Source organism: Nuphar pumila, chromosome 8 (assembly GCF_984573655.1).
Source record: "Nuphar pumila chromosome 8, dmNupPumi1.hap1.1, whole genome shotgun sequence".
NCBI lineage: Eukaryota > Viridiplantae > Streptophyta > Magnoliopsida > Nymphaeales > Nymphaeaceae > Nuphar > Nuphar pumila.
In genome coordinates this window covers 118,247,853-118,319,941 of record NC_143256.1, presented here as the reverse complement: position 1 = coordinate 118,319,941, position 72,089 = coordinate 118,247,853, and the positions used below count along the sequence as shown (strand labels likewise).

Sequence of the window (72,089 nt, the reverse complement as noted above, 5' to 3'; positions counted from 1 at the left end):
TATCTTTAAAACCAATATATAATGTGATAAATAAAAGTAAAAAATCTCATAATTCATGTAATTGCATTATTTTTACATTATTTCACGGTTGTCATAATTCTCCATCCATGTCTTACCCTCCCACCAACCTTAGATTTCAAGCGGGACTTGAAAAACAGACCACACAAATGTCAGTAATTCAGGACTGCAACTTCAGGCAACCACTTGCATTGAAACTAGGGAAAGCATTTTTTACTCATCTAGAGGTCATCTTCATGAGACCAGATGCATTAAAAATTTGCAGCTTTTCTTTTTTTCTTTTTTTTTTTCAAGCAAGCTAGGATAAGCCTCAGTTGGACTTGAGTAGAAAATATATCAGAACAGTAAAACCAGTTGCATCAAAATTTATTGTTGCAGCCACAAAGCATTGTATGATTTCATCGAACAAGATCGCAACACCATTTTATGCTAATTTCCACAAGTGAAACACCTAATAAATGAAATTGGTCCCATCATTATGTCTCAAACTTCATTTTCCTTTTTATTTTTTTGAGTGAAGTATACAACTTCATTTAACAACAATAAGTATAAACACAACCTTTTACGTTTATCATCCCATCGATAAGGAGATGATAACGTCATTATTTGAATTAAATATCTTCAAAGCATATAAAACCTTTTAGGCAAGTCTCACACACAGTTGAAACATAACCACTTACTAGCCACCATGATTGGTTTTCTTATTATCGACAACAAGTGATAAAATGAAATAGATCTGCATCAATCCCAGGTTACAGAAGCAGGTTCTTTGCTGATTTAGAAGGCAACACCACACTCCCCACCACAACCGCTTCCACCGCATCCGCCACTCTTTTCTGATATGTCACTCTCAAGCTTGCCACCACAACCACCGCCACACCTCCCACCACCACACATGCTGCCAGACTCTTCAGTACTGATACCACACTCCCCGCCACAGCCGCCTCCACCGCATCCACCACTCTTTTCTAATATGCCACTCTCAAGCTTGCCACCACAACCACTGCCACACCTCCCACCACCACATATGCTGCCAGACTCCCCAATACCGATACCACATTCCCCGCCACAACCGCCTCCACCGCATCCGCCACTCTTTTCTGATATGTCACACTCAAGCTTGACACCACAACCACTGCCACACCTCCCACCACCACACATACTGCCAGACTCCCCAGTACGGATACCACACTCTCCGCCACAACCACCTCCACCACATCCGCCACTCTTTTCTGATATGCCACTCTCAAGCTTGCCACCACAACCACTGCCACACCTCCCACCACCACACATGCTGCCAGACTCCCCAGTATTGATACCACACTCCCCGCCACAGCCGCCTCCACCGCATCCGCCACTCTTTTCTGATATGCCACTCTCAAGTTTGCCACCACAACGACTGCCACACCTCCCACCACCACACATGCTGCCAGACTCCCCAGTACTGATACCACACTCCCCGCCACAACCGCCTCCACCGCATCCGCCACTCTCAAGCTTGCCACCACAACCACCGCCACACCTCCCACCACCACACATGCTGCCAAACTTCCCAGTACTGATACCACACTCCCCGCCACAGCCGCCTCCACCGCATCCGCTACTCTTTTCTGATATGCCACTCTCAAGCTTGCCACCACAACCACTGCCACACCTCCCACCACCACACATGCTGCCAGACTCCCCAATACCGATACCACACTCCCAGCCACAACCGCCTCCACCGCATCCGCCACTCTTTTCTGATATGCCACTCTCAAGCTTGCTACCACAACCACCGCCACACCTCCCACCGCCACACATGCTGCCAGACTCCTCCCCAGTACTGATACCACACTGCCCGCCACAACCGCTTCCACCGCATCCGGCACTCCTTTTTGATATGTCACTTTCAAGCTTGCCACCACAACCACTGCCACACCTCCCACCACCGCACATGCTGCCAGACTCCCCAGTACTAATACCACACTGCCCTCCACAGCCGCCTCCACCACATCCGCCACTCTTTTGTGATATACCACTTTCAAGCTTGCCACCACAACCACCGCCACACCTCCCACTACCACACATGCTACCAGTAATGATGCCACACTCTCCACCACAGCCACCCCCACCACACCCCCCACCATTCTTCAATACCATTCCACACTGTCCGCCATAGCCTCCACCGTAGCCACCACTTACTGCATTACCGCGTTCTGAACCACAGCTTCCACCGCAACCACCACATACTCCACTTTTAACAACAGTCTCACCCTCTTTTCCATAGGCACCATCGCAGTCTTGGCCTTTCTCAGCAGTGACTACCTCTTCTGATGCCAAAGATTCCAAAGTGCCGCTATTGTTAGTGAAAAAATTGTGATAGCCTTCCTTTTTCAACGTATCTGAAAGTATAAAGGCAAGAACAACTCCAGGCAAGACAAACCATTCTTGGTTGATCTGTGATGGATCACAAAAATACATCATTGCACAATAATAGGAGTGAACAACATCCAAAAGGGAAAAAGGGAAATGTAGTCAGACCCTTAATGACAATACACAAGCATACATGGATGAGCAATCCATACTGTCCCTTGAAGAATCTAGGACAGGAGGACTTACCTTGAGAAGGCCAGATTTCAAGTTAAACAGTGCCAAGGCTTTGCCATATGGATCTTCCGAAGCAAATTCCACCACCGTTACGAAGTCTTGTTCATTTTTCTGTTTCTTATAGCACTCCAGCTCAAAATCTAGCCTTCTACCAGGGAAGAGTTTAACCTGCTAAACGTAGCACCCAGCATAGTGAGTAATCAAATTTGACCAACGATGAGAAGAACCACAATATTTTGTCAACCAGGCCAAATGAGAGTTTAAAATATTGCAAGCAAGAAAAGCCACAGGCAACTTAATGATGTTTCTAAGTTTTTGTTGTTGTTTTTCAGATTGGAGCATATTGGTTTTTATCTTTTAACTTGAACAAGAAGTACTATGGTCAAGTTAAACATCGTGAGGCAAATCATAAGGTTGATCATGCCAAAGGGAAATGATACATATAATGATGCTTGCAGGAAATTCACCAACCCATTTGTTTTTCAAGAACCAGTTCAAATGCAACACCTCAAATATTGGAAAAAAAAGAGAAAAATAAATATCAAAACTAAGAGCTAACAGAGAGAGGAAACCTATTTCTTTGGCACTAAGAAAATGTTCACCACTCTGAATGAATTACATGTTCATGTTTAAGGAAAAAATTCAACTACTACTAAGTTTTGTTTATTAAAAACTCATCTCAAAGGACAAACAGTTTACTACAAACTTGTGTCAAAGGACAAAGTCAACGATAATTTGAACCAAGTCAGGTAAATAAGATTGGATCATGGAAACTATACAGGCATGAACAAATTAAAAATTGAATCTAGTGTTGCAAACATGAAGCAGGAAAACACACAAATTCTACATATTGCTGCATGTCAGAGCAGCAGTTATTCGTTTAGGGTAGTTTCATTACATGGCAAAATTAAGAATAGACTTAACCACACTTTGCCCTTTATTCTCAAAATTTGTTGAACCAAGAATTCGAGTTGTCATAGTAACAACTTTACGTAGATGCTGAGAAAAAGTGAACACATGAGCTTGGAAGAAAGGTATGAGCCAAGAAAGGAAAGTGCTCATATAGCCGGCTTATTCATGGGTTATACACTACATTAAGATACAGGAAGGAAACTTACCACCCGGCGACCATGAAACTCAATAACGTGACCATTGACACCTTTTTCCTTCTCCAGCTGAAGGCACCAATCAGAGTTGATCAATGACCATTTTGTAAGATTGTTATGTTCAATCAACTCATTAGCAAGGATCCTTTCTTCCGCTGAACATCCTGATACACCAACTATTTCTCTCTTTTGGGAATGGGCATTGTCTGTCTCTGCTTTCTTCAAGTTTCTGAGACGATTAAAGAAAAAATGTTCGTCTGATGTACCAAAAATTGGTAATTGAAAATAAGCACCATCATCACTTGAAATGGGAAAAAAAATGAACAAGCAATGATAGAAATATTTTGATATTCTTCCAGAACGAAGATATACTGCTCTTTAAAATAATTTTTGAAGAACAAAGATTTACAAATCATAATCATGGTATATCTATGCATGTCAAAAGCTCACTATTGATCTTCTGGGGACTACAAAAAGAACTAAAGCAATCTCACACTATCTCCTCAACTAAATCTGCAGAGAAGTCGAGAAACTTTCCAGTTCTTAGCTTTCAAAAACCTAGGTCTTTTTGAAAGGCTCAATACAGACCGGATCATCGGCAGGCCACGTCAGACGGAACCTTGGGGAGTCAAGAATAATTTGATTCTAGAGGGCACCATTGCACCTGGGTTCATAGCCAAGAAGAAAAATAGTTGGGGCACTAGAGTACAATTTGGAAAGATATAGTCTTTTACCGGAAAACTTGTGAGGGCTATCTGGAGGAGGCAGAGGTTGTAAATGCATTGCCAAATGCAGCATGCTATTGCAGCACCCTGGCAACGTATCTGGTAAAAATGATTCTTTTACATTATCAATTTCTTTCGTCTTTGCCCACTGTAGAAAATTAGTTGGATGTGCATAAAATCATGTCAATCCTAAATTTACCAATCAAATACGTTAACCTAAGATATCTAAGGTGGCGCTTCATTTATGGAGGAAATTTATCGGATGGAAAAACCAGTAAGCTTAACCTCTCAAAAGATGTGAGAGACGTTTATATGTTTCAATAACAATTATTTCACCATTTGCAAGAAAACAGGCATTGAACCTTTCTACAGGGAATATAAACTTGTGCAATGCACTGGATATCCCCTAAAAGAATAATGTCAAATTATAAGTAATCGCTGAAGTCTACCATCCAAACTTGAGACAGAGAGAAGTAATTGGTTCCATAAGCAAGAAAGACTGATCCTATACAAAAATCAATCTTAACATCATTGACGATGTACAAATCTTAGCATTAAAATCTAGCTTTCGAGACCACCCTATCCAATAGAGATCCTATACCATGCTACTTGAAGAAAGACTAGCATTCTTCAAAATAAATTTGAATTCACGATATGATCTCTTTATACAAGTGAATGATTATCCTTTTATGAGACTTTGCTTCTATTGAATATGGACAATGCATGTGCATATTTTAACGCACATGTGTGTGCATGTGTTTTTGGTGTTTGCATGCACATATGCATGTATATCTGTGAATATTGACTGGCTCATGAGTCTTAACATAAACACAAAAGTAACTTCGTGCCTCACCTCATCTGGATGCTAATAATCTCATTTCCCTTATTATCTACAAAACGAGTCCAGGACTTGAGCCGCTGAATCCTCCCCATAAGTGGATTGAAACATGAGTTTAATGCATATTGACCGGACTGGGACATGTGAAATACATGTGGTGCAATAACTGGAACAGTGACAGAGACAGCGATGTGCAAGTAAACTGGCTCACATCCTGCAACTACAGCATCACTTGACAATTCAAACCATTTTTCTACAGAAAATGATGATGAGTTAACCAAATCCTGCAGGGATACAGAGGTCGTTCCTATGGTTTTCAGCTGCCTACTCAGAGGAAGACTAGAAGGGATGTAAGATACAAGCTCAAAAACAAGTTCCCCATTAGGTTCACACTGGAATGCAGATACTCGCTTCTCCCCAATTTCAGATTCAATACCTATTCTACTGTAAGAACTGAAAAACAAGTCAGGTTGGTGTTTACTGCAATTGACAAATAGTGAGCCCTTGGGATCTGGTATAAGATTTTTTACCCTCACAATCTCCAAAGTTACCTGCGCGAAAGCATAAACATGAATTAAGCATACCAATCAAACATGTGGAGGAGAAGGTGAAAGGACAAAAGGAGAAAAAAAAGAGGGGGTTGGGGAGGGGCAGGGACTAGGATATTTGACACTAATAACTCCTGAACATAATTCTGGAGATAAGAATAAATGTAAATAACAAAATGATTTAAGGTTTGCTTGAACTTGCTTGAAACTTCTTTTTTATACGCTTCTCTTTCCTTTTTTCTTTTCAGCTCTTAGCTGCCAGACCATTTGAGTATTGAAATCTAAAACAGGACTTCAACATGAAGAAAGTACCATTGATGTTATCAATAAAATTGTGCAAGGACATCTCCAATAATCTCAAATGAGGTCATCGACATTATTTCACAAAAATGACTGAACTTTTCCAACTATTGAAAAAACCATGTTCTTCTCATCATTTTTTTTTGTCAAAGGCCTTTTTCTTTTTCCTTTTTAATGCTATCAAGCAGGGTATGGATTAGGCCGACGAGCACACATGTGGGCCACCTGCGACCCCCGAACATAATAAATGTGGCCACCAGCAGAAAATTATTCAGTGTACATGAAAGCTGCAAGATAACAAAGGTTTGTCCACTTTCCAGCACAACCAAATACTTTCATAACTTGTGCTTAAATCTCAGATTCAAAAGCAAGAGATGGCATAAACAGATAAACGACAAATCTGAGAAGAGGCAAAAATATAAAGAATACCTGAATGGTTTTAACCTGTGGAAGATCAAGGAACTTCTCATATTTCCTACATTCAGGAACCTTTTCATTCATACAGGCAGATAAGATAGGATTGACCACCACTGGAGAGGGAGGATTGCCTCTGTACATTGCACCAGCCCGCAAATACCTCCTGCCAAATGTCTCCTCCCACTGCTTGGTGGTACCAGAGAACCCAACATCAAGCTTCTTTCCTTTGGACCGATCAGAATCCGTATCATCATGCTCCAATACCTTCCCAAGCACTTGAACCAGGTCTTTGTTGTAACAAACCGGCTGCAGTTGGTGTGAGTGCCATATCAAATCAATATCATAAGTTGGCACACAGAATCGCCGCACAGACTTTTGCTTGTTTCTCTTGATCAGATGCAGGAAGCCCTTATACCTCGCTACAGCTTCTTCAAGAAATAGAACATCATGCATACAAGGTGTAGCTACCTGTCCACAAAAATAGGCACGTAACTTACAATTCCTAATGAGATAAAAACTCTGCAATGATTAGTGCAACACACTTCCAGAAAGCTAAAAGGAAAACAATACGGGATCCAAACAGACGAGAAAGGTAGCAGAAAAGGTAAAAAAAGGATCACAGAAAAGAAATTATCTGGAAACCACCTTGGGCATTAAAAACCAATAATCATGGATAGGTGAGACAAAGATAAAAAGGACATACTCAAGGGTATTGATTCTATTGAACAAAAGAAACAGCAGTTACCTGGTATGAAAAAGAGCTCTGCCTCTTAACGGCTGCAACAAAGTCATATCTAATGGATGCAACAGTATCAGAAACCTTTCCAACAATATTTTCTTGGGAATAGCAGCATAAATCAAGCTCATACGGTTCTTCTGGATATAAACTACCCCAAAGTTGAGAAGTTTCTTGTTTGGAAGACCCTTTCACGGTAGACTGCACATCATGATTGTCAAGGGTCCTTCCATAGAACTCTTCACAGTCCAATTTGTACTGCACCTGCAAACAGACCGATGGTTAAATTGTTGCTAGTTCCATCGGCGGAAGGATTACACGCAAAAACATAAGTCATTAAAGGGCTTACCGGATTAAGCCTATGACAATGCCAAACCCATTCACAATCAAGAGGCACAACCAATGGCCCTTTCGTGACCTTGGACTCATGGTGCTTAGCAAGCAAGGGAAGCCAGTAATTCTTGTACCTGAAAATTCAGTATTATAAAAAACATAACTCAGAAAAGTCAGTCTATCAACCAGCTTTGTAGCAGAGGAAGAGAGGAAAATATAGTGAATTCCTCCTGTAACTGATCATCACAATGTCTGAACATGGCTGTCTGAAATCAATATGAAGTTTTCATGCATATCGAGGTGATTGTGCATCTAAAAAGATGCATGTGGTTTCAGAGAAATATGCAAGGAACACAACGAGATTACAATGAAATAAGAGCAATCACCTGTGGATAGCTCTGTCTAAAACAGGACCATCATACAGACATCGATTTCTATCAACTGCCTCAAGAAACAGCAATTGTTGTTTGGCAACCGCAACTAGATCTTGACTAATTACGATCCTTTGAGCTTCAAGCCACTCCAGTTCTTGTCCATTGTCCATTTTTTTTTCCTCAAACAAAGACGAAAAATGCTTTCTTTCTTTCTGCAGAGGGAGGTTATAGCAATAGTCAACATCTAATAAAAATAATTTTGCAATATGATGTATGGATGATACATGTTAAACCTCACTGCCATATATACCAGGACTCCTTGTCCTTAGGAAAGCGATAACTGTATCCCTCTAAAACAGTTATTTGGGTTCAGTTATCTTTCTCCGATTTGTAAAAAAGGAAATGATCCACAAGCAATGGTTACGTTAAGAAGAAAAAAAACACCAAACTAAAGGAAAAATCATCATCATCATGAAAGTTTTCAATCTTTTGGTTATGAATATGAAAAATGTCTAATAATAATATTTTCCATTTCAAGGGAAGAGGAGAACCAAATCTGGAGAAATCCTACATCACAAAGCCACATTAGAAGCTGAAGTTAAGACATGAAATACCAGAACAATTTAAGAAGGTAACCACAGCATATGCCAGAATTATTATGATATGAAACGTCAAAATGAAGTGAATTACAATGGATCTGCATCAAAATAAATTAAGATTGGACTCATCACAAAGAAAAAATAAACGCAATAATTATGTTATCTTTGTCTTCAAGCCTGTACTTCCAGCTCAACAACGAAAGCAGACCGCTCTAGAGATTTAAGGAAGTCACAACATGAAACATTTGGAAATTTCGTCAGATTAGCTAGCAAAAAGGTAAATATTCAGAGCCAAAAAAGGAACAATAAGAATCTCCTAATACCACCGTCTTTTCTTCACTACCCTTTTCAAAAAGACGCATATATCACCTTTTGAGTTGATATTTGATTTGTTCTCTTTAAATATTCGCTCCAGGTTTCGCATTTCTTATCCCATAGCTGTTTTTTTTTTTTTTTTTTTAAATTTTCCTCCCTGATTTGGAAGTTTTGCTCCTTATTTCTTCAGAAGTTCTCCAACGATTTACTGGAATTTCTTTCACCGCGCCTCCTTTCGCAAAACAGAAAAGAAAGGCAAGTGCAGATGTGCGTTATTCTATCATTACAGTTTTCTCAAGTTTCCGCCGGATTATCAGTCGCAAAATTTCACGATTACCGCATGCCTTTCCACACTAAAGCTGCAGTGACTCTCGGAGCAAACTTCCATCATGTTCACTCATATTGTGCATAGTTATGTAAATCTCAGCAAAAAAATTCAAGATCTCTCAAACTAAGATTCCTAAAACCAGAATTCGGAGACAAGGAGAAAAATCAATATCGTCTAGTAATCATCATCGGAAAACTCAAGAGGAACGATGAGTTTCGAAAGTTGGACAATGCTTACACCAAAGAGGTCACTCTATCGCACGCAACGATTCAATTGAAAGTCAAACTCAGAACCGAATTCTACTCAGTAATAACGACAAGAAGAACTAAAGAAACAAAAATCTCGATAACGGTTCTCTTCAAGAACGCGCTCATTTCTCTAATTTACATCCAAGAGAAAAACACGTAGTCACGGAGAATGTTCCGACGAGTTTTCAGATTTCCGGTGGCCGTCCTACTAAACAATGCTAAAGAGAAGCAAAAAAAAAAAAAAAACGCGAATCTCATCCGTAACTCGTCGGATAACGCAACTTCCCTAACTTTCAAGAAGGAGAAAACGAACTCACGGTCAGGGGAGAAGAGAGTTGTGGAGGGGAAGGAAGAAGAGGAGGTCGGCGACGGGAGAGGAGAGAGAGCGAAGAGGGACGTGGGCGGCGGTGAGAGGGGAGGCGCAGTCGGGGAGAGAGGAGGAGGAGAGGAAGGCAGAGAGGGTTGGGCCCTCTGTGCCCTTTTAAAGGCACGGGGGGTGTGTTTAAACGGGGAGAGAGAGGAGGAAGGCAGAGAGGGTGGTGTACTGTATTTTATCATTTCTAACAATCCCAACTGGTAGCGTCCACTGGACCTCATGCCTATTAGGCATACGCGAAAACAATTCTATTTAAATGTCAGTTGTCAGTATCAGCCTGAATCGGCCGATGAGTATCGTATCGGTAGAAAATTGATACGATACTAACCTCCTGAATCAGCTACTTTTTTTATAAATGTAAAAAAAAATACTTAAAAATTAATTAAAACTATTTTAATGATTTTAACACGTGTCACCATTATGATTTTTTAAATTATTTTTGTAGCCAATTCAGAACGATTCACTTGAGAATTAGTATCGGGCCGATTCACCTAAATCTTTGGCCAAACAACACCTGACCGATACCGACAACTTTGATATAGTACAAAAAGAGTTGTTAGTTGTGTTGGAATTTAAATGGCACATTGTTTAAGTAGTAGGGGGTCTGCCTAACCCCAGCTTGACTATTAAAAAAACCAAACAACGTGATGCATGCCATTTCTTTGGATATGGATCTTTTAAGTAAGGTTTGAATGTGCATTCGGATCGGGTTCAGTTTCTTCAATTGAACTACTTACCAATTCAGATCAATGTTTTAGGTTGTATTTTATATTGATCCTATTTAAAATCCACCTCGATTACATTTTTCTACAAGTAAATAGCTTGTTTTCGTATTATTTTCTCCTGATCTAGTATTTTACCACATTTATTTTCTATCCAGATTCAATCTAATTCATATTCATATCTACTGTTTACATTCTGGATTCAGATTCATATTTGGCAAGATCCAACCAGACCGATGTTAGTGAAGGTACTTCTTTTTCTCTTAAGAGATATTTGTGTGCACTCACAAACCCAGACCCTATAGGGTCCGGGTATGGTGATAAATAATAAGACCCAGGTTCGGACCAGAAGGTTTGATCAATACATGGACCCAGGTATAGTTTGTGAAATTTTATACCAAACCTGAACCCGACCCGAGTTTCGATTAAGACCCACAAATCTTTATGACAAAAAATATGATTTTAATGGGTCTGGTTCACGTAGTTCTTATTGGGTCCGGGTATGGTTTTTCTTATAGTGAACCTAATTAGACATACCTTACTCGTAAATCGGGTCCAAGTTTGGTTTCACCTGAGTCTGAATGAAACCCGACCCGCTGACACCCCTACCTGGTAGGCAAGGGGACCTTAAGGCTTTTACCAACCGGAGGCCAGCCAATATAGGCGAAGAATATGGTTTTTTCCTTGGATTATCTAAAAAAAATAATTGCAAAAAAGTAGAGTTTGTTAGACGTTCATATCCTGGCTATGAGATATCATTTTTCTTCGGGTGTATAAATGAATGTGTCTGTTTAAGCTCAATTTATTCTTGTCCATCGAGTTTGATTCATAGCTAGTTTCATAACATAGGGGTTTATGGATAAAACAGTTCCTAATAGAACCCACTTAATGGAAATATAAACGATGCATGTATCCCAACTTTTCCTTCTTTTCTGGATAAATAGGTGCATTTGAACAAGCTCTTTCATATGGTATATCACTACATGTCCATTGTGGGGTGTAACTGGGCCGGGTATACCCGACTAGAACCCATATTGGTGGACCCATGGGTTTGTGTCAGGTTCAAAATATAGTCTCCTAGTGAAAATGGGTCGGGCCTCTGGTATTATAAATGAAGATTCAAACCTGAATGTACCCGACCCAATTATGTAACCAGACCCAAATGGTTCTCCATGTTTTAAAACCGAACCCACTTGAACCCGCTCTGTACCCGAACCTGCTTCGTACCTGATCGATCTGAAACTTTCTAATTGACAAATATGATACATTCAATTAAACATTTTATGATGTTGATACCCTTAAAATTAATATGTATTGTATTTTAGTAATCCAAACTTTAATTCATTTTTCATTATACTTCTTATTACCCTTTTCATGAAAATTGCTGGGTTGAAGTGAATTCCAAAATAGTACTCGAGAACACATTGAATTTGACACATTTTGAATATGATATATTATTGTTTTTTTGTTTCAACTTAAAATGTTTGGTTGGTGTGGATGTATTCATTTTATACAGATTTTGACATTATTTAGAATTAGCTATTAAGCTTTTATTTTGTTAGCATATAATCTTCTTAATAAACAATTGATTATGTTAATTTATATAATTTTTATTGGCAGGTAATTATGTCTATAATAACGATGGCATCAAGACTTTAGCTGAAACCCAAACCCATTAACCTATGTGGGTCTACTTTTTTGAGCCATACCCAATTTATGCTTATGGTTTTACCAGAATATTCACAGGAGATTCACCAAAAAGCTTGCTGGAGGAGGGCTAAAATTTGAGGACTTGTACCATTGGTGAACCAGTGTCGATGAGAGATTTTTGCAAAGTCCCTGCCTGCCGGAATATTGGCATGAATGTTGTCAGAATGTCGCCAGAAGATCGCCAGAATGATTGGTGATAACCGGTTGGGGACAACAAGAACGCTAGGTGTTGCAAAATAAGGCATTCATATGAAAAAATGGGTTGAGAAATGAAGTGTCATTTATATGAGACAAAATTTCACAAGAAAAAGTAATTGCGCGATACAGGTATGATTGGAATAAAAAATTGCACAATATTAGACTTTCGCAATACTTTATGCGATACTCATCAACAATTTCATAATTATTAGACTTTCGCAAATTTTATGATTTTCACTAGTGATCGCACAAGACACATCACAAGTTTCACAAATTGTTTCAAATTTTGCAAACTTTTTTGCAACCTTCATTATGATTTTGTTGATGAGTTACGTCAGTGTAATATTTTAGTGTCATGTCGTGCGAAAATAAAAAAAAATTGCACCGGCAAAGGGTAAAACCAGCAAAAAAAAAATGGTAACATGAAATATTGTCCATTCGACGAATTTGGTACATTGTGAAGAATTTATAGAAATGCATCATTTTTGCCATATAGTATGGTTATTTCTATTTAGATTTTCTTTAAAAACTCGCCTCTGTTTTCAAGAAGTGATGGACTCATCACTGGTATGAGTTGAAACCTTTTCCCTTACTATAATGATGTGTAACTTCAATAAGGTTGAGATTTTCCTATGTGAACTATTTTTCCTAGATTCTTTGGGTCTCTTCAACACCTGTCAGATAATTCCTAGGTAGTAGACACCCTAAGGTTCAAGATAAACAATAAATGAATGTGTGAGTTAGCAAAAGCCTCATTCATAATCAAAATCTTACGAAAATGCAATAGAAAAGGCCGACAACTTACCCAAGCTTTAGAGAAGCCCTAGCCCCTGCTAGCATTGGCAATTTAGTAGTCTCCTTGCACAAGTGTTGAGAGAGTAATTAAGCAAAATTTTCATATTCTGAATAGATTTTCATGGAAAAGACTTTCTCTTGTAAGAAACTAAACACGGATCCCATAATTTGAAATAGGATGAGTTCCATCGACTACAACAAAGCAGTAGATTAGCGACGACCACATTCCGTCGCTAACATGGTTAGCGACGGATTAGCGACAACGAGGCGACAGTATGCTTACGTCGCGAATATTTCGACGCTAACTGGCGACGGAATAATTCTGTCGCTAGGTCCGTCGCTAATTGCGACGGAATAACGAGCGCTATATTCCGTCGCCAATCCGCCGGTACTAAACGGCGACCACGGCTTGGCGACGGATTTAATTCCGTCGCTATGCCGTCGCTAGATTAATATGAATAGCGACGGATGGTTTCGTCGCTAAGCCGTCGCTAGATTAATATGAATAGCGACGGAATCATCCGTCGCTAATCCGTCGCAAACACGAAAAAAAATAAAAAAAAAATTATTTAAAAATTAATTACCGAGAACTGTACAATTTCTATTTCCTGTACAATTTATATTTCCTGTAAATAAAAAACAAACCACACAAAAAAATTCATATAACAAGTATCTATAATAATTAATCGTTCCACCTTAAAATTAAAAAGTTTAATTATTTACAATTCAACAATTACAATTAGGAAAAATAAAAAAAATAGAACTTCTTCAACACAGTCCTCTAATCATCGCCAAGATTTTGTGCATCTTCTTGTTCATTGTCTTTATCTGTCCCTTCAGCTTCACTACCCTGATTATCGCTAGCAGCCTACACAAGAAAAGAACAGTCAGTATTGATAAACAAAATATAATGAAATAAATTACACACTATATGTGATTCTATCATGTGCTCATGTGTGATCTAAGGCAATAAAAAAACTCTATATGTGATTCTATCATGCTCATATGTGTGCTAAGGCAGTCAAAAAATTGAATATGTGATTATAGCATGTTCATATGTGTTCTAAGGCATCTAAAAAAACTCTATATGTGATTCTACCATGCTCAGATGTGCTTTAAGGCAGGCAAAAAACTATATATGTGATTCGATCATGCTCGTATGTGTGCTAAGGCAGTAAAAAAATTGAATATGTGAATATAGCATGCTCATATGTGCTCTAAGGCAGGCAAAGCCAAAAAAATTATATGTGATTCTATCATAAATGATATATAACATGTTCATATGTGTTCTAAGGCAGTTAAAAAACTCTATATGTTATTATAGCATGCTCATATGTGTGCTAAGGCAGTCAAAAAACAGAATATGTGATTATAATATGCTCATATGTGTTCTTAGGCAGTCAAAAAACTGAATATGTGATTATAGCATGCTCATATGTGTTCTAATGCAATAAAAAAAACTTTATATGTGATTCTATCATGCTCATATGTGCTCTAAGGCAGACAAAAAGTTAAATATATATATATGTGATTCTATCATGCTCATATGTGTGCTAAGGCAGTCAAAAAATTGAATATGTGATTATAGCATGTTCATATGTGTTCTAAGGCATATAAAAAAACACTATATGTGATTCTACCATGCTCAGATGTGCTTTAAGGCAGGCAAAAAACTATATATGTGATTCGATCATGCTCGTATGTGTGCTAAGGCAGTAAAAAAATTGAATATGTGAATATAGCATGCTCATATGTGCTCTAAGGCAGGCAAAGCAACTTTATATGTGATTCTATCATGCTCATATGTGTGCTAAGGCAGTAAAAAAATTGAATATGTGATTATAGCATGTTCATATGTGTTCTAAGGCATCTAGAAAAACTCTATATGTGATTCTACCATGCTCAGATGTGCTTTAAGACAGTCAAAAAAACTATATATGTGATTATACCTGAGAGGGACCTGGAATCGAAGATCCCCTATCCTGAACAGCGGCCTTGATCTCATTTCGGAGAAAGGGGGCGACGGTGTATTGGAAGTAGTTATTCAGTGATTCATTAATGATCTCGCGTACATCATCACCGGAAAGAATAGTCGGCTGCTTGGAGCTTATGTCGGCGCAAAAAGTCGGTGAGCCGTAACTGGAAGAACCAATAACTGGTGAAGTGTTCATATTACTCCCAAACCCGAACACGCGACCTTTTTTGGGTTCACCTGTTGCAGTCACCCATGCTGTAGGATCAAATGATGGATGCTGAGTAGCGTCTTCGCCATATCGCTCTACCATCTGTTGCTCATATGCCTCCTACAAAATAATGTTTAAAGTATTCATTAATAATTAATGATAACATTATGATAACTTGCATATATATTGCAATGATTATTAATAGAATTAATGCATACCGTTGTCGTTCTCGCCTTCTCTGATACGAAGACTCCCGTGGTCTTCCGTTTATGTGTTTCTACAAACACATCCTTATATGGTACACTGCCTCCTTTTTCTGCTTCCTGCGAAGTTAAATGACAAAAGATTTAGTACACAAGTTTGCAACAATACTTATAAAATTAATATTACATATTGATGAGTTACCATTTTCTTTAGGTGGCTCCCAAATGTCTTAGATCCACCTGTGTGTAGATGGGCTTCGGGCATCTTCGATCGATTTTGTGAAGCCTTCGCAGAGCGATTTTTAAATGCATCTCCCGCCCACTTATCGCACATTTCATCCCAGTAATCTCTCCTGATAGTAATAGGACCATGGCCCTTCCACAGTAATGGATCATCTACTACGCCAGATGGTTTTTTTGCTGTAGTCTTCATAGTGTGCAGCATGTCTGCAAATCGATTGGCAGCCACCTTCTGCCACACCTTCCTTGCATCATTTTCTTCCACCGTAGTTGCAAAGCGATTCAAAGCCTACAAATATTTTCAGAAAGTTAGTAGACATTGCTTAAATAAATTAAATATGAAACACATTAACTATGAGGAACAACTGTATACCATGAATGAGGACCACAATCTGTCTAACACCTCCTTTGGGTACTCTTTCCATTGAGCAACTGGTCCTGGTAGATGTTGAAGAAGTGAATTCCTAATCTCCCGTACTACTTCTTGTGGCTCAAACCTCGTGCTGCACATGAATTGTTACACAGTAAATATCAATATAAAATATTTAAAAGATATGCAATAATTGAAAACAAAATACTTACGGTCGATTATCGATATACACTATTCGAATGAGTCTTCTTGTGCCAGCCTGAGAAGACCCTGTTTCCTGTGTTGGCTGTTGACTTGTGCGATCAACTGGTGTAGGTGGGTCGTGTACAGGCGCAACATCATCTGTAAAAAAATACATTAGCAATTCTCAGAATGTGCATTTGAACTAATCAAGCATCTAATTAGTTATATGATATACCTATCACAGGAGCCCGTGAAGATGAAGGTTGAGCCTGGCTACTACTGGATGAGCGACCACTATAACCTCCACGAACCATATTCTAACAAATAACATATGTCATACAATACATTCAAATAATTCACATCAAGTATTACAATGCATTCAAGTCATTCACATCAAGCATTACAATGAATTCAAATAATTCAAATCATTGACATCAAGTATTGCACTAATTCAAATCATTCGTTAATTGCATAAATTATAATACATTCAGATAATTGAAATCATTCACATCAAGTATTACAATGCATTCGAATCATTCGTATCAAGTATTACAATACATTCAAATAAAATTTTTAATCATTCACACCAAGTATTGCAATACAACTCACATCAAGTATTACAATGCATTTAAATAGAGGTTTGTAGTATAAGATTTTGCTCACTAGCTTGAGAATTCTTCCTCATCACTAGTTTGACTTTCTTCTTCTTCTTCTTCTTCTTCTTCTTCATTGTTTGCCCATCTACTTGGTACATCATTTGGATCACATTCCTCTATGAATGTTTCATCAGCCAATGGAGATATGACATGCATATCATGCGCAACATCGTGACCATAAGCGAAGTCACAGACATCATCTGATTGATAGTAATCACTGTCTTCAGCTAACTCATCTTCCTGTAACTGATCATACTCGGGGTATAGTTTGGATTTCACCTTGCAAACTGCCCACCATTCATTTCTATCTGACTTTTTTATACTCGGATATGAAGTATAATAAACTTGTTGAGCTTGCGAGGCTAATATGAATGGTTCATATGTTCCAAACCTGGATTTATGATTCACCTCCACAATGCCTGAAGCTTTGTCGAGTCTTGTTGCAGTTGGATCAAACCAATGACACTTGAATACCGTAACCCTGTTATTCATGCCTAAGTAAGTCAACTCCATTATTTCCTCTATAACACCGTAGTAATCATGTTCATTTTCACCGTAGCTGCTACCCTTGACACACACGCCACTATTTATCATTGATTTGTTTATACCGTAGTTTTTTGTATGGAATCGATAACCATTTACGATATACCCGTTGTAGCATTGCACAACTTTGGTCAGACCATTTTCTAAATCACATATTTCTTGATCTTTAACATCACCATTGCGAACCTACGCACAAACATAAACAATGATTGTGATCACGATCAATTAAGTAACTTAGTGTTGTTTATAAGTACAAAATTTATGTTAGCTTCTTTACCAACTGTTTCAACCACTCCACAAACTTAGTTTCACGTTCTTTTTGTACTTCTGCATCAGTGAGATGTGAAACTTCGTTTCGCAACTCCAGATCAAATAGTCTGCAAACCACAAATACTTATATTACTGAGTCATGTATCCACATATAGAACATAAAAGGATTTATAATTGAGTTGCATATACATATACTTACTCGATGTATGGGTCGATCGCTGAGCAATTAAAAAGAATATAGATGTGTGCTGCATCTTGCTCTCGATCTGTCAATAGCCTTGATCGGCAACTACCAAATGCATGCCCAAGTGGTTGAAATATCGACAGCTTGTCAGCTACAGTTACTTGTTCTCCATCATCGTTACGGGGCGGGCATGTGTAACGTGTTGGAATATGAGGTTCGAAGTACATAGATGAGAAATTTGAAATCTCTTCTAAAGTGTACGCCTCACAAATAGACCCTTCTACTCTTGCTTTATTACGAACCTTTTTTTTTAGGTCGAGCATGCATCTGACAAGAATATACATTTCAAATTTTAAATATCTGTCATTAAAGAGACAAATATAAAAAAACATATACCTTTCAAATGGGTACATCCATCGATATTGCACAGGTCCACCAACCCTTAGTTCATATGGCAGATGTATGATCAAATGTTCCATAACATCGAAAAATGCTAGCGGAAATATATTTTCTAACAGACAAACAGTGGTGATGACAGAGTCCTCGAGATTCTTTACATCTGATACAATGACCTCCGATGCGCACAATGTTCTGAAAAATCCGCTCAACTCAGACAATACCCCCCATATAGGTTTGTCTAACATATCATGGAATGCTAGGGGTATCAATCGTTGCATAAAGATATGACAATCATGGCTCTTCAACCCATATAACTGTCCATCGTCAATCTTCACAGCCCGAGCAATGTTAGAGACATATCCATCTGGAAATCTCAGTTGTCTCAACCATTGACATACATGTTTTATTTGATCAGGTCCGAGCACGTACTTCACCTTTGGTTTCAGTACTTTGCCATTATACTCTTTGAGTTCCAATTCTAGTCTTTTACATATTAATTTTAAATCCATACGGGCCTTCGGATTATCCTTCGTTTTTCCTTTAATATTCATTATTGTATTGAACACATTATCAAACACATTTTTCTCTACATGCATCATATCCAAATTATGTCGTATCAATAGGGTCGGCCAATACGGTAGTTCCCAAAAAATAGATTTTTTCGTCCAATTGTGTTCCTTCCCAAATCCACGGAAGGGTGTAGGACTGCAGGCATCTGTTAATACATCTGGAAAGTATTGCAATCTTTTTAAAATCTCTATGCCAGACAATCTTGAGGATGGACCTTTCGTTTCAGTTGTGCCTGCTGTAAATGCATTCTTTTGACGTCGGAACGGATGATCGCTGGGTAGAAATCGACGATGACAATCAAACCAGCAAGGCTTCCTTCCATGCCTCAATCTAAATGTTACGAATAGTATCCTAACGAATTAAGAAAAAAACAATCAGAATGCTACGATGAAGAAAATATCAAATTTATCATGCAATATACTATGTCAAACAATAACAAGAATTTTGATGCATGCATTGATAACTTAATATTTTCATGTGCAAACTATTAATGACACGATACAATCATTTGAAGCATACTTTTATTATAAAATTTCACATGGAAGTCAAAATCAAATTGAAAGTAACTACATGCTTGCATGAATACAATTACATCAAACATTGCAATACATCATAATCATTCATATCAAATAAATGGCAAACATGTACCTGCAGCAAACACACTTCAATATCTCACTAACTACTACCATGCTTAGCATGGACTCCGTACTCCAAAAATAAGAACACTTCCATATTTCTACATTAAAATCATGCTCAGCATGATCTCCGAACTCCAACAAAGCAGTCCTAGATATCAACAACTAAGTGAGTGTGTGAACAATAAAGTGCTGCATTCAATAAATTAAATAACATGTGATACGTTTGCATCACTTACTCACCACGGGTATTTACCCGATTTGCATTGTTTTTGTCATTTACTTACCACAGGTGGCCGAGCACGAGTTGGTTCCGTTGAAAAATCTGCACAAAAACAAAACAAATTAAGTAACAAACTAACTAATCATGAAACAAGATGAAACACTAACTAAAAAAATTAAAACAAATTAAAACAACTCTAACTAATTGAAAGAAGAGAAAAGAAAAATAGTATATATGTTAAGCCAAATCTAACTAGAAGATGCTAATTTAACAAACCGGCTATAACATGTTGAACCAGTCGACTAACATAAAGTCATAGACAATTTCTAATCTGAACTACTTAGAAAGCAATTTTGAATGTTCTTCTTCTTGGTGTTTTCAATTTGTTAGTTTCAAGAAGATCGGAATCAATTTTGAATGTTCTTCTTCTTGGTGTCACCCTGTCATTTTGTTCCTCAAATCTAAAAGATAGGCAATTGGAGGTACATGTAATTCTTGTTGATTACAAAAAGTTCAGACCAAAACACTTTGGTCCCACCATTTCTTAATCCGAAGTTGGATTTAGGAAATACTATCTATTCAACAAAATAATGCGGTATTGTGACATCTCGCACTTCCACCTCAAATATCTATGAAAAATAGTTAGTTGATTAGGTTAAAATGTGAGGCAAGAATCAAGATACTGAATGAGTGAGGTATTTATGCACATTGTTCATAAGGGCACGTTTGTTGGTGCGGGTGAAATACCCCCCAAGATAAAACTTTTCCTTTTCTGCTGTTGTCCATATGAAACATCAAACACATCGGAAATTCCCCCATGTTTTCTGCCACTTTTGGGGAGATGTTCTCCTAAAAAATTAGGGTAATAGACAGTTCTTTTGCTGAACTTTTCTTTTTATGCCCTAAATTAGGTCTGGATAATGATTGATCCAAGCTTGCTTTGTTCAAGCATGGATATTTTTCATTCGTGCAAGCTTGAGAGTGTGAAGTGGTTCATCGGGAGCTCAAGTGAGTCTGAACCAGCTCATTTGGATAAGTTTCCTCTAGTTATTCTAATAAAGGAGATGTCTTATCTAATCTTTTCTTTTTTCTTTTGCTCCCCTTTTGTGAACAGATTTTGCTAACGTACAGCGTGAAGAAGAAGAAGAAGAAGAAGAAGAAGAAGAAGAAGAAGAAGAAGAAGAAGAAGATTACATGCGCGTCGCCGAACGGTGGCGGGAGGTTGACAGGGAGCGGCAGCTGGCGAGCGCCGGCTGGCGAGCGATGGACGGGGAGCGGCGGCTGGCGAGGTCGCTGGTGGCCGGCGCAGTCGACAGCAGAGAGGGGGAGACCTGGAGCGAAGCTCGGGGGCCACTGGGTCGCCGGAACTCAGAGCGAAGGCGAAGAGGTGGCTGCAGGGAGGATCGTCGGTCGTCGGCGGCTGAGGACGCCGGTTGCGAGTCGCCGGCAACCGAAGGGGAGACAACACCTCCCGGCAGCAGCCATAGGGAGGAACAGCAGGGAGGAGGAAGAGGTCGGCGGCGGGTCGCCGGTGCTCGGGGTCCCTGGCGCAGCCGCTAGCCAAGCAGGGAGGTCGGCAGCGAGGATCGTCGGCGAGGCGGCGGCGGCCGGACGGTGGCGAGAGCCGACGGGCGGCGGGAGGGAGAGGGCGGCGGGCGGGAGCAATACAGCGAAACAGGAAAAAGAGAAAGAGGGATGGGATTAGGGATTTACGCGACATTTAGCGACGACTTAGCGACGGAAACATTCCGTCGCTAAGCCGTCGCTAAATCAAAATACAAAAAACGCGACGGAATATATTATGTCGCTACGCCGTCGCTAATTAGCAACGGATTAGCGACGACAGAGTTCCCTCTCTAAATCCATCGCTAAAATGGTGTTCTTGTAATAAAAAGTAGCGACAAAAAATTTAGTCGCTAATCCGTCGCTAAGTAGCGACGGCGTAGCGATAAAATTTGTTTCCTCGCTAATCCGTCGCGAATTAGCGACAGATTCTATCTCTAGCTAATCTGTCGCTAATTAGCGACGGATTTTTTCCGTCGCTAATTTCCGTCGCTAATTAACAATTTTCTTGTAGTGATCTTACATTCAATCCAAGCCATTCAGTAGGACCATTTAGACATTGATTGGATGGCTAAGATTGAATATAGGATGGAACCCATACTATTTCAAATGATGGGATATGTGTTCTAAGAAACTACTCTATTAGGCTGAGAAAGTAAATTCCTAACCTAAAAGAGTATTGTTAGTGATTTTCCTAACTTGGAAAAAAGCTACGCGGGAAAATCCTAAATCCTAAGAAGAAGCTAGTTTTCCTAAGCTTAGACAAAGCTAAGTAAGAAAACCTAGTTAGAGGAAAGCAAACTAGTCTAGGCAATAATCCACCTATGAAAACTGGAGAGAAACTAACCAAGGAAAGTATCTATCGAAGAGATTTCTAGTTAGAGGGGAGAAAATTACCTAAGGGCCAGTCCTTGAAGCGAACGAAGGAAGGAAGAATGTAGGCATGAACAAAGCATGAATGAGCAAGAAGCATTGAGAGAAGAAGCTCATATGGGCTAGGAATCATGGAAGAAATGGAGAGATGTGGGGATATTTATAGTCCTCACGCTCTACGCCATAACCAAGGTAGGCAGCAATTGATTTAACCAGAGATGGTAGTGGACCGGGGCGGGTGCAGAGGACAAGGTCTCCATCCTCACCACCTCTCAAAATAGCGACCCTCTATCCCCATGACAGGGGGACTTTGGACCTCCACCCTCGCTCCATCTCAAATTTACCATTTTTGTGGCTAAGTTGTCGAGAAAGTCAATTTGTCATGTGGAGCAGCATGAGGAGCCTTGAGAGGATGCCGAAAGGATTGACTGTGGTGATAGAAAGAAGAAAATGAAGGAGAACCGAAGAAGCTGAAAGGGTCATTTTAGGCTTTAGGGTTAAAATTTTAGTATTAAGAATATATATAGGAGTTCTATCTAATTTTATTAAATAACTAAGGGTATTTTAATAATTTTACTAACGAAGTTTAGGGACAGGGTGGGGCGAGGTGGGGCATGGGGAAGTGTAAGTCCATTCCCGCCTTCATCCCCACACCGAATATTATTTTCACCTCAATCCAGGGTTTATTCCCCATTTCATGTCCTCCATCCCCTCCCCAAACAAGGCGGATTCAGACAGATCCCCACTTCTCCCCAGTCCACTGTCATCCTTAGATTTAACTGCATGCCAACTACCACCAACCCTAGCCCCAGCCCCATCATGTGAATGCCCCAATAGATGCATCGAGACCACCACTAAAGGTGAAGGTCAACGACTACTGCTAAAGCTTCTAAAATGAATGCACAATGTTACATTGTGTGTCCACTTATTATTCACTGACTATAGGACAACCCGATACTCTCTCTCTCTCTCTCTATATATATATATATATATATATATATATATATATATATATATATATATATATAGAGAGAGAGAGAGAGAGTATATATATATATATATATATATATATATATATATATATATATATATATAGAGAGAGAGAGAGAGAGAGAGAGAGAGATCTGAAAATATTAGGGTCTCTTTTCTTGTTCTGTCCCATTAGGCCCCATAGATTGAAGTGTTTTATGATAGATCTGAACTCTTAGATGTGTTTAGCATGATTGATTTAGTGGTAATCAACTATTGGATCATGTTTTTTTGACGAAGAAATGTATTTCTATGAGCCAAAAGAATTGATACCTTCATAGCCATTCATTTTGGATTGCCAAAAAATATGTATACATGTCTGAGCCAAAAGCCAGTTCCACTAAACAAAACCTATAGATCACATTTGTGGTGTTAGATGTGAGAAAAAAAATACTAAAAACTATGATTTTTCAAGTGGCCTAACCAGAAAAATGAGAAATTACTCTCTCTCTCTCTCTGACACACACATATATAAGGATCAACATTCTGTTTCTTCTCCTTATTGGTTCTGTCAAGTTGTCTTCTCATTTCTCTTTGGTCACAAAAGGTGGTGCTTCTTTTGGTCTTAGTTCGAATGCTTTCTAGTTTGAAAGTTGTTATCCAAATGGTCAAAAAAGGAAATTGTTTTCTCTTCATTGTCAGCCTTGCAACCCTCCAAGTGAGCCTCTATTAATTTCAATTGTCCTTACCTATAGCGAGAGGGTCACTGGATAGTGGACCATTTTTGTACAATATGTTAGAGTTGGAGTGGACACAACGATTTTTATATTTAGCGACAGTCAAAACTGTCACTAAAAGCCATCATGACCATCACTAAAACCTCTAGTGATAGTAACCGATTATCACAATTGTGTAGCTTTAGTGATGATAATTTTCGTTGCTATTAGCTTTCACCTTTAATGAAAACCTTAACTGTCAAAAGATCTCTTTATTCAATAGTGATGGCGTAAACTGTCGCTAAAGTTGTTTCATTAAGAAAATTATAAAGAAGATCATTAGTGACATCTTAAGCCATCACTAATAGACATGCTAATAAATATATAAAATATGAGTAAGGGGTAGGTGCCTTAAGATTTTTTGTATGTACCGTGTGCCTACCGAGCTTTGGAAAGATTGTTTCTATTTTTTTTTTAAATCTGACCATACAGATGTGATCTACATGCTTGATTTTGTGGGAATCAACTTTTGGATGGTCTGATTCCAACACCAAGTTAGGTTTTCATAAGATTAAAAAATCAATGGTCTACAATTTAAAAAAATAATCAATGCTTAAAAAATCATTTTTTCTCAAAAAAAATTTGATCCAAGTGTGATTTCCTACTAAATTGATCATCTATTGGGTTAGATTTTTAAAAAACAACTATTCAAGCTCGTTAGATACAAAGGGCATCAGAAACATACCTTTTTCCTATAAAACATTAGCTTATATGTATAATATGAGACAGATAGAGTGAGAAAGAGAGAAGCATCTCTCAGCATGAAGCTTCCTTAAGAATAATGGTACACAGAATCAGTACAAGCATGCCCCCTGAAACATTGGCAATTCTGTTTTGAGCAGCTCTGCATCCTTGAATGGATCAAGCTTTGCAATGTAATCAAGCTCATGATATGAGAAGGGAAATCGATGCTTCAAGCTAGTGCAACCATTCAAAGTCTGGATCCTCCAAGTCTTCATAGAGACACATCCCATGGTCAATTGGGAACAGTTCCACCTGATCAAACCTTCCAACCCTATCAAGCTTCCTAACCATTAGATTGCCTGAATACCTTTGTTTAAAATTCGAATATCCAATATTCCAATCCTATGCACAGCAAAAACTAGGAAACTGGATGTCCCATGGTCAATTATGGGACATAAACTGCTCCAAAGAAGCAACCTTGCTAACTTTATTCATGTTTCAGGTTTTGTTACCGTTAACACCTTTGTTGATGCCAAAATCTGAATGAGTGATCTTTACAAGAACAGTAGGCGGTACATTTGCAAAGTTATCATAATCAAGAAGATATGTGGCAACTTTTTTGATCCCACTCGTATAGACCTCTTCAAACCTGGCTGACCAAGAGTTTTACCCACAATAAATCAAACAATGTGGCTGTAAAGCTTGTAAGATGGTTTTGTGGATATTAGAAATTTGAGAAAGAAAGGCAGGAACAAAATACAGAGAAGAATAGTCAATCCTTATGAACTGTTATAATTAGGAAACTTAAAGAACCATACAGGCACAAAACTATATGTAACCTAAGAAAAATAATGACAAGTTAACAAAATTGATAGCATTATATGATCAAAATAATAACCAAATAAATCTGCAATTATTGTTTACTGAATAAAGCAAATTATGCATGAACTCAAGATGGTAAATAGAAAGTGACTTCCTCAGTTATCATAATTTGATTACACAAGTAAAGTTACAAACCTGACCAAAAATGTCCAGTTCAAAGTTAACTTTGATTGATAAGTTAAATTTCTTTCTCGTTGTACACATGATTTAACCACTAGTTTTCTTCCACATATTTCTGCAACCAAATCAACAGAGAAATTTAATAAATCCACAAATAACAAATGTTTGAAAACTAGAAATAATAGCAAAGGACAAACTAAATTTTTTGAATAGTCTACATTTAAAAGAAAAAGGAAAATTAGAAAAGAAAGGACAAGAAACATATAGTAATATTAGACAATAGAGAAAAATTTTAAAAAATAAGTACAAGAAACCAAAAGCACCCAAATGCTCAATAATTAGAGGATATTGCTGCTGGCATAAAACCAAAAAGAGAACGCTACTTATCGGAAGCCGCCATCATCGGTCCTGTCAAAGATCATGTATATGTGGGTGGTCGACGTTCTCAGCCTATCAATGCCCTCGATGAGCCCAGGTTGTTAGGTCAAAAGGTGAGCAGGACCCTTGAACCCAATGAGAGAGATCATCTTGGTTGCACTCATCAAGCAACCTTGCATCTCTTTATATAGGAGAGAAAGTGTAGAGGTTACATGCATGGCATTTATGCATACGAACCACTCACATTCCCATATTGAATGTGAGCTCTTCACATTCATGTAGCAACCTTCCCCACTCTCTTTTTTCATTTGGTATGCCCTGCGTCAAATCAGGTCACCTCCAGTTGAACCCACTCTAAAAGTTCAACATGTTCCCACTTGACCCATTGACATGAAAAAACACATAATCGAGGTTCTTTACCATTATCTCAATTTTATTTCAATGTGGGTTTACATGTTGTCATGTATCACAAGAATGAATCATATGAGTCATGGAGGTGAACACCTCTACATGAGATGTCATATTTTCATGCACTACAATATTATTTATTTTCAGTGTTTTAGCATCTTAAGACAACCTTTATGAATGGGTTGGTCTCTAACCCACTCTATTGGTCATTTTTAATATTGTTATTTTGTTATTCTTTCTACCAAAATAGGAGATACTTTACACAAAATCAACATTGCATAAAACCATAAAGCATCAAATTAGTTTCATAAATGTGATCACATATAATCATAATGTATTCTCATACATCAGAAGGAATCAAACAGACTCATTCCGTTTACATGTTGGAAATATAATCCTGGTGCTAGCCTTTAGTAAGATGATCCACAATCATTTTGTTCGTACCAATTTTATTATACACACTAAAAGATTCTCAATCATTTCTTTAACAACAAATTACTTTAACTCCACACAAGGTTAAGCTATTGTTGTTATTCGAGAAGAACACGTGAGCTTCATTATCACAAAAGATATTCAGTGGTCTCTTAATAGAGTTCACAATCCTAAGACATGTAATGAAGTTTCTTATCCAAATAGCCTGAGATGAAGTATCATATAGAGCAATAACTTTTGCTTCTATGGTATGAGTTGAAGTTTTAGACTACTTTTTGCTTCTTCATGAAATGACACTACCTACCACTAGAAAGACGTAACCAGTAGTAGACTTTCAACTGTCGAGACATCCTCCTAAATTCGCATCAGAATATCCAATGACCTCCAGGTGGTCAACCTTTCTGTAAGTTAACATATGACCCTATATTCCTTGTAAATAGTGCATGATCTTCTTTGTTGGCTTTTAGTGCGCGATGCTTAGATTAGACTGATATCTACCAAAGTATCATTAAAGCTAATGTGATATTTAGTTGTGTGCAGGTCTGCACATATTATAAACTGTCAATCGCAAAAGCATACGGGAGAAATGCCATATAAGCCTTCTCATTATCATAACAACAATAATCCTTTAGGTTTAATTTATCCCCTTTTATTATGAGTGCAGATCCAGGAGAGCAATTCTCCATCTCATATCTTTTATGAACTTTAAGGATATAGGATCTTTGAGAGAAGCCAATGACATCCTTAGTTCTATCACGACATATCTCTACTCAAAGGATATATGCGGCCTCACCCATGTCCTTTATATCAAAATGAGAGGGAAAAAATCAATTGATTCATGTAGCATACTTAAATCATTAGTTGTAAGCATAATATCATCAACATATAAAACCAAAATTATGAACTTACTCACACTAACCTTAAGGTATATACACGATCAATAATATTTTCAGTAAATCTAAAGTTCAAAATCTCCTAATTGAACTTGTTATACTACTGGCGGGTGGTTTATTTAAGTCTATAAATTGATTTCTTCAATTTGCAAACTAAATTATTCGAGTCATCTACACTGAAATCAAGAGGTTCTTGCATATCTACCTCCTCTTTTAGATCCTCATTCAGGAAAATAGTTTTCACATCCATTTGACATATATCTAAATCAAAATGATCTATTAGGGTCATGATTATTTTGAATAATTTTTTAGTTGAGGTAGAAGAAAAATTCTCATTATAATCAATGCTCTTCATATGCGTGAATCTCTTTGTAATGAGCATAGCCATGTACCTATTCACTCAACTTTTGAAGTATGTTTTGGTCTTAAAGACCCACTTACAACCAATAGGTCTTACTCCATCATATTGAGGTACAAGATCCCACACTTGGTTCTTTACCATAGAGTCAACTTCTTCTTTTGTAGCATTGATTTAATGTGTCAATCTTTTATTTTTAATGATTTTTGCAAAGGTTAACAGATTATCATCAATGTCTATAAAATCATTGGGCTCTTATAAATAAGCTACATATTCTGGATGGATAGTAGATTTTTTGGTCCTCATGAACCTCTATAAAGGTACTACCGGTGGTTCAAATTAACCCTTTGCATCATGTTATTGTTGTATACCCTCATCAACAACTTGTTTTACTTAGGACTGATATTAATTTATCGGGTATTTCCTAGCATCATCCAAAGGGAAAATGATCGAAAAAATTGAGCATTTTTCCTTCACAGGTATGGAAATTGAGTCCTGTAAGTCCTCAAATTCAAATCTTTAAGACATATATATCAATAAAATTATTTTTAAGAAATCTTATTTTATCTGCTTTCATTATTTGTAGTATATGAGATAAACAATAAAACCTAAAACAATTTGATCCTTCTAGATAACCAATAAAAAATTCACTAGTCATCCTAGGATCAAAGGCTTTTACATATGAGTTATATAACTTAGCTTCAGCTAAATATCCTCATATGTACATATATGACAATGAGGGTTTTCTAATAGTTTATAACTCATAAAGAGTCATTTAAACAACCTTCGTAGGAACCTTGTTCAATATGTGTACTATTGTCCTATGAGCTTCACCTCATAAGGTCAAGAAAAAGTTTAAGGGATTTAAGATCACTTAAACCATTTCTTTAAGCATATGATTTTTCCTTTTAGCTACACTATTCTGGTAAGCATTGTCAGTTATGGTGCATTGAGGTGCAATACCTTCCTCTCTTAAAAACCACACTAATAATCATTCATTTTATCCCATCTCAGTAAAACAACCATAATATTCACCACCTCTATCAGACCTAACCACTTTTATTACTTTACCAGTTTGTTTTCTACTTCTTTCTTGAAGTTTTTAAAAACTCGAAAGACTTCAAATTTCTCAAATAATAAGTAGAGATACATATACCGTGAATAATCATCTATAAATGTGACAAAATATTTCACCTATGTAACATGGGAAAAAAGGCCCATAAACATCCATATACACAATCTCTAATTTTTTGTATTTGAAATCTTTCTTATATGTGTCACACTGCTTAGCATTTATACAGTCAACACATGATTTTGCATTCGTGAAATCAAGGGATCCAAGAATCTCTTCTTTTACAAGTCTTTAGACTCACTCGTTCGTTCGAGATGTGTCCTAATCTTGAATGTCAAAGCAAATAGGATTGATCATGCAATGCCCCAAAATATTTAACTCAAAAATTTGTGATTTTTTTATTTTTTTTTTAAATCACCCCACTATTTGTGATCTGAATCAGATGATGAGCTCGATGACAATGATCTTAAAAATAGTGGAGATTATGTTGGTGCAATCTGAATAAGAAGGTTATGGTTATTGAAGGCAGGGACTACTTGAGAGGAAGGTTGAAAACCAGTAATGGAGCTCAAGTAACATTAACAGCTGGCGGGACTGACTGCGTGAATGATTAATGTATTGTGTTGGGATTTGCTGTTGTTGATTTGGCTGATATAAATGGGGCTGCCATAGGCAATGGTTTCCTCTTGTCGTGTCATCTCTGTTATGTATGTGACAGTCTTACACGCGATGCATTAACTTTGGTAAACCTCATAATTAATCCTGTGGTTTATGCAGTCAAGCGTGTGATGAGAAGAGGCGATAGATGTTTCCAAGTTTATTGCCTTAGCTGCCCATCAAGGAAATGGATCATAGTGACACTTTGTTATGACTAAAATATAGCAAATCACTTTTGTTATGCCTATATGCTATGATCTTAACATATCATCCCGATACAAGACTGCCTGCAAGTTTCTGTAATCACTAAATTCTTTATTTTGGTTAGATCAACCGTCTCCAACTTGGTTCTAGATGTGCACATATAACATAGACTTGGCCTTTGTTTTTCCAAATCAATTAAATAAAAAAACTCTACATAAACTGTGCTTAGACCATCATGGGAAAGTGAAAAACAAAGAAGCAGGTTCAGTTAATGCTTGTACATTTTGACTCATTGGTTAAGAATCAATTTACCACTCATGTCATGTTTTCGAAGTGACAGCCGATCATAAATTTTTTCTAAGTATTTTCAAAGCAAGAGAATAGATCAACAACATAGTTGCTTATCGACATCTCAACAAAATAGTCATTGAGCGCAAACATCATGATTTGCTTAATGTTGCTTCTACCCTTTGCTTCCAAGCCATTCTTCTATTAAAATTTTGAGGTGATTGCATTCAAAATATGACATACCTTACTAATTGATTACCATCACATTCGTTGTCTCATGACTCCATATGAGATATTACATAATGATCCAAATACAAACATCTTAGAATCTTTAGGTGTCTTTGTTATGATCATAATATTTATAAAACTCATTCCCATGAGTGTCAGCCCCTTGAATTAATGAGGACAAGAGATAAGTCATTTTTTAACCTTTTTTTTAATTTATAACCCTAAAAAACTATACCCAATACAAAAATCTAATCACACTAACTCAGCAACCCATACTCTGGTCATCATGCTAGTGGCATAAAACTTTAGGCTAGGACTCCTACCCCTGAGGCCTATGATAGTCATCTGCTTGCACAGAGGTGGTGACCATGGGATCGAACATTGACTGCCCGTCAAGCAGCCAAGGCCCCACCCCACTAGGCCAACCCACTTCGGGGTGGCAAGAGACAAGTCCTTGCTCAGCCGAAGCTTCGTGACTCCCTGGGGGCAACAGGTGCGCTACGGGTTTACACCATCGAGGCAGCATCCTTAAGTACGGTAGGCATAGCCAGGGCGACCAGGACTCTAATCTCGAGGGTGGTTTCCCATCTTTCATGGTAATAAAAAAAAAATCTTAGCTATTATCATCATTGTTATTGATTTTCAAGAGAACCCCAATGAAAATTTGACTCAGAAACAAACAAATAAACATGTAGCCATATATTCTATAGATAACAACCATGCTCATGTTTAACCACACATCAACCGAGCGGTCGGTGGTTGATGATTTCACTAGCCTAAGTAAAACACACAATAGATAAACTCATATGTTTTATCACTTACAGAAGAGATTACAGATATTATCATTCCAACCTCTACGGAAATGAATTTGCAATTTCCCACTAAGCTGAACTGTAATTAGAATTGAGCCTTCCACTAACAATAACTATGATTTCTGGCTTCGGTGGTAGGGTGACATAAGACTGGACCTGACACAAAGCCAAGTCATGAGCACGATCGTGTCAAAGCCTCTTTTGAAGATGCAAACAGATCAATGGAACTCAGTCCAGCACGTCCTGTTGTTCTGGCTGCCTCAGTCCATGTCAATTCTCTAACGTAGTGATTATCGAATCACCATAGAACAACAAAGTCGAAAGATCATTTCTCCATTTCAGTATCATCATTTTAACTGCTCTCAGGCTGCATGTCATCCTCACAATTTTCAACTGACATACCATTATCACTGTATTGGTGCATAGAAGACAAATCCTGATTTGCAACACCATTAATATCCCCAGGATTACTTCTACCATGAGGTACTGGTTCTGTGTATATGTAGTATGGATTAGCAGGATGGTTCATGGCGTGTGCCTGTGTAAACAACACACATTGTACATCAAGAGTTGAAGGCTATAACATGTTAACAGATATGCTGAGAAGTTCAACCAGGCATCATTTTGCACAGGACAAAGTTCCATCATTCCTAGGCCAATGTGAATATCAATAGAACAAATATAAACATAGGAGGGTAGAAGCTAGAAGGTTAATGGTACACATGCATCTAAAGGATACGTTCAAGTAACAACAACAATCACAAGATTAACTTGAAAAGTACCTAGTATAGATGGTGCATTCTGAAATTCACTATGCTATCCATCTCTTGAATGGGACTAACCAGGTCAACCCTGCCAGTATCTCCAACATGATGGCCTGTGAAATTGATTGCCTCATCTAGGGTAAGAGCGAGATGATCGGGCCTCTGAAGTAACAAATGGAAAGTTGGTTGTAGTTCATAGCACTGTTCAAACAAAGAACATCAGCAGAACACGTACAATCCTAGACGGGCTCAAGACATGGAAACAATAAGCCTTCTGACATCTCGAAGATGCCCAACAAATTGTGTACGGACAAGAGAGAGCAAAATGAAGTCATTTTGTTGACCCTGGAATTTATCCACTGTTGTCACCTGCACATGAAACAATTATGCAGAATTATGTTTACCAACAAATCTGAGATGGTTGAAAAGTTGTCTGCATGGGATGAATTATGTTTACCAACAAATCGAGTTCACCAAGCCTTAACCTCATTTGTGTGCATGGTATATAGATTTACAGCATGTCCAACTGAACTTTTCGAGTTCACCAAGCCTTAACCTCATTTTGGTCCTTGGCTCAGACCAAATTAAGTTGGCTGCATTGCCAGACCAATGCATTGGGATGCCAATCCTCAGTCTCTAGTTCATACATATCAAAGAATGCAATAGTAACTTGCATGGTTTACACCTTATGACACAAAGGGCCACACTAGCAATGGCCTAGCCTGTGCCCTTTTTAAGGGTAGAGAGCTCATCATAACAATGAACACAGACACATTAAATGATGCTTTAAGTCTCTATAATGAAAGTCTTCTAAAATTTCTTCAAATCATCGAGTAGATATGCACTACCCTTCTAGGATTTCCATCTAAATTTAATTGAAAGAACTTTTACCTCCTTAAACCTAATAATGTTTGGATGCCACAATGATCTGTGATTAATGATCTTCCTCTGCACATTCTCATCAATCTGGAAGGTGAAACAAAGAAAACAAAATAAATAAAACCCTTTTAAATGAATTAAACTACTAAATCAACCAAAACTCAAGATCCAAAGTCTAGTAGCAACTTTAATTCATTGGGTTCTCCAACTATCATTAGTACCATACCTATATTATTTTTCTTGCAAATTGACATAATTCTTCTTGTCAAGAAATTCTTCTTACATTTTTTAGAGAATGTAAAAATAGAGGGGATTCTGTGACCTGTGGCAGCTGCTTATTAGATACAAAATTTGAAACAAATACTTATGGGAGGAGTGCTTCAACTGTAGACACAAAGCATATTGGAATGCTCATGTGTTTGGTAACATAGAAAGGTGACCAAAACATCATCTATGACCATATCAAACATGGAGCTAATATAGATTCAACAGATGCCCAAGGAAGAACTGCATTCCATATTGCAATTCTTACCAAGAAGACTGAAATGGTGAAGCTTTTGCTAGAGTGTGGAGCAGACGTGAACAAACCATACGTCAAAGGAACAACACCAATAATGTTGGCCAACCAACAAGGGCACAAAGACATCTACACTCTGCTAAAGAAGTATGAGAATCTAAACCAGAGCGAGCCTAGCACACACCTCATAGGGGAAAAGAGAATGGAAGGCACAACAATTGATAAAAAACAAGATCGAAGAGGAATATCTTGCCATGGCAATTCCGTGATCATAGTAGAAAGGCATTCAACTCCAAACAATAGCAGCAGTCCCATTGATAGAGAAGCCTCAAGTTTTTGCAAGAAAAAGGTTACAATCTATGTCACAGGGACTCGGCAAAACAGGTGCCGCACCCGCGTCGACGCGACGCGACGCGGGATCGCGTGCGGGTGCGGCACCGGGTGCGGTCAACACGACCCTGGGTGCGGTCAACGCACCCAGGGTCATTTTTGTCCAAATTTTTCGGCGAAAAAAATCCCCCCCCCCCGATAAAAAGGAGGAGGATTAGGGCAAAAAAATTTTTTTGCCCTAATCTCTCCTCTCTCTCCCCCTGAGCTCGAGCTCTCCCATCGCCGCCCCAGCTCCGCCGCCCCCAGCGTCGCCGCCCCCAGCTCCGCCTCCCAGACTCCTCCTCTCGGCTCGCAGGTATGTCTCTCACTGTCTTCTTGGGTCGGCTGGGGAGGGGCCGAGCACCCCCCCCCCCCCCCCTCTCTCGGTCTCTTGTTGGGTCGGCAGGGGAGGGGCTGAGCCTCCCCTGCTCCCTCATTTTTCGGCACAGGAGGGGCTGAGACCCTCCCCCATCTACCTCTTTTTTTTGGGTCGACAGGGGAGGGGCCGAGCCCCTCCCCCATCTTTTTTTTTTTGGGTCGACAGGGGAGGGGCCGAGCCTCTCCCCCATCAGTTTTTTTTTTTGGGTCGACAGGGGAGGGGTCGAGCCCCTCCCCCATCTGTTTTTTTTTTTTTTGGGTCGACAGGGGAGGGGCCGAGCCCCTCCCCCATCTTTTTTTTTTTTGGGTCGATAGGGGAGGGGCCGAGCTCCTCTGTCACCTTCAATGCCTACCCTTTGGTCTCGATGATTGCTTGGCCACGGAATTGGCTTCCAATGCATGCTACCAGTGTACTTATTAGTGAACCGAGGAATGGAGATAGCCTCTCCTTTAAGAGCCTTTCTTGCAGCAGAGAATCAACTAGAGAGTCCTGAACATTGGGGAGTATGATGTTCTGCTCCACTATGAGCCTGAGATTCCCTGTTCCATAGGTGTCTGAGCGAGCTAGCTCAAGCATGTCGTCGGCCTGGAGGCGGCCCACTAGCACATGGAGACCAACAAAGTTAAGCCCTTTCTGCTTCTGGGGGTGAACACCCAGATACTCTCTTCTAACCCAATTCTTGTGTACCATATCTTCCTCTGCTACCCTCTGTAGCTCCCCTGCTGGCATTCTCTTTGCTACCTCTGCTCTGAATCCTACCACTCCCTAATTGAGCACATACCAGATTACTAGTTAACAACACCATAGAAATTGAAAAGAATAATACCAAAATGCATCACTACACTGAAAATTACTGGAATTAATTCTAAACTGTATATTATTTGGAAGTTTCCCTGAATTGCTATCGCATCCTGTGCCACAATTATCTTGATGAGCACAAAAATTCCAATAACAAACTCAGTTGAAAATCTCTTTCATGAAGAAAAACACTGAACATCCAAACATAATACTGAGGCACTGAAAATTTATCATAGTTTCATAAAGGCAACATTATCAACATCAAGAAGTGATATTTAGAGAAGCATTATATCAGTTATCTAATAAAAGAAAAAAAAATAATGCATTGCTTGCTTGATTATGATGCCTCACGTAACATTGATTGCATTGATTGATAATTTGATATTTCGGTTGATATACTGCATGCATGATGAATCATATTATGAGTTTATGACAATGTTTACTGTTAAATGTTAAACTGTTAAAACTTCAAAATTATATATATATATATATATATATATATAATTTTTTTTTTACATTTTTGCCCCTGCCGCACCCCCGCACCCAGGTTTTTTGGAAGTGCCGAATCCCCGCACCCGCACCCGCACCCATGTGACATAGGTTACAATACATGCAGTGAAGACCAACACACCAAAAGCTTAGCATGGAAAACTAATAAACCTGTCGGACACTTTGGAAGAGCTTCTTGAAATTGGTGGTATGTCTCATAGTTTGCACCAAATGTTTGAAATGGAAAACAAGAAAATTCCCACTGGATGGTCACTAATAAAAACAATCTCTTAAATATGTGAATAACCAAACAAACAAATATTAAAAAAAAATAAACAAGAAATGCATGGAACAAACTGGTATAACTAAAAGTCTAAAACCAAATAAGAAAAAAAAAATTATGTTCTTTGTATTCATTCATTACTTGTATAGTCTATAACTGCAGGTCAAAACAAAATTGGTCAATGAAGAAAATGCAAAAGTAGATGATATCAGTGTTGTTTGAGATGGATATCACTTGTTTTTCCTTGAGGAACAACATGAACTAACAAGGTACCAGGTGGACTAGTCAAGTTTGGAATGGCATGGTATGGAGGTGCAATGGAAGACACACATCTAAGTACGGATGAGTAAATAACTCATTTCCAAAACAAATTAGGAAGCAAGGCATAATTTGTGTAAATCAAAAAGTTATAGTGAAGTCTTTATGTCAATTCTTCTTCCTTGTCATAGAATACAAATTTAAATAATAGAAACTGTTCACTGAAGAGTAGGATGATAGCCCTTACAAATCTCTTCAGATGAAAAAAAAATGTTACACAAAAATTTATTGCAACTGCAAGAATAGAAAGAGCAAATACAACCTTCAATGATAAATGAAAAGATTGAATGACTGAAAAACTTTCTAAGCTTGCATGCAATTGCAACTACAAACATGTGCGAAACAATCCTCCTGGTGATCTAATATAGCCATTCTATCTGTTATACACAGCTCACAACAACATCATTCAGGACACCAGAAGCATGTGAAGAAGAATCCCACATGTTATCTACAATCAGAATCTGAGTCTCTCAGGTTAGCTAAATGCATTGAATTTTTGAGGTATAATAAGTACAAACATCACGGTTGTTTCACTGTCCAATTGATAGAAAAAAGGTGAGCTTCTGTATTAAAAACATATCCAAAGGTAGGACATCACTATCCCCAAATAGTAGGAATAGATACTTCAATGTTTCTCCCAAGAAGAAGATTTTCATAGTGTCTCTCTTATGAGGAGGTATAGTTGTCGCATCATCTAAAGAACTATAACCCCCATATTCAACCTTCGTATATTTTTCACAAGCTTGAAATATCTTCTAACCTCATTCACGATATCTATAGAAATTGTGAAAAGGATAAAGTTTCACTCATAAAGTGTTCTCCAACAAGAAAAACAAATGAACTAGCAATGCCAACAAGTAGCTCGCACAAAGAGAGGGCTTCCAGCGACAGAGGGTTTCCACCTCCACACCAGAGAGAGAAGAGAGTGAGAAACGAGAGAGACCAGACGACAGAGGGCTTCCAGCGTCTCTGCGCGTGTCCACCTCCACACCAGCGAGAGAGAGATGAGAAAGGTGTAACGACCCCAACTCATACACCTTGAAAATTGCAGAATTTTTTTTAACCATTGCGGAAATCTTTCCAGAAACCTGGGGCCTTTACAGTTCCACTCCCAATTGGATAAAACAACCAACCACAATAGAGCTTACAATTATCATCTAGACCAAACCAAACTTTTATTGAATAATAAGTGATAAGTCTCGAGACAATTGCATAAATGAAAAATTCAGAGTGCAGTAACAACTAAATGAAATGAAAAGGAAATAAAATGAGAGTTACGCTGTCCATTTGTGAATTTTTTAGCAAATATGTGACACCCGTAACTCCCTCAAAAGCCAGTCGCTTCACTGATCACATGTGGCTGCGAAAAACCACAGAAGTAGGGTGTTAGAACCGAAATCCTGAGCACAAGTACCGCTAATGAAACAAGTGTATTAAAGAATACATATAAAATTTCATGCAATAATTTAGAAGAATGCAATTATGACAATCACATAATTCAATTAAGCATTCATGCAACAAGGAACATTAATATGCATTCACCAACATTTAACAATTAAGGAAACATATAAAATGTGCATGAACTAATGCATAGCAGGAATATGCATGATTTATGTGCAATACATGAACACTTTATTAGTTTTTCTTAAAGTTTTTCTTTCCATATGCATGCCCTATTAAATGCATAAATTTAAGTTCCTCTTTTGAATTACCGTTACCCGCGGATACATCAAACGGGTAAAATTTTTCGAGGTCAAGTAGGGTTCCTAGGGTAACATAGTACACAAGTTGTATTTTATTATTGAGTTTCAAACTTAGCTCTCTACCGAATCACCTTCGAAACATTAGACCTCCACATCTAATGTCGGGACACTAAGGACCTCCACATCTAATAGTACAACTTTCTTGGTATACCAAAACAACAGTTGTGTCGAATACACCACCACCAGGTAAAGTGGCAGACACTCCCTAAAACTGTGGCCAAGAGAAAGAAGTTCAATATCGAGTTTAGGGGTAATAAATAAAGCACACAGAGTTTTTTGTATCCTCGTGGACCCCAAAACTGAACCTCTAAGATGCCCATTCTTTTGATGGGAGATCTCAGATCATATATTACACTGTTCTTATTCATTATCTTTTTTTTAAAAGCCAATTGTTAAGTTCTGCAATTTAGCATGCAGAAGCTTGCATCTACCCCTGCGAGAGTCATCATGGGACTCCCACTCATGGACATACTTTGAACAGTGCAATACAAGGCAATCAAAATAAATATGATTTTTATGATGCATTTAAAAGTAAATAAGAATGAGCAAACCATAGCTCGAGGCCCACCGGGCCCACGATGATTCATTGCGATCATCGATGCACCCTAAGCAAAAACCATAACCACATGCCATAATTCACATGCTTTCTAAATGCATATTCATAAATGCAGTTTTTAGTTGTGTATGAAACAAAGATATTTAGAAGCATGTTTACATTCGATTCATGTAATAGTGACAAGTGCATGCTTTCATGTAATGCACCTATTCAGTCCATTGTATGCCTTCATTCACTATGCATAATTATGTCAAATGCATGTTTTCATTTAATGCCTTTACTCATGTCGAATGCATGTTTTTAGTTCACATACTTATATCACTTAACACTTAACAGAAACATTAAGTGTCACATGGCATTCATCCGAAACTTACAATGGTCGGCCACGATTTTACCATGAGCAAGAGGCTCATGTTCAACATGACTGGATCTGCTTCCCATGTGATGGGTCATCACCGTATACTGTGGGGATCAATTATATGTTGAAAAAAAATTTAGAAACTTCTATATTTACTAATTGTCCAAACAGTCAAGAAATCCATATAGACGTGTGAGAGGGTTGGACTCTCTTTTTTTTAACTTACCTTATTTCTTCAACCATGCTTACATGGCATCCATTCCACTAGCCGTGATTCTCCCAAATACTTATGAGTGTGGGCAGGGGAAGAAAAGAAAGTCAACTTACCTTACCTTATTAGGACTCCATACCATACTTAGTTGATTAGATTTTTTTTTTCAATATGAATCCTCCCAAAAAAACCTGTGGTTTAGATTCCACTTACTAAAATTTGTACTCTTCTATTCCTTGATTTGAAAACCCCAATTTAAGGCTCCTTGAATACCTTCTTTTTTTATTTTCTTTCTCTCTCCTAATTGTTGATTACCTTTCTATATTTATTTATTTATATATAATTTTTTTCTCACCTATCAAACAAAAGAGAAGGGGGTTCAATTTTTCTCTTTTTTTGGTAGGTGGGCCCCACTAGGGGCGCATCACCCTATCCTCTTAAATATAAAATAAAATATTTATTATTATTTTTAAATCAAATCTTGTTTCCTATTAAATCTCATATTCTATTTGGATCACTAAAAATCCAACTCCAATATCAATTGGATTTTAGATCTATTCGAGATTTAAAACCAATTACCATATACAAATACGCATACTCGATCCAAATTATTTTAATTGGATCTAAAAGCAAATTGGATTAAATTCTTGAATACCTTAAGAGTCCAATTTCTCCTGAAATACAATGCTTAATTTAAATTCATTATAAACTTTAATTTCATTCAAATTTATCTTTTAATTTTTTCCTTTGCTTCAATTGTCATTTAATAAAATATCTGATATAGAGAAAAACTCACTTTTATTCATTTCAATAAATGTCAAAAATTCACAGGTCTTATAGATCATCCTTTAGACCACGTTTGTTGACAATCATTGTATTCTCAGTAAAGTGAGATTCCAAGATTTGAAATTTAGTTTTCAAATGATACAAATCATCACATACATATATAGAACCAATAAGAATATAAATTTTAACAATAATAAACTTAGAGTTTTCAAACTTAAATGTGAAACTAAACTTATCAAGTTTTGAAAAAGAAATGAGGTTATGACTATAGGGTGCAATATAAAATGTATCATCCAAATCCAAAATGAATCCAAACTCCAACACGACTCTACATGCCCCAACGTTTTTAACATGTGAACACATCTTGTTTCCTGAGAAGATGCTTCTTTCATACTTTGTTGGTTCCTTTTTGTTCAGACATGCCACTAAAGAGTTGATAATGTGTACCGTGATATCAAAATCAATACACCAACTATGCAATAAAACATGGATTAAATTGCGCTCATGAGAAACGAATGACGTGTTACCGCTATTCTCAAGCAATTTCTTATTCTTCAAGCAATCCACCTTCTTATGACCCTTCTTCTTCCAGAAGAAGCACTTTATAGAAGAACCATCACCTTCAGATTTGCCTTTCATGTGAGAATTAAAACACTCCACAGAGGTTTTCTTCTTGTTTTTCTTCTTGAAACCTTTCTTTGCCCTTAGCCTATATCTTCCTTGGTGAGAAGCCATAAGTGCACACGACACCTTCCCACCCTTCAATCTTTCTTCTTCTTCAACACACTGGGTCAAGAGGTCATTGAAGGACTACTCATCTATATGTGTGTTGTAAAAGATCTCGAAGGATCCACATTTAGTAGGCAATGAGGTCAAATTCAGATTGACTAGAAAAAAAGTCTGAAATTGTGAACTTCATGTCATTCAACCAAGATACAATGTTTTTCATTTTCAAGATGTGCAATCGAATGTGACTATTACTAGAATATTTCATAGATATCAACTTGGACATCAGCGTACTGACTCTAACCTTATTAGAATGACAAACTAAGCTCCAATGGCTGCAAGAAATTCCTTCATTGTCCTACAATGAGGGATGACGTCTCGAATGTTCATAATAACTCTTGACGCAAAATCAATAGCATAAGTCTATTTTAGCGCTCACTTATTAGAGGTAGCCTTTTAATCAGTTATACTCTGCTATGTAAGAGCGAGAGGTTCATTAGTTCTAACAGCCAAATCCAAGTCTATGTAGCCCAGAGTGAATAACACTATTTTTTTCCAATTTAAAAAAATAGATCTGTCTAAGATGAGGATATTATTAGAACCGTCAATGATCAATGAACTTGGTACTGCAAGAACAAAAGGAAAAGACCATATAAATTCTCAAACGAGACTCATATTGAAAAGGTAAAATTGAGGCCTTTTATTATTCACCTTTTCTAAGACAAACATAATAGGGTCACTATTGTTCCATATTAGTGGAAAACGATAATACTCAAAGCTGCTTCGAGTCCTCAATTCTCAAGGAATTGACTTCAATTGGTGAAACTAGCAGATCATCTAACTAGAGGCAATTCAATATTGTACCTTTTCGTGCGAATATGCTTCATGTACACCCTGTGTGAATTTAGAATATAATGAACTACCTTTGAGTAAAATCATTATTCCATAAAGTCACACACAATCCTTAAATCGAATCTCAACACGGTCTAACGAATCTTCAATCAACATAACTCATATCACTTTAGTGATTGCATGAGTCAGTTAATCGAGATCTTTTACTGCAAACATATTTGTATTATGGAGCATGCTCATGCAGTCATGATAATGCATATATATTCATGACAAACTATTTATAATAACATCTAAAACATAAATTCATGCATCATCTCATATGCATAAATAAAATTTTGATGAAACACATCATATCTATGTCACAGGGACTCGGCAAAACAGGTGCCGCACCCGCGTCGACGCGACGCGGGATCGCGTGCGGATGCGGCACCGGGTGCGGTCAACACGACTCTGAGTGCGGTCAACGCACCCATGGTCATTTTTGTCCAATTTTTTGGGCAAAAAAATCCCCCCCCCCCTGAAAAGGAGGAGGATTAGGGCAAAAAAAAATTTTTGCCCTAATCACTCCTCTCTCTCCCCCTGAGCTCGAGCTCTCCCATCGCCGCCCCAGCTCCGCCGCCCCCAGCGTCGCCGCCCCCAGCGCCGCCGCCCCCAGCTCCGCCTCCCAGATTCCTCCTCTCGGCTCGCAGGTATGTCTCTCACTGTCTTCTTGGGTCGGCTGGGGAGGGGCCGAGCATCCCCCCCCCCCCCCCACCCCCCCACCCCCCCCCCCTCTCTCGGTCTCTTGTTGGGTCGGCAGGGGAGGGGCTGAGCCTCCCCTGCTCCCTCATTTTTCGGCACAGGAGGGGTCGAGCCCCTCCCCCATCTACCTCTTTTTTTTGGGTCGACAGGGGAGGGGCCGAGCCCCTCAAATATATGTTTTTCTTTTTTGGGTCGACAGGGGAGGGGCCGAGCCCCTCCCCCATCAGTTTTTTTTTTTGGGGTCGACAGGGGAGGGGCAGAGCCCCTCCCCCATCTGTTTTTTTTTTTTTTGGGTCGACAGGGGAGGGGCTGAGCCCCTCCCCCATCTTCTTTTTTTTTTGGGTCGATAGGGGAGGGGCCGAGCTCCTCTGTCACCTTCAATGCCTACCCTTTGGTCTCGATGATTGCTTGGCCACGGAATTGGCTTCCAATGCATGCTACCAGTGTACTTATTAGTGAACCGAGGAATGGAGATAGCCTCTCCTTTAAGAGCCTTTCTTGCAGCAGAGAATCAACTAGAGAGTCCTGAACATTGGGGAGTATGATGTTCTGCTCCACTATGAGCCTGAGATTCCCTGTTCCATAGGTGTCTGAGCGAGCTAGCTCAAGCATGTCGTCGGCCTGGAGGCGGCCCACTAGCACATGGAGACCAACAAAGTTAAGCCCTTTCTGCTTCTGGGGGTGAACACCCAGATACTCTCTTCTAACCCAATTCTTGTGTACCATATCTTCCTCTGCTACCCTCTGTAGCTCCCCTGCTGGCATTCTCTTTGCTACCTCTGCTCTGAATCCTACCACTCCCTAATTGAGCACATACCAGATTACTAGTTAACAACACCATAGAAATTGAAAAGAATAATACCAAAATGCATCACTACACTGAAAATTACTGGAATTAATTCTAAACTGTATATTATTTGGAAGTTTCCCTGAATTGCTATCGCATCCTGTGCCACAATTATCTTGATGAGCACAAAAATTCCAATAACAAACTCAGTTGAAAATCTCTTTCATGAAGAAAAACACTGAACATCCAAACATAATACTGAGGCACTAAAAATTTCTCATAGTTTCATAAAGGCAACATTATCAACATCAAGAAGTGATATTTAGAGAAGCATTATATCAGTTATCTAATAAAAGAAAAAAAAATAATGCATTGCTTGCTTGATTATGATGCCTCACGTAACATTGATTGCATTGATTGATAATTTGATATTTAGGTTGATATACTGCATGCATGATGAATCATATTATGAGTTTATGACAATGTTTACTGTTAAATGTTAAACTGTTAAAACTTCAAAATTATATATATATATATATATATATATATATATAAATTTTTTTTTTTACATTTTTGCCCCTGCCGCACCCCCGCACCCAGGTTTTTTGGAAGTGCCGAATCCCCGCACCCGCACCCGCACCCGCTCCCGCACCCGCACCCATGTGACATAGCATCATATATGTCATGAATTTAGTCATAATTCATGGATAACTAAAAACAACATAAAATGCATGCAAGAGTCGTACAAAAGTGATGCATCCATGATAGTAAATACGCATAAATCATGAGAAAATGACAAAAATATGATTTTACAGGTAGTACTTGAGGTTCTTGTGCTAGAACCAGCCAAAAAGTACTCTGAAATAGCTTTGAACTGGTCAAGAAAAACCCTAAACCAGTCTGAGAACTGGCAAACCGGTATAAAACATGTACTTAAGCCTATAAACCCTTAAAAATAGATGAGAAAACCCTTGTTCTTTCTTAGATACAAGAAAGCAAAGCCTCCTCATATAGAAACCGATGAAAAAGTATTTGGAACCAGTAAAAAAGGCTTTGAACTGGTCCTGGAATGCACTGAATCGGTCACTGAACATGTTTTGCACATTAAAAGGGGTAAACAGGGCATGGATCCAGTTTTGGACTAGATCCAACCAGGTTCAGATCCAAATCCATTCTCAATGGGTCTCAGGTTGGATCCCATGATCCAAAAATCTTTTTTGGATCCAGATCCAATCCAAACTAGATCTCATGTGGGATTCCACAATCTAGACCAGATCCAACTGGCTCCCGGGTTGTGGATCGGGCCAAACCTGTTAGACACAAACCCGAACTTTGTTTGATTCAATCGGATCCCAGGTCAGATCCCACGATCTAGACTCGGTCCAACCAGATCCTGGGTTGAATCCGGATCATAGACTAAATCAAGGTCAGACCTGATCCAAGACCCAAAACTTCTTAGATTAGGTCCCTCAGGATCAGGAGCAGACTTAATAACCTAGAGCCATTTTTATAATTGGTTTCAGGTTATGGATTGGTTCCAACCAGAGTTGGGTTCCACTTTAGCTAATTGCTACAGTGGAAACCCGACACCCCTTGCATAAAACCAATTTTTTTTTTCTTGAGGGTGTGGGTTACACCCTCTCAATGTCTTCCACCCCTGCAACCACTGAGAGGTGGATGAGGCCAAGGCCAACCGTCATCAACTGAAACAATGAATAACAAAAAAAAAGAAACATTCTGCCCCTGTCTCTTTCCTATTTTCTTTCTCCACAACTGACAACCATCGAAAATGACCCACCTCTGATGGCCAAAAAATGTCGGACCTAGTTGCTAGCCGACGAATGTAGCAGAAAAAATAAACGGAATCTGATATGAAAACTTGGGGGGGGGGGGGGGGGGGCGCTGAACAACCTCCGCCACCAAGGGTTGCCTCCGATGGCAAGCCTTAACAACTAAGGCGATGCACCGACAACGACAGTCGGCCAGAGAGTCGACTAAAATCGATTGTTGCTTTTACAACCATAGTCTTCAACGGTCGATCGTGGCTGTCATCGATTGTGACTGCCTCTGATGCCCGGCCAACGCCAGTGGCAATAGAGTTTAGAAAGAACGCTTGGCATCCACGCACCCGGTAAAGGTGACGGGTGAGGGGGGGCTCCTTAATCCTAGTAGAAACCGAGATTCAACATCCTTGCTCACCAACAACGACCACAGATAGCCTTCGTGGAGCAATGGGTCGTCATTCAACACTTCCTCCCTTCCTGCCAAATTCCCAAAACCAAACGGGAATCTGGTGAGGGAAAATAACACAGACCCATATTTTTCGGCAAACATCACATGGATGTCGGTGCACCCACACAAGCAACGGAAATGCAGTATGGGTCCATAACCCAATGGTTGGTGCAAAACCAAAAAAGAATACTATCTACTGAAAGTTGCCAGCATCGGTCCGATCAAAGCTCACTTAGACGTGGGTGGTTGTCGTTCTTCTCAACCTATTGATGCCTTAGATGAGCCCAAGCCGTCATGTTGAAAGATGAGCAGGGTCCTTGATCCCAATGAGGGAGAGAGATTATCTTGATTACACTCATCAAGCAACCATGCTTCTCTTTATATAGGAGAGAAAGAGTGGTGGTTACATGTATGGCATTCATGCATGTGAACCACTCACATTCTCATATTGAATGTGAGCTCTTTACATTCACGTAACAACTCTCCCCACTCTCCTTTGTCTTTTGGTGTCAAACCGGTCCACCTTCGGTTGAACCCGCTCCAAAAGTCCAACAATTGTTACTTATGCATTTGGCAGACCAAGTGATACGCAATTTGAATCAAAACCCGCCACAACTCTTGGATGAAATGACCTCAAGTAACAAAACAACAATGAATATCTCACGTGAAGTTTCAATAATAAAAGTTGCAACTTTTATAGAGTTATATTTCATGCCAAGAATAGAAGTATGGGACATATCTCAATATTATAGCACAACAATTTATTTTCCTTTCTTTAAGCTTGTCGTCCGGTTTGTCCATGTTAGTGGAAAGCCAACGGCTCCCCACTTTATGTTGTCCATAAGAAAGAGCCCTCCTTACCATATTTCTCAAGCATAAATGTGACACAACCATTCTCAGGAGAGAAACAGAGAGAAGTTTGGATGTTGGAAGAAATATGGGAAGAATCTTGAAAGGCTTTAGAAGGGCACATGGAAAGGCAAAAGAACAAGACGAGGCATCTGATGCATTTCCCTCAAGACACTTCTTCCCTATCTTTGGCTCTTTAGTCTTTTCGTGTTCCCTACTAGAACCTTTCATACGACCTTCCCTTCTTTCTTCTTTCTTGCAACATATATGTATACATGGTGCTGGACTATTTGCAGAAGCTAGGTCGACCACCTGGCTCACTTAGGCAGGTTTACATGGTAATAGATACATGATTCATTGAGGTGATAATCCTCCACGTGGATACTTCAAAAAAAATTGTTTAGTTCTGAGCATGATAAATGTAGGTTTGATATTGTATACAAGTTTGATATATGCCAAAAAAATTTCAATACTTTGATGTGTTTCCTACCATTTTTGCATGAATCTTAACCATAATTTTTTTTTCTGCTTTCCACTTCAAAAGGAAGCAAAATCCAAAAATAATATAAAAATAAAATCACTCATACATTCACAACTACCTCAAGCATTACACAAAAACTGCATACAACAAGAATTACTTGATTTGATTAAAAAAATCCCTGTTGTCCAAGAGAACAATTTAAGTTATGACTAACCAAAGTGATAATTTAAGATTAACTACCTTCCCAAGAAAACTTAATAAGAAACACAACAAGATTAATTAAACATGATTTAAAAATAAAATAATTTGAATAAACAACAAAACTATGCAATCAAACACAATAATTAACTGGGAAACAAATTCTAAGATCAGTGCAATTCATTTCAGAACTGAAACAATTTTGATATAACAAGAAAAAGATGCCCTCCGAACAAAAGGAATATAAACTAAAAACATAACTAAGACATTCCTCCACACAAATTTAATTTGAACTAAAATTATCTAATATCAACAAAAATGCTAAAATTAAAAGATTTCAACTAAATAATTTGCAAATTAATTAATCCAATTCTGCAGCTAACTATTGAGAGAACAAATGTAGTCCTTTTGTGTGTGTGTGTGTGATCGGTATGTCAATCAATTTATGTATGGGCCATTTCAAACTCATGGCAGCACAAGTTTTTTACTTAATCAAATTCATTAGATGTATTGGCTATTGCTTTTTTATTAGAAAACATGAGATTTGTTATTGTTTACTTGATCATCCAAGTCATAAAATTATAGATTTTCTTAAGAAGACTAGTTTGGATTTAAGTGGGGTTAAACCTTCTTTAATTTTTGTTCATGTTGTGCCCTTACTAAGATACATAGACTTCCTTTTGATGCTTCTAATACTATTACTACAGCTCCTCTTGAAATCTTTCATGTGGATTTGTGGGGACAAGCAACAACAGTGTTCAGAGAAGGATATAATTATTACTTGCTTCTTGTAAATGATTTCTCTCATTTTTCTTGGAGCTTTCTATTAGTGAGAAAGTCCAAGACAACTCAATGCTTCAAAATTTTTAAAAATATCGTTGAAGTTTGAAAGGAAATTTAAAAATTTTCATAGTGATGGCAAGTTTTTTTACTTTTTTAATCTAAACAATATACGATGGTGTTTGTTGTGCCCTAACACACCACAATAGAAAAATGAGGTTGAGCACAAGCATAGATACTACTAAAACATGCTTATGCTTATTATTTTATGCTTCAATGGGAGAAAATTCTAGTTAGATGCTTTTAAAATTCTGATTCATGTGATAAATAGGTTGACTAGTGTGAATCTTAGTCACAAAACACCATATGTGTTGTTACCTAGAAAAGTTCCAAAATAGTCACGTTAAAGTCTTTGGTTGCACTTGGTATCCATGTTTAGTGCTTTATTGAATCTCTATGTTTGAGCCAAAATCAAAACCATGTGTTTTCATTCACTATCGGTCATGTTACAAAGGATTCATTTGTTATGATCTTATTCCAATCAAGTGATTCTTGTTGAGGCATGTGATTTTTAATGAAAACACTTTTTTATATGCCAAAAATTAGAAGCTTATCAGTGATAAGGATATGGTCAGTCAAGTTAAAAAACAATATGATTACAAGTAGTCATGTGAAGTTCCTGTTGTGCCTGTGATACAACTTACATACGAGTTCTATTGATAATAGGCATGTTGTTCTTGAATGCAGAATGAGATGGATCCAGATCTAAATGAACCGATTGATACCCTCAGTCTATCTCATAATGAAGTTGCATCTAGTGAGTCTGTTCAAGTTGATTAGCAAAGAGAAGAATCTACCAGTCCATCCAACAATTCTAGTGAAGAATCTCATTCATGAATATATCTTGTGCATATATCAAATCAATTTTCGATGAAAACTCATCATGGGGTTACAATGTCCCATGATGGGACACTAAAACCAAGATTGTTTGCAGTAGTGAAAAATCTGATTAGCTTAGATTTATTGAGTAAGATTTTTGAAGAAGATCTAAGTATGTTTAATCAAGCTAAAACTAAGCCGAAATGGATCCAACTCTTGAAAGATTAAATAGATGCCTTATATATAAATCAAACTTAGGAATTAATTTCTTATCAAATATAGGAGGTTGTAAATGGATTTACCATACAAAAAGACATGCTGATGGGTCCATTGTCTGTTATAATGCCCGACTTGTGGCTAAAGGATAAGGTCAAGGTGTTACTATTTTGAGACATATAACCTTATAACTAAACCTAGTACTATTAGACTGATTATGTCTATCGTTGTTTGTTAGAATTGGTACATTCATCAATTAGATGTGTACAGTGCATTCTTGCATGATTACTTAAATAAAGAAGTGTTTATGTACCTCTAGGTTTTAAAAATAAAGCTTATCCTAGATATATGTGTAAGTTAAAAGAAAGCACTCTACAATTTGAAACAAGCTCCAAGAGCTTGGTGTGATAGGTTAAGTAACAATTTGGAGGATATGACACATCATTATTCATTCAAACAAAAAATTTGGAGTATTATATGTTATTGTTTATGTTGATTGTATTATAATTACTAATAATTAAGAAAAGAAAGTTCTAAAATGAATTAATGTGTTTGGCCAAAAGCTGTCTATTTAAAATTTGAGTTCATTGCATTATTTTCTTGGTATGTAACTAAAACTCATGGGGGTATTATTTTGTCTTAGAGAAAGTACATATTATGACTTGTTAGCTGAAATATGTATGGATAAATCTAAATCTTGTGTCAGGCTTGTTGCACCTAATATGATAATGTCAAAAGTTGATCTAACATAGTTAGAAAATGTCAATTCTTATAGAAATGTTGTGTTTTACAATATATGTGCTGCATTAACCAAGCCTATTGGTCTCTGCATCAACCAATGATTAAACATTGGGCTCGTGAAAAAATGATATTAAGATATATAAAAAGGATAGTTAACTTTGGAATGAAAGTTTGAAAGTTAAATTTTAGGTTGTCTGCCTAGTCGGATGCCGACTGAGGAGTCTAGATAATTGAAGGTTCACAGGTGGCTATTTTACTTTCATAAGCATAAATTGGTTGCCCTGAAACACAACTAAACAACACAGTCTATTGAGATCAAACATTAAAGCTGATTATAAGGCCCTTGCTAGAGCAGTGTTAGAGTTGGTATGGATTAAGTAGCTATTTTAGAAATTGGGTATGTTGGTTCAAACTTCAATCTTATAGTGTGATAACTTGGGAGCTACATTTCTTACAACAAATTCAGTTTTTCATGCCTATATGAAGCATATTAAAGTATACTCCACTTTGTTCAGAAAAAGTTGTTGACAATGAAATTAAAGAATGGTTCATGAAGATAGATGACCAATTGGCATATATGTTAACTAAACCTTTACTTGTCCCGAAGGCTTTTAAGCTTGTAGACAAGCTCCATCTCACAGCAACAAAGATTGGCTTGAGTGGTCATGTCAAGATGACAGATTCAAATTTGACTTCAAGAGATATCTAATTAGACATTAAAGAAGCATCTAGATCAAATGAAGGTAGCAACAATTACCTATTGTGGTAGAAGTTGTGATAATCTATGCTACAAAACTATTAATTTGTGAAAACTTATCTTGTTGAAAAAGAAGAGATAGGAAAATCATGGATGTAGGAACCTATATCGAACCACGCAAATAATTGATAAAAAGAAGAGATCTAAAATCATGGATTTGTTGAGTTTGTACTCAGTTAGATGTTTCAATTGGACCTGACCAATTGGTATAAATAATTTGTAATAACATTACCACTGCCTCAACATGTGGCCATCCGCAATCTCCCCCGTTTGACAACAATACAAATGCATCAGCTGCACCATAAATCTCAGGGAGCTTAATCTGAGGTATGTGAGTATCATACGAATAAACCGATGCCCACCTAGAAAAAGGCTCCTCTGCATCAGGAATCAGGATCCTCAACAAGAGTACTGGATCTGCTCCTAAGGTTCCTACTTGAAAGTACTTGAGAAAAGAGGAAGTCCTTAGGTATGAACTGTGTACTTCTGCGACCAAAGGGGCGTATATAGAGAACATGCCAGCCGGTACAAATGACATGTAAAGTTTAGGCTTTGTCCACACACACAAAAGGAACCCTTAGTGAAAAAACTTCTTTTTTCACATTTAACCCAACAGATGTGATCCACATGTTCGATTTAGTAGAAACTGAGCCTTAGATCATGTTTTTCCGATGTGTATGCTGGATTGTCTGAGGGTTAAAAAATCAATAGCCTACTTTATACCAAGTTAAAAAATTATACTTTTACATCGAAGAAATGCAATTCAAGGGTTGATTCCTATTATTTTGATCATGTTGAATGCATTCATCAGGTCAGACTTAGGCAAAGCAACCTCTCTCTATGAGTTCCAACATATTTTTTTATTGTATAAACTGTGATAAATAAACACATCTATCAGTTTAGTTCAAGCAAAAATCAACTTCAACCATGTTTTTTGGTCGAAGCCTAACTTAGTAACAAAAATTGAATAGAACATTCTCCGCCTAGCTTCAAGACCATTTATGTCCCTGACAATCTCAAACTCTTTTAAAAATCACATTTGCATATGCTTTTTGCATCATTTAAGCCCATAAATGTGATCTATATGCTTTATTTAAACAATTTTCATGTTTAGATGTGTTTTTAACTAAAAAACACAACTGTTCATAATACACAAAAATCTTAATTAACAAGAAATAAAAAATTCTTGTTAAATTGATTATGCGTGTGCATTTATGTATTATCATATTTGTAACAGATCCAATACTTGCTTCGAGAAAATTCTAATTGTTTTTTCATTCAATTTATTCAAGTTACTTTTGACAGCGTAAAGACATGAAAATGTCTAGGAATGCAAACAGGGTTAAGCTGATTGCAGCGCCAAACATGTCAAGGATTAACTCCTCTGAGACTTGAACATGGTTCTGCCCAATGTTGTCAGTATCAGTGGTGCGTATCGAGTGATACAATAACCAAAAAATCGATATGATACTAACCTAAATCAGCTATTTTTTAATAAATGTAAAAAATATTTTAAAACTAAATTTTTATTATTATTTTAATGGTTTTAACATGTGTCATGTTCTAATTAACACGTATTTTTTATTATTTTTGGCCGATTCAGATGATACACACGAATCGTTGGCCAAACGATACAAGTCTGATTTCGATCTTGACAACATTGGTTCTGCTTCTGCTGATCACACATTCTGCGGCCTCATATCCACTAGGCGAGGAGAGAAAGGTATGGTCTAAAACAAAGGAGGGTACCATGCCCCTAGATCACTCTGACCAATGAAAATAGTCACATTCATAGCAAGTTTCTTTATTGTTTCCAAGAGTTGCATCTCATAAATTCAGCATTTTCAAGTTCACCATGTTGGAGAATTCCTGAATTACACCTACCTCCAGAAAGAAAAGGGCCCAACCAAAGAAGACACAGTGAATAGGGTTTACCCTTGGGCATTGATTATGACGTCTTTTGGTGTCTTAAAATCCCAAAAAGCTTGTGTATGAACATAGATAATCTAACTTGAGATACTTGAGCTCTAGATAGCTTGTGCATGTGATTACTACAAATATGGTAAGAAAAACAATGGGGCAGATCAGGTGCAATCACATTGCACACTTTCAGTGCGCTCCCACATGACTGTCCTCCATCTGCACTTGACAACCATCCATCTTTGGGATACAACTTGTTAGCTATGGAGCTCAACAACAGATGAAGCGGCACATTCAGGTGCGGGGTGAACTAAAACACAATATCTCAGAAAACTCAAAATGGAAACTTTGGGGAAAACTCATGGGAAACACAGTTATAGCGCAAGAAATTTGGTTTCCATCATATGAGAAACCTATTGATTTTGTATGCAAAACACATTTTTTGTGTGTTTCTTGCGCATTTCACTTAAATAAGAATTTTTTTATAAAAAAAAAAACTGAGACAAATACGTCATTTAAAAAATGTTTGTTACATGTTTTTTAAAAAATATATTTTATAAATATCTTTAAAACCAATATATAATGTGATAAATAAAACTAAAAAATCTCATAATTCATGTAATTGCATTATTTTTACATTATTTCACGGTTGTCATAATTCTCCATCCTTACCCTCCCACCAACCTCAGATTTCAAGTGGGACTTGAAAAACAGACCACAGAAATGTCAGTAATTCAGGACTCCAACTTGAGGCAACCACTTGCATTGAAACTAGGGAAAGCATTTTTCACTCATCTAGAGGTCATCTTCATGAGACCAGATGCATTAAAAATCAGCAGCTTCTCTTTTTCTCTTATTTTTTTTCAAGCAAGCTAGGATAAGCCTCAGTTGGACTTGAGTAGAAAATATATCAGAACAGTAAAACCGGTTGCATCAAAATTTATTGTTGCAGTCACAAAGCATTGTATGATTTCATCGAACAAGATCGCAACACCATTTTATGCTAATTTCCACAAGTGAAACACCTAATAAATGAAATTGGTCCCATCATTTATGTCTCAAACTTCATTTTCCTTTTTATTTTTTTGAGTGAAGTATACAACTTCATTTAACAACAATAAGTATAAACACAACCTTTTACGTTTATCATCCCATCGATAAGGAGATGATAACGTCATTATTTGAATTAAATATCTTCAAAGCATATAAAACCTTCTAGGCAAGTCTCACACACAGTTGAAACATAACCACTTACTAGCCACCACGATTGGTTTTCTTATTATCGACAACAAGTGATAAAACGAAACAGATCAGCATCAATCCCAGGTTACAGAAGCAGGTTCTTTGCTGATTTAGAAGGCAACACCACACTCCCCACCACAACCGCTTCCACCGCATCCGCCACTCTTTTCTGATATGCCACTCTCAAGCTTGCCACCATAACCACCGCCACACCTCCCACCACCACACATGCTGCCAGACTCTCCAGTACTGATACCACACTCCCCGCCACAGCCGCCTCCACCGCATCCACCACTCTTTTCTGATATGTCACTCTCAAGCTTGCCACCACAACCACCGCCACACCTCCCACCACCACACATGCTGCCAAACTCCCCAGTACTGATACCACACTCCCCGCCACAGCCGCCTCCACCGCATCCGCTACTCTTTTCTGACATGCCACTCTCAAGCTTGCCACCACAACCACTGCCACACCTCCCACCACCATACATGCTGCCAGACTCCCCAATACCGATACCACACTCTCCACCACAACCACCTCCACCGCATCCGCCACTCTTTTCTGATATGTCACTCTCAAGCTTGACACCACAACCACCGCCACACCTCCCACCACCACACATACTGCCAGACTCCCCAGTACGGATACCACACTCTCCGCCACAACCGCCTCCACCGCATCCGCCACTCTTTTCTGATATGTCACTCTCAAGCTTGCCACCACAACCACTGCCACACCTCCCACCACCACACATGCTGCCAGACTCCCCAGTATTGATACCACACTCCCCGCCACAGCCGCCTCCACCGCATCCGCCACTCTTTTCTGATATGCCACTCTCAAGCTTGCCAGCACAACCACTGCCACACCTCCCACCACCACACATGCTGCCAGACTCCCCAGTACTGATACCACACTCCCCGCCACAACCACCTCCACCGCATCCGCCACTCTCAAGCTTGCCACCACAACCACCGCCACACCTCCCACCACCACACATGCTGCCAGACTCCCCAGTACTGATACCACACTGCCCGCCACAGCCGCCTCCACTGTATCCGCTACTCTTTTCTAATATGTTACTCTCAAGCTTGCCACCACAACCACCGCCACACCTCCCACCACCACACATGCTGCCAGACTCCCCAGTACTGATACCACACTCTGCGCCACAGCCGCCTCCACCGCATCCGCCACTCTTTTCTGATATACCACTCTCAAGCTTGCCTCCACAACCACCGCCACACCTCCCACCACCACACATGCTGCCAGACTCCTCCCCAATACTGATACCACACTGCCCGCCACAGCCGCTTCCACCGCATCCGGCACTCCTTTTTGATATGTCACTCTCAAGCTTGCCACCACAACCACTGCCACACCTCCCACCACCGCACATGCTGCCAAACTCCCCAGTACTAATACCACACTGCCCGCCACAGCCGCCTCCACCACATCCGCCACTCTTTTCTGATATACCACTTTCAAGCTTGCCACCACAACCACCGCCACACCTCCCACTACCACACATGCTACCAGTAATGATGCCACACTCTCCACCACAACCACCCCCACCACACACCCCACCATTCTTCAATACCATTCCACACTGTCCGCCATAGCCTCCACCGTAGCCACCACTTACTGCATTACCATGTTCTGAACCACAGCTTCCACCGCAACCACCACATACTCCACTTTTAACAACAGTCTCACCCTCTTTTCCACAGGCACCATCGCAGTCTTGGCCTTTCTCAGCAGTGACTACCTCTTCTGATGCCAAAGATTCCAAAGTGCCGCTATTATTAGTGAAAAAATTGTGATAGCCTTCCTTTTTCAACGTATCCGAAAGTATAAAGGCAAGAACAACTCCAGGCAAGACAAACCATTCTTGGTTGATCTGTGATGGATCACAAAAATACATCATTGCACAATAATAGGAGTGAACAACATCCAAAAGGGAAAAAGGGAAATGTAGTCAGGCCCTTAATGACAATACACAAGCATACATGGATGAGCAATCCATACTGTCCCTTGAAGAATCTAGGACAGGAGGACTTACCTTGAGAAGGCCAGATTTCAAGTTAAACAGTGCCAAGGCTTTGCCATATGGATCTTCCGGAGCAAATTCCACCACCGTTACGAAGTCTTGTTCATTTTTCTGTTTCTTATAGCACTCCAGCTCAAAATCTAGCCTTCTACCAGGGAAGAGTTTAACCTGCTAAACGTAGCACCCAACATAGTGAGTAATCAAATTTGACCAATGATGAAAAGAGCCACAATATTTTGTCAACCAGGCCAAACGACAGTTTCAAATATTGCAAGCAAGAAAAGCCACAGGCAACTTAATGATGTTTATAAGTTTTCGTTTTTTTTTCAGATTGGAGCATATTGGTTTTTATCTTTTAACTTGAACAAGAAGTACTATGGTCAAGTTAAATATCGTGAGGCAAATCATAAGGTTGATCATGCCAAAGGGAAATGATACATATAATGATGCTTGCAGGAAATTCACCAACCCATTTGTTTTTCAAGAACCAGTTCAAATGCAACACCTCAAATATTGGAAAAAAAAGAGAAAAATAAATATCAAAACTAAGAGCTAACAGAGAGAGGAAACCTATTTCTTTGGCACTAAGAAAATGTTCACCACTATGAATGAATTACATGTTCATGTTTAAGGAAAAAATTCAACTACTACTAAGTTTTGTTTATTAAAAACTCATCTCAAAGGACAAACAGTTTACTACAAACTTGTGTCAAAGGACAAAGTCAACGATAATTTGAACCAAGTCAGGTAAATAAGATTGGATCATGGAAACTATACAGGCATGAACAAATTAAAAAATGAATCTAGTGTTGCAAACATGAAGCAGGAAAACACACAAATTCTACATATTGCTGCATGTCAGAGCAGCAGTTATTCGTTTAGGGTAGTTTCATTACATGGCAAAATTAAGAATAGACTTAACCACACTTTGCCCTTTATTCTCAAAATTTGTTGAACCAAGAATTCGAGTTGTCATAGTAACAACTTTACGTAGATGCTGAGAAAAAGTGAACACATGAGCTTGGAAGAAAGGTATGAGCCAAGAAAGGAAAGTGCTCATATAGCCGGCTTATTCGTGGGTTATACACTACATTAAGATACAGGAAGGAAACTTACCACCCGGCGACCATGAAACTCAATAACGTGACCATTGACACCTTTTTCCTTCTCCAGCTGAAGGCACCAATCAGAGTTGATCAATGACCATTTTGTAAGATTATTATGTTCAATCAACTCATTAGCAAGGATCCTTTCTTCCGCTGAACATCCTGATACACCAACTATTTCTCTCTTTTGGGAATGGGCATTGTCTGTCTCTGCTTTCTTCAAGTTTCTGAGACGATTAAAGAAAAAATGTTCTTCTGATGTACCAAAAAAGCAATGATAGAAATATTTTGATATTCTTCCAGAACGAAGATATACTGCTCTTTAAAATAATTTTTGAAGAACAAAGATTTACAAATCATAATCATGGTATATCTATGCATGTCAAAAGCTCACTATTGATCTTCTGGGGACTACAAAAAGAACTAAAGCAATCTCACACTATCTCCTCAACTAAATCTGCAGAGAAGTCGAGAAACTTTCCAGTTCTTAGCTTTCAAAAACCTAGTTCTTTTTGAAAGGCTCAATACAGACAGGATCATCGGCAGGCCACGTCAGACGGAACCTTGGGGAGTCAAGAATAATTTGATTCTAGAGGGCACCATTGCACCTGGGTTCATAGCCAAGAAGAAAAATAGTTGGGGCACTAGAGTACAATTTGGAAAGATATAGTCTTTTACGGGAAAACTTGTGAGGGCTATCTGGAGGAGGCAGAGGTTGTAAATGCATTGCCAAATGCAGCATGCTATTGCAGCACCCTGGCAACGTATCTGGTAAAAATGATTCTTTTACATTATCAATTTCTTTCGTCTTTGCCCACTGTAGAAAATTAGTTGGATGTGCATAAAATCATGTCAATCCTAAATTTACCAATCAAATACGTTAACCTAAGATATCTAAGGTGGCGCTTCATTTATGGAGGAAATTTATCGGATGGAAAAACCAGTAAGCTTAACCTCTCAAAAGATGTGAGAGACGTTTATATGTTTCAATAACAATTATTTCACCATTTGCAAGAAAACAGGCATTGAACCTTTCTACAGGGAATATAAACTTGTGCAATGCACTGGATATCCCCTAAAAGAATAATGTCAAATTATAAGTAATCGCTGAAGTCTACCATCCAAACTTGAGACAGAGAGAAGTAATTGGTTCCATAAGCAAGAAAGACTGATCCTATACAAAAATCAATCTTAACATCATTGACGATGTACAAATCTTAGCATTAAAATCTAGCTTTCGAGACCACCCTATCCAATAGAGATCCTATACCATGCTACTTGAAGAAAGACTAGCATTCTTCAAAATAAATTTGAATTCACGATATGATCTCTTTATACAAGTGAATGATTATCCTTTTATGAGACTTTGCTTCTATTGAATATGGACAATGCATGTGCATATTTTAACGCACATGTGTGTGCATGTGTTTTTGGTGTTTGCATGCACATATGCATGTATATCTGTGAATATTGACTGGCTCATGAGTCTTAACATAAACACAAAAGTAACTTCGTGCCTCACCTCATCTGGATGCTAATAATCTCATTTCCCTTATTATCTACAAAACGAGTCCAGGACTTGAGCCGCTGAATCCTCCCCATAAGTGGATTGAAACATGAGTTTAATGCATATTGACCGGACTGGGACATGTGAAATACATGTGGTGCAATAACTGGAACAGTGACAGAGACAGCGATGTGCAAGTAAACTGGCTCACATCCTGCAACTACAGCATCACTTGACAATTCAAACCATTTTTCTACAGAAAATGATGATGAGTTAACCAAATCCTGCAGGGATACAGAGGTCGTTCCTATGGTTTTCAGCTGCCTACTCAGAGGAAGACTAGAAGGGATGTAAGATACAAGCTCAAAAACAAGTTCCCCATTAGGTTCACACTGGAATGCAGATACTCGCTTCTCCCCAATTTCAGATTCAATACCTATTCTACTGTAAGAACTGAAAAACAAGTCAGGTTGGTGTTTACTGCAATTGACAAATAGTGAGCCCTTGGGATCTGGTATAAGATTTTTTACCCTCACAATCTCCAAAGTTACCTGCATGAAAGCATAAACATGAATTAAGCATACCAATCAAACATGTGGAGGAGAAGGTGAAAGGACAAAAGGAGAAAAAAAAGAGGGGGTTGGGGAAGGGCGGGGACTAGGATATTTGACACTAATAACTCCTGAACATAATTCTGGAGATAAGAATAAATGTAAATAACAAAATGATTTAAGGTTTGCTTGAACTTGCTTGAAACTTCTTTTTTATACGCTTCTCTTTCCTTTTTTCTTTTCAGCTCTTAGCTGCCAGACCATTTGAGTATTGAAATCTAAAACAGGACTTCAACATGAAGAAAGTACCTTTGATGTTATCAATAAAATTGTGCAAGGACATCTCAAATGAGGTCATCGACATTATTTCACAAAAATGACTGAACTTTTCCAACTATTGAAAAAACCATGTTCTTCTCATCATTTTTTTTTGTCAAAGGCCTTTTTCTTTTTCCTTTTTAATGCTAACAAGCAGGGTATGGATTAGGCCGACGAGCACACATGTGGGCCACCTGCGACCCCCGAACATAATAAATGTGGCCACCAGCAGAAAATTATTCAGTGTACATGAAAGCTGCAAGATAACAAAGGTTTGTCCACTTTCCAGCACAACCAAATACTTTCATAACTTGTGCTTAAATCTCAGATTCAAAAGCAAGAGATGGCATAAACAGATAAACGACAAATCTGAGAAGAGGCAAAAATATAAAGAATACCTGAATGGTTTTAACCTGTGGAAGATCAAGGAACTTCTCATATTTCCTACATTCAGGAACCTTTTCATTCATACAGGCAGATAAGATAGGATTGACCACCACTGGAGAGGGAGGATTGCCTCTGTACATTGCACCAGCCCGCAAATACCTCCTGCCAAATGTCTCCTCCCACTGCTTGGTGGTACCAGAGAACCCAACATCAAGCTTCTTTCCTTTGGACCGATCAGAATCCGTATCATCATGCTCCAATACCTTCCCAAGCACTTGAACCAGGTCTTTGTTGTAACAAACCGGCTGCAGTTGGTGTGAGTGCCATATCAAATCAATATCATAAGTTGGCACACAGAATCGCCGCACAGACTTTTGCTTGTTTCTCTTGATCAGATGCAGGAAGCCCTTATACCTCGCTACAGCTTCTTCAAGAAATAGAACATCATGCATACAAGGTGTAGCTACCTGTCCACAAAAATAGGCACGTAACTTACAATTCCTAATGAGATAAAAACTCTGCAATGATTAGTGCAACACACTTCCAGAAAGCTAAAAGGAAAACAATACGGGATCCAAACAGACGAGAAAGGTAGCAGAAAAGGTAAAAAAAGGATCACAGAAAAGAAATTATCTGGAAACCACCTTGGGCATTAAAAACCAATAATCATGGATAGGTGAGACAAAGATAAAAAGGACATACTCAAGGGTATTGATTCTATTGAACAAAAGAAACAGCAGTTACCTGGTATGAAAAAGAGCTCTGCCTCTTAACGGCTGCAACAAAGTCATATCTAATGGATGCAACAGTATCAGAAACCTTTCCAACAATATTTTCTTGGGAATAGCAGCATAAATCAAGCTCATACGGTTCTTCTGGATATAAACTACCCCAAAGTTGAGAAGTTTCTTGTTTGGAAGACCCTTTCACGGTAGACTGCACATCATGATTGTCAAGGGTCCTTCCATAGAACTCTTCACAGTCCAATTTGTACTGCACCTGCAAACAGACCGATGGTTAAATTGTTGCTAGTTCCATCGGCGGAAGGATTACACGCAAAAACATAAGTCATTAAAGGGCTTACCGGATTAAGCCTATGACAATGCCAAACCCATTCACAATCAAGAGGCACAACCAATGGCCCTTTCGTGACCTTGGACTCATGGTGCTTAGCAAGCAAGGGAAGCCAGTAATTCTTGTACCTGAAAATTCAGTATTATAAAAAACATAACTCAGAAAAGTCAGTCTATCAACCAGCTTTGTAGCAGAGGAAGAGAGGAAAATATAGTGAATTCCTCCTGTAACTGATCATCACAATGTCTGAACATGGCTGTCTGAAATCAATATGAAGTTTTCATGCATATCGAGGTGATTGTGCATCTAAAAAGATGCATGTGGTTTCAGAGAAATATGCAAGGAACACAACGAGATTACAATGAAATAAGAGCAATCACCTGTGGATAGCTCTGTCTAAAACAGGACCATCATACAGACATCGATTTCTATCAACTGCCTCAAGAAACAGCAATTGTTGTTTGGCAACCGCAACTAGATCTTGACTAATTACGATCCTTTGAGCTTCAAGCCACTCCAGTTCTTGTCCATTGTCCATTTTTTTTTCCTCAAACAAAGACGAAAAATGCTTTCTTTCTTTCTGCAGAGGGAGGTTATAGCAATAGTCAACATCTAATAAAAATAATTTTGCAATATGATGTATGGATGATACATGTTAAACCTCACTGCCATATATACCAGGACTCCTTGTCCTTAGGAAAGCGATAACTGTATCCCTCTAAAACAGTTATTTGGGTTCAGTTATCTTTCTCCGATTTGTAAAAAAGGAAATGATCCACAAGCAATGATTACGTTAAGAAGAAAAAAAACACCAAACTAAAGGAAAAATCATCATCATCATGAAAGTTTTCAATCTTTTGGTTATGAATATGAAAAATGTCTAATAATAATATTTTCCATTTCAAGGGAAGAGGAGAACCAAATCTGGAGAAATCCTACATCACAAAGCCACATTAGAAGCTGAAGTTAAGACATGAAATACCAGAACAATTTAAGAAGGTAACCACAGCATATGCCAGAATTATTATGATATGAAACGTCAAAATGAAGTGAATTACAATGGATCTGCATCAAAATAAATTAAGATTGGACTCATCACAAAGAAAAAATAAACGCAATAATTATGTTATCTTTGTCTTCAAGCCTGTACTTCCAGCTCAACAACGAAAGCAGACCGCTCTAGAGATTTAAGGAAGTCACAACATGAAACATTTGGAAATTTCGTCAGATTAGCTAGCAAAAAGGTAAATATTCAGAGCCAAAAAAGGAACAATAAGAATCTCCTAATACCACCGTCTTTTCTTCACTACCCTTTTCAAAAAGACGCATATATCACCTTTTGAGTTGATATTTGATTTGTTCTCTTTAAATATTCGCTCCAGGTTTCGCATTTCTTATCCCATAGCTGTTTTTTTTTTTTTTTTTTTAAATTTTCCTCCCTGATTTGGAAGTTTTGCTCCTTATTTCTTCAGAAGTTCTCCAACGATTTACTGGAATTTCTTTCACCGCGCCTCCTTTCGCAAAACAGAAAAGAAAGGCAAGTGCAGATGTGCGTTATTCTATCATTACAGTTTTCTCAAGTTTCCGCCGGATTATCAGTCGCAAAATTTCACGATTACCGCATGCCTTTCCACACTAAAGCTGCAGTGACTCTCGGAGCAAACTTCCATCATGTTCACTCATATTGTGCATAGTTATGTAAATCTCAGCAAAAAAATTCAAGATCTCTCAAACTAAGATTCCTAAAACCAGAATTCGGAGACAAGGAGAAAAATCAATATCGTCTAGTAATCATCATCGGAAAACTCAAGAGGAACGATGAGTTTCGAAAGTTGGACAATGCTTACACCAAAGAGGTCACTCTATCGCACGCAACGATTCAATTGAAAGTCAAACTCAGAACCGAATTCTACTCAGTAATAACGACAAGAAGAACTAAAGAAACAAAAATCTCGATAACGGTTCTCTTCAAGAACGCGCTCATTTCTCTAATTTACATCCAAGAGAAAAACACGTAGTCACGGAGAATGTTCCGACGAGTTTTCAGATTTCCGGTGGCCGTCCTACTAAACAATGCTAAAGAGAAGCAAAAAAAAAAAAAAAACGCGAATCTCATCCGTAACTCGTCGGATAACGCAACTTCCCTAACTTTCAAGAAGGAGAAAACGAACTCACGGTCAGGGGAGAAGAGAGTTGTGGAGGGGGAGGAAGAAGAGGAGGTCGGCGACGGGAGAGGAGAGAGAGCGAAGAGGGACGTGGGCGGCGGTGAGAGGGGAGGCGCAGTCGGGGAGAGAGGAGGAGGAGAGGAAGGCAGAGAGGGTTGGGCCCTCTGTGCCCTTTTAAAGGCACGGGGGGTGTGTTTAAACGGGGAGAGAGAGGAGGAAGGCAGAGAGGGTGGTGTACTGTATTTTATCATTTCTAACAATCCCAACTGGTAGCGTCCACTGGACCTCATGCCTATTAGGCATACGCGAAAACAATTCTATTTAAATGTCAGTTGTCAGTATCAGCCTGAATCGGCCGATGAGTATCGTATCGGTAGAAAATTGATACGATACTAACCTCCTGAATCAGCTACTTTTTTTATAAATGTAAAAAAAAATACTTAAAAATTAATTAAAACTATTTTAATGATTTTAACACGTGTCACCATTATGATTTTTTAAATTATTTTTGTAGCCAATTCAGAACGATTCACTTGAGAATTAGTATCGGGCCGATTCACCTAAATCTTTGGCCAAACAACACCTGACCGATACCGACAACTTTGATATAGTACAAAAAGAGTTGTTAGTTGTGTTGGAATTTAAATGGCACATTGTTTAAGTAGTAGGGGGTCTGCCTAACCCCAGCTTGACTATTAAAAAAACCAAACAACGTGATGCATGCCATTTCTTTGGATATGGATCTTTTAAGTAAGGTTTGAATGTGCATTCGGATCGGGTTCAGTTTCTTCAATTGAACTACTTACCAATTCAGATCAATGTTTTAGGTTGTATTTTATATTGATCCTATTTAAAATCCACCTCGATTACATTTTTCTACAAGTAAATAGCTTGTTTTCGTATTATTTTCTCCTGATCTAGTATTTTACCACATTTATTTTCTATCCAGATTCAATCTAATTCATATTCATATCTACTGTTTACATTCTGGATTCAGATTCATATTTGGCAAGATCCAACCAGACCGATGTTAGTGAAGGTACTTCTTTTTCTCTTAAGAGATATTTGTGTGCACTCACAAACCCAGACCCTATAGGGTCCGGGTATGGTGATAAATAATAAGACCCAGGTTCGGACCAGAAGGTTTGATCAATACATGGACCCGGGTATAGTTTGTGAAATTTTATACCAAACCTGAACCCGACCCGAGTTTCGATTAAGACCCACAAATCTTTATGACAAAAAATATGATTTTAATGGGTCTGGTTCACGTAGTTCTTATTGGGTCCGGGTATGGTTTTTCTTATAGTGAACCTAATTAGACATACCTTACTCGTAAATCGGGTCCAAGTTTGGTTTCACCTGAGTCTGAATGAAACCCGACCCGCTGACACCCCTACCTGGTAGGCAAGGGGACCTTAAGGCTTTTACCAACCGGAGGCCAGCCAATATAGGCGAAGAATATGGTTTTTTCCTTGGATTATCTAAAAAAAATAATTGCAAAAAAGTAGAGTTTGTTAGACGTTCATATCCTGGCTATGAGATATCATTTTTCTTCGGGTGTATAAATGAATGTGTCTGTTTAAGCTCAATTTATTCTTGTCCATCGAGTTTGATTCATAGCTAGTTTCATAACATAGGGGTTTATGGATAAAACAGTTCCTAATAGAACCCACTTAATGGAAATATAAACGATGCATGTATCCCAACTTTTCCTTCTTTTCTGGATAAATAGGTGCATTTGAACAAGCTCTTTCATATGGTATATCACTACATGTCCATTGTGGGGTGTAACTGGGCCGGGTATACCCGACTAGAACCCATATTGGTGGACCCATGGGTTTGTGTCAGGTTCAAAATATAGTCTCCTAGTGAAAATGGGTCGGGCCTCTGGTATTATAAATGAAGATTCAAACCTGAATGTACCCGACCCAATTATGTAACCAGACCCAAATGGTTCTCCATGTTTTAAAACCGAACCCACTTGAACCCGCTCTGTACCCGAACCTGCTTCGTACCTGATCGATCTGAAACTTTCTAATTGACAAATATGATACATTCAATTAAACATTTTATGATGTTGATACCCTTAAAATTAATATGTATTGTATTTTAGTAATCCAAACTTTAATTCATTTTTCATTATACTTCTTATTACCCTTTTCATGAAAATTGCTGGGTTGAAGTGAATTCTAAAATAGTACTCGAGAACACATTGAATTTGACACATTTTGAATATGATATATTATTGTTTTTTTGTTTCAAACTTAAAATGTTTGGTTGGTGTGGATGTATTCATTTTATATTTATTTTGTTAGCATATAATCTTCTTAATAAACAATTGATTATGTTAATTTATATAATCTTTATTGGCAGGTAACTATGTCTATAATAACGATGGTATCAAGACTTTAGCTGAAACCCAAACCCATTAACCTATGTGGGTCTACTTTTTTGAGCCATACCCAATTTATGCTTATGGTTTTACCAGAATATTCACAGGAGATTTACCAAAAAGCTTGCTGGAGGAGGGCTAAAATTTGAGGACTTGTACCATTGGTGAACCAGTGTCGATGAGAGATTTTTGCAAAGTCCCTGCCTGCCGGAATATTGGCATGAATGTTGTCAGAATGTCGCCAGAAGATCGCCAGAATGATTGGTGATAACCGGTTGGGGACAACAAGAACGCTAGGTGTTGCAAAATAAGGCATTCATATGAAAAAATGGGTTGAGAAATGAAGTGTCATTTATATGAGACAAAATTTCACAAGAAAAAGTAATTGCGCGATACAGGTATGATTGGAATAAAAAATTGCACAATATTAGACTTTCGCAATACTTTATGCGATACTCATCAAGAATTTCATAATTATTAGACTTTCGCAAATTTTATGATTTTCACTAGTGATCGCACAAGACACATCACAAGTTTCACAAATTGTTTCAAATTTTGCAAACTTTTTTGCAGCCTTCGTTATGATTTTGTTGATGAGTTACGTCAGTGTAATATTTTAGTGTCATGTCGTGCGAAAATAAAAAAAATTGCACCGGCAATAGGTAAAACCAGCAAAAAAAAAATTGGTAACATGCAATATTGTCCATTCGACGAATTTGGTACATTGTGAAGAATTTATAGAAATGCACCATTTTTGCCATATAGTATGGTTATTTCTATTTAGATTTTCTTTAAAAACTCTCCTCTGTTTTCAAGAAGTGATGGACTCATCACTGGTATGAGTTGAAACCTTTTCCCTTACTATAATGATGTGTAACTTCAATAAGGTTGAGATTTTCCTATGTGAACTATTTTTCCTAGATTCTTTGGGTCTCTTCAACACCTGTCAGATAATTCCTAGGTAGTAGACACCCTAAGGTTCAAGATAAACAATAAATGAATGTGTGAGTTAGCAAAAGCCTCATTCATAATCAAAATCTTAAGAAAATGCAATAGAAAAGGCCGACAACCACTACAACAAAGCAGTAGATTAGCGACGACCACATTCCATCGGTAATCCATCGCTAATCCGTCGCTAAGAGGCATAGCGACGGATTAGCGACGGCGAGGCGACTGTATGCTTACGTCGCGAATTTTTCGATGCTAACTGGCGACAGATTTATTCTGTCACCAGGTCCGTCGTTAATTGCGACGGACTAACGAGCGTTGTATTCCGTCGCCAATCCGTCAGTACTAAACGGTGACCACGACTTGGCGACAAATTTACGTCCGTCGCTAGTCCATCGCTAGATTTATATGAATAGCGACGGATGGTTCCGTCGCTAATCCGTCGCAAACACGAAAAAAAATTTAAAAAAATTTATTTGAAAATTAAATACCGAGAACGATACAATTTATATTTCCTGTAAATAAAAAACAAACCACATAAAAAATTCCATATAAAAAGAATCTGCAACAACTAATCGTTCCACCTTAAAATTAACAAGTTTAATTATTTACAATTCAACAATTACAATTAAGAAACATAAAAAAATAAAACTTCTTCAACACAGTTCTCTAATCATCGCCAAGATTTTATGCGTCTTCTTGTTCATTGCCTTCATCTGTCCCTTCAGCTCCGCTACGTTGATTATCGCTATCAGCCTACACAAGAAAACAATAGTCAGTATTGATAAACAAAATATAATGAAATAAATTACACATTATATGTGATTCTATCATGTGCGTATGTGTGTTCTAAGGCAATAAAAAAACTCTATATGTGATTCTATCATACTCATATGTGCTCTAAGGCAGACAAAAAGTTATATATGTGATTCTATCATGCTCATATGTGTGCTAAGGCAGTCAAAAAATTGAATATGTGATTATAGCATGTTCATATGTGTTCTAAGGCAGCTAGAAAAACTCTATATGTGATTCTACCATGCCCAGATGTGCTTTAAGGCAAGCAAAAAACTATATATGTGATTCGATCATGCTCGTATGTGTGCTAAGGCAGTCAAAAAATTGAATATGTGATTATAGCATGCTCATATGTGCTTTAAGGCAGGCAAAGGAAAAAAAATTATATGTGATTCTATCATAAATGATATATGTTCTAAGGCAGTAAAAAAACAATATATGTGATTTGTGCATGCTCATATGTGTTTTAAGGTAGTCAAAAAACTGAATATGTGATTATAACATGCTCATATGTGTTCTTAGGCAGTCAAAAAACTGAATATGTGATTATAGCATGCTCATATGTGCTCTAAGGCAGGCAAAAAAACTTTATATGTGATTATAGCATGCTCATATGTGCTCTAAGGCAATAAAAAAACTCTATATGTTATTATAGCATGCTCATATGTGCTCTAAGGCAATAAAAAAACTCTATATGTGATTCTATCATGCTCATATGTCTGTTAAGGCAGTCAAAAAACTGAATATGTGATTATAACATGCTCATATGTGCTCTAAGGCAGTCAAAAAACCGAATATGTGATTATAGCATGCTCATATGTGTTCTAATGCAGTAAAAAAACTTTATATGTGATTCTATCATGCTCATATGTGTTCTTAGGCAGTTAAAAAACTGAATATGTGATTATAGCATGCTCATATGTGCTCTAAGGCAGGCAAAAAAATTTATATGTGATTATAGCATGCTCATATGTGCTCTAAGGCAATAAAAAAACTCTATATGTTATTATAGCATGCTCATATGTGCTCTAAGGCAGTCAAAAAACTCTATATGTGATTCTATCATGCTCATATGTGTGCTAAGGCATGCAAAAAGTTATATATGTGATTCGATTATGCTCATATGTGTTCTAGATCATGCTCATGACTTGGCTTTGTGTCAGGTCCAGTCTTATGTCACCCTACCACCGAAGCCAGAAATCATAGTTATTGTTAGTGGAAGGCTCAATTCTAATTACAGTTCAGCTTAGTGGGAAATTGCAAATTCATTTCCGTAGAGGTTGGAATGATAATATATGCAATCTCTTCTGTAAGTGATAAAACATATGAGTTTATCTTTTGTGTGTTTTACTTAGGCTAGTGAAATCATCAACCACCGACCGCCCGGTTGATGTGTGGTTAAACATGAGCATGGTTGTTATCTATAGAATATATGGCTACATGTTTATTTGTTTGTTTCTGAATGCAAACAGATCAATGGAACTCAGTCCAGCACGTCCTGTTGTTCTGGCTGCCTCAGTCCATGTCAATTCTCTAACGTAGTGATTATCGAATCACCATAGAACAACAAAGTCGAAAGATCACTCCTCCATTTCAGTATCATCATTTGAACTGTTCTCAGGCTGCATGTCATCCTCACAATTTTCAACTGACATACCATTATCACTGTATTGGTGCATAGAAGACAAATCCTGATTTGCAACACCATTAATATCCTGAGGATCACTTCTACCATGAGGTACTGGTTTTGTGTATGTGTAGTATGGATTAGCAGGATGGTTCATGGCGTGTGCCTGTGTAAACAACACACATTCTACATCAAGAGTTGAAGGTTGTAACATGTTAACAGATATGCTGAGAAGTTCAACCAGGCATCATTTTGCACAAGACAAAGTTCCATCATTCCTAGGCCAATGTGAATATCAATAGAACAAATATAAACATAGGAGGGTAGAAGCTAGAAGGTTAATGGTACACATGCATCTAAAGGATACGTTCAAGTAACAACAATAATCACAAGATTAACTTGAAAAGTACCTAGTATAGATGGTGCATTCTGAAATTCACTATGCTATCCATCTCTTGAATGGGACTAACCAGGTCAACCCTGCCAGTATCTCCAACATGATGGCCTGTGAAATTGATTGCCTCATCTAGGGTAAGAGCGAGTTGATCGGGCCTCTGAAGTAACAAATGGAAAGTTGGTTGTAGTTCATAGCACTGTTCAAACAAAGAACATCAACAGAAGATGTACAATCCTAGACGGGCTCAAGACATGGAAACAATAAGCCTTCTGACATCCCGAAGATGCCCAACAAATTGTGTACGGACAAGAGAGAGCAAAATGAAGTCATTTTGTTGACCCTGGAATTTATCCACTGTTGTCACCTGCACATGAAACAATTATGCAAAATTATGTTTACCAACAAATCTGAGATGGTTGAAAAGTTGTCTGCATGGGATGAATTATGTTTACCAACAAATCGAGTTCACCAAGCCTTAACCTCATTTTGGTCCTTGGCTCAGACCAAATTAAGTTGGCTGCATTGCCAGACCGATGCATTGTGATGCCAATCCTCAGTCTCTGGTTCATACATATCAAAGAATGCAATAGTAACTTGCATGGTTTACAACTTATGACACAAAGGGCCACACTAGCAATGGCCTAGCCTGTGCCCTTTTTAAGGGTAGAGAGCTCATCATAACAATGAGCAGAGACACATTAAATGATGCTTTAAGTCTCTATAATGAAAGTCTTCTAAAATTTATTCAAATCATCGAGTAGATATGCACTACCCTTCTAGGATTTCCATCTAAATTTAATTGAAAGAACTTTTACCTCCTTAAACCTAATAATGTTTGGATGCCACAATGATCTGTGATTAATGATCTCCCTCTGCACATTCTCATCAATCTGGAAGGTGAAACAAAGAAAACAAAATAAATAAAACCCTTTTAAATGAATTAAACTACTAAATCAACCAAAACTCAAGATCCAAAATCTAGTAGCAACTTTAATTCATTGGGTTCTCCAACTATCATTAGTACCATACCTATATTATTTTTCTTGCAAATTGACATAATTCTTCTTGTCAAGAAATTCTTCTTACATTTTTTAGAGAATGTAAAAATAGAGGGGATTCTGTGACCTGTGGCAGCTGCTTATCAGATACAAAATTTGAAACAAATACTTATGGGAGGAGTGCTTCAGCTGTAGACACAAAGCATATTGGAATGCTCATGTGTTTGGTAACATAGAAAGGTGACCAGAACATCATCTATGACCATATCAAACATGGAGCTAATATAGATTCAACAGATGCCCAAGGAAGAACTGCACTCCATATTGCAATTCTTACCAAGAATACTGAAATGGTGAAGCTTTTGCCAGAGTGTGGAGCAGATGTGAACAAACCAGACGTCAAAGGAACAACACCAATAATGTTGGCCAACCAACAAGGGCACAAAGACATCTACACTCTGCTAAAGAAGTATGAGAATCTAAACCAAAGTGAGCCTAGCACACACCTCATAGGGGAAAAGAGAATGGAAGGCACAACAATTGATAAAAAACAAGATCAAAGAGGAATATCTTGCCATGGCAATTCCGTGATCATGGTAGAAAGGCATTCAACTCCAAACAATAGCAGCAGTCCCATTGATAGAGAAGCCTCAAGTTTTTGCAAGAAAAGGGTTACAATACATGCAGTGAAGACCAACACACCAAAAGCTCAGCATGGAAAACTAATAAACCTGTCAGACACTTTGGAAGAGCTTCTTGAAATTGGTGGTATGTCTCATAGTTTGCACCAAATGTTTGAAATGGAAAACAAGAAAATTCCCACTGGATGGTCACTAATAAAAACAATCTCTTAAATATGTGAATAACCAAACAAACAAATATTAAAAAAAAATAAACAAGAAATGCATGGAACAAACTGGTATAACTAAAAGTCTAAAACCAAATAAGGAAAAAAAATTTATGTTCTTTGTATCCATTCATTACTTGTATAGTCTATAACTGCAGGTCAAAACAAAATTGGTCAATGAAGAAAATGCAAAAGTAGATGATATCAGTGTTGTTTGAGATGGATATCACTTGTTTTTCCTTGAGGAACAACATGAACTAACAAGGTACCAGGTGGACTAGTCAAGTTTGGAATGTCATGATATAGAGGTGCAATGGAAGACACACATCTAAGTACGGATGAGTAAATAACTCATTTCCAAAACAAATTAGGAAGCAAGGCATAATTTGTGTAAATCAAAAAGTTATAGTGAAGTCTTTATGTCAATTCTTCTTTCTTGTCATAGAATACAAATTTAAATAACAGAAATTGTTCACTGAAGAGTAGGCTGATAGCCCTTACAAATCTCTTCAGATGAAAAAAAAATGTTACACAAAAATTTATTGCAACTGCAAGAATAGAAAGAGCAAATACAACCTTCAATTATAAATGAAAAGATTAAATGGCTGAAAAACTTTCTAAGCATGCATGCAACTGCAACCACAAACATGTGGGAAACAATCCTTCTGGTGATCTAATATAGCCATTCTATCTGTTATACACACCTCACAACAACATCATTCATGACACCAGGAGCATGTGAAGAAGAATCCCACATGTTATCTACAATCAGAATCTGAGTCGCTCAGGTTAGCTAAATGCATTGAATTTTTGAGGTATAATAAGTACGAACATCACGGTTGTTTCACTGTCCAATTGATAGAAAAAAGGTGAGCTTTTGTATTAAAAACATATCCAAAGGTAGGACATCACTGTCTCCACATAGTAGGAATAGATACTTCAATGTTTCTCCCAAGAAGAAGATTTCCATAGTGTCTCTCTTATGAGGAGGTATAGTTGTCGCATCATCTAAAGAACTATAACCCCTATATTCAACCTTCGTATATTTTTCACAAGCTTGAAATATCTTCCAACCTCATTCACGATATCTATAGAAATTGTTAAAAGGATAAAGTTTCACTCATAAAGTGTTCTCCAACAAGAAAAACAAACGAACTAGCAATGCCAACAAGTAGCTCGCACATAGAGAGGGCTTCTAGCGACAGAGGGTTTCCACCTCCACACCAGAGAGAGAAGAGAATGAGAAACGAGAGAGACCAGACGACAGAGGGCTTCCAGCGTCTCTGCACGTGTCCACCTCCACACCAGCGAGAGAGAGATGAGAAAGGTGTAACGACCCCAACTCATACCCCTTGAAAATGCAGAATTTTTTTTTTAACCATTGCGGAAATCTTTTCAGAAACCTGGGGCCTTTACAGTTCCACTCCCAATTGGATAAAACAACCAACCACAATAGAGCTTACAATTATCATCCAGACCAAAATTTTATTGAATAATAAGTGATAAGTCTCGAGA

At 38.1% G+C, this 72,089-nt stretch overlaps 3 protein-coding genes across 3 annotated transcripts; all 3 read right to left on the bottom strand.

Moving 5' to 3' along the window:
* Positions 1-795: 795 nt before the first annotated feature.
* On the bottom strand, positions 796-9,977 carry LOC149830388 (glycine-rich domain-containing protein 2-like). The gene is made up of 9 exons (XM_090015446.1): positions 9,792-9,977; positions 7,997-8,196; positions 7,627-7,744; positions 7,287-7,541; positions 6,554-7,009; positions 5,292-5,827; positions 3,726-3,942; positions 2,620-2,775; positions 796-2,457 (listed from the first exon to the last, which is right to left on the bottom strand). Exons 2-9 carry the CDS (start codon positions 8,152-8,154, stop codon positions 796-798), a joined length of 3,558 nt encoding a protein of 1,185 aa, XP_089871572.1. The 5' UTR covers positions 8,155-8,196; positions 9,792-9,977.
* A 3,180-nt stretch (positions 9,978-13,157) lies between these two features.
* Positions 13,158-16,783, bottom strand: LOC149830387 (uncharacterized). The gene is made up of 6 exons (XM_090015445.1): positions 16,690-16,783; positions 16,484-16,613; positions 16,275-16,404; positions 15,864-16,190; positions 15,677-15,781; positions 13,158-13,184 (listed from the first exon to the last, which is right to left on the bottom strand). The coding sequence occupies exons 1-6, from the start codon at positions 16,766-16,768 to the stop codon at positions 13,158-13,160; spliced, it is 798 nt and encodes a 265-aa protein (XP_089871571.1). The 5' UTR covers positions 16,769-16,783.
* A 36,729-nt stretch (positions 16,784-53,512) lies between these two features.
* Positions 53,513-61,165, bottom strand: LOC149830386 (glycine-rich domain-containing protein 2-like). The gene is made up of 8 exons (XM_090015444.1): positions 60,780-61,165; positions 60,410-60,527; positions 60,070-60,324; positions 59,337-59,792; positions 58,085-58,620; positions 56,573-56,789; positions 55,469-55,624; positions 53,513-55,306 (listed from the first exon to the last, which is right to left on the bottom strand). The coding sequence occupies exons 1-8, from the start codon at positions 60,935-60,937 to the stop codon at positions 53,513-53,515; spliced, it is 3,690 nt and encodes a 1,229-aa protein (XP_089871570.1). The 5' UTR covers positions 60,938-61,165.
* Between the last annotated feature and the right edge of the window lie 10,924 nt (positions 61,166-72,089).

Coding starts and splice junctions, on each gene's coding strand:
- LOC149830388 (XM_090015446.1), bottom strand. CDS start 8,154: ATGGACAATGGACAAGAACTGGAGTGGCTTGAAGCTCAAAGGATCGTA. Junction 7,745..7,996: donor TTAGACAGAGCTATCCACAG/GTGATTGCTCTT, acceptor CTGAATTTTCAG/GTACAAGAATTACTGGCTTC. Junction 2,458..2,619: donor TGAAATCTGGCCTTCTCAAG/GTAAGTCCTCCT, acceptor GATCCATCACAG/ATCAACCAAGAATGGTTTGT.
- LOC149830387 (XM_090015445.1), bottom strand. CDS start 16,768: ATGGTTCGTGGAGGTTATAGTGGTCGCTCATCCAGTAGTAGCCAGGCT. Junction 16,191..16,274: donor GATTGTGGTCCTCATTCATG/GTATACAGTTGT, acceptor AAATATTTGTAG/GCTTTGAATCGCTTTGCAAC. Junction 15,782..15,863: donor GGAGCCACCTAAAGAAAATG/GTAACTCATCAA, acceptor TTAACTTCGCAG/GAAGCAGAAAAAGGAGGCAG.
- LOC149830386 (XM_090015444.1), bottom strand. CDS start 60,937: ATGGACAATGGACAAGAACTGGAGTGGCTTGAAGCTCAAAGGATCGTA. Junction 58,621..59,336: donor CACAGGTTAAAACCATTCAG/GTATTCTTTATA, acceptor GCTTTCATGCAG/GTAACTTTGGAGATTGTGAG. Junction 55,625..56,572: donor AGTTTCATGGTCGCCGGGTG/GTAAGTTTCCTT, acceptor TACGTTTAGCAG/GTTAAACTCTTCCCTGGTAG.